The 61,968-nt window shown below is 53.4% G+C and overlaps 1 protein-coding gene across 1 annotated transcript; it reads left to right on the forward strand.

Annotated features, from left to right (window-relative positions):
• Positions 1-1,674: 1,674 nt before the first annotated feature.
• RAMP1 (receptor activity modifying protein 1) lies at positions 1,675-42,606 on the forward strand. Its single transcript, XM_052637704.1, has 3 exons — positions 1,675-1,784; positions 11,372-11,510; positions 42,019-42,606. Exons 1-3 carry the CDS (start codon positions 1,733-1,735, stop codon positions 42,272-42,274), a joined length of 447 nt encoding a protein of 148 aa, XP_052493664.1. The 5' UTR covers positions 1,675-1,732; the 3' UTR covers positions 42,275-42,606.
• The last annotated feature ends 19,362 nt before the right edge of the window (positions 42,607-61,968 follow it).

The following is a 61,968-nucleotide window of genomic DNA, read 5'->3' on the forward strand; positions in this document are numbered from 1 at the left end:
GCCTTGGGTAATGAAGAAAGAGCCCAACCATAAGCAGATGCAGAGAGGCCCACAAGCCACGGGGGGAAAGGGTGAGTGGAGGGCGAGTCTGAGAGCAGAGATCCTGCACTTCACGGAGAGGGGCTGGGACCTCACTTCCCCCCGCCACAGTTGGTTGCCCCTCCTCACTCTGGCCTGCAGCCTCCTCATACACTCACCCGCCCAGCCCTCAAGTCTTCTCACACTGCAGCTGAGCCAGCCGCATCAGGCCCGGGCCTGTGGTTCCTGTTACTGAGAGTTTTGCAGGCACCTCACTGGATTCACCAACTGAAGGGCAGAACAACCTGCCTTGTTTACCCAGCATCTGTCTCTTAATGAATAAAGAGAGGGAGGCCAGGCTGTATCTGCCTATGTTTGGGCAAGAGGGGCTTCTCAGCTCGAGCAAGCATGTGCTCCCTCACCATGGGCACAGGCCCCTCCGGCTCCAGGATACAGGCACGCAGGTCCTCAGTGCCTCCTGCCCGCCTGGCTGTTAGCTGCTGCCTGTTCGCAGAGCTGTCGGCAGGGGGTGTGTTGAGTCGGTCTACACAGACGGACCATGGAATTCTGCACTAGGCCCTCTGCTAGGCGTCAGCAGCTTCAGTCACAAAGGTGTGATTCCTGCTCCTCCCAAGGGCAGTGGTTGATTCCTTAGCATGAGCATAAATGTACTCAATTACTGAGAGTTCTCAGAATAGGCTGTTACAAGCAGGAACCTCTGCAAAGTGAAGCATAGCTACCAGCAGAGCTGAGAGAGCCCAGGTCAGCTTAGCTAGGCTGGACTGATGCCCCCCAGGTCAGACCTAAGCATGCAGGTTACCTGCACTTCCCCAGATTCCCAGGGCTCTCATGTGTCCCCCCCCACCTCCAGGGAACCCTTCTCTTTCTACAAGTTCAGAATCAGAAAGAGGCCATCCCAGCCTCCTCTGTCTTTTGCCCCAAATGTCCGGCAAGAAGTCCACAAGGACCACCCTTCTGTACCCCCAGGAGCCCTCTTCCCTCTAGCCCAGGACCTACACATACCTTCCAGGCACCTCCTCCCCTGCACCCACACCCCCCCATTCCCGTCATTCCAGCCCCTCGCTGGACCTGTGGGTCCTTTTTTTGGTTACTCTGAATGTCTCCAAGCGCCAGGGCTGGTTTTGTCCTCTCAGGAACCCCAGTTCCTGCACCTTGGGTGAGGCACATGGGCCAGGATGGCCTTGGTCTTCTGCAAAGTAGACCCCCGAGGCAGAGCAGTTGTAACCCACAGAGCGAAGGAGAGGGTGCCCGGGTTGGCATCGAGAGGCCCTGTTTAGAAGAGCCGTCCCCAGTTAAACAAGTGGCAAACACTACAGATTCATCCGTGCCTCGGTCGAGGTCGTCGCCAGAGTGTGCTGTCCCCCGGGCAGGGTCCTGGATTCCCTGCGCGGCTTCCTCTCCTCTCGGGCGAAGCCTTACCCCCGCGCTCGCCTCCCTGGTGCAGTGTCTGCCCCCGCACCCCGGCCGGCAGGTGCTGGCCAGCCTGGCTCGCCTGCTGCGGGCCCTCCCTGCGGGGTCCCGGCGCGGCCCCCACCCCCGCGCGGGCCACCCCTCCACCCGCCGCGGGCCGCAGTGGGCCGGGCCCCGCGGCCGCCGCCTCCCGCCCGCTCCGCTGCCGCCCCCGCCCGCGGTGCGGCGGGCTCAGTCCTCGGCGGGCGCGCGGCTGGCGGCTGGACTCGGCTCGGCTGCGGCCATGGCCCCGGGCCTGCGCGGCCTCCGGTGCCGCGGCCTCTGGCTGCTCCTGGGTGAGTAGGCGGGGGTCCCGGCTCCGGCTCAGGACGCGGCCGCGGGCGGGGGGCGCCTCCCTCGGGGGAAGGGGCGGCTTCGCAGGCGTCGCGGGGGCGCGGGGCGCGGGCACTCAGGTTCCGGAGGAAACCGTGACCGCCCTCGTGGCACCTTGGCCCCCGGCTCCGGGCTGCGGGCGGTTTCGGGTTCCAGAATCAGAACCACGGACCATTTACCTAGAAAACTGGCTAAAACTGAAAATCTGACACATTCACAGCCAACAGTTGCTGATCTGTAGATAAGCCTCCTTTGCAGAAATGAGGCCAGCCATTCTCTTTGGGGCATTTCCACAGGGGTGTGTGTGTGTGTTGACTTGCCATTCTGTGTGTGTATGTGTTGATTTGCCATGTGTGTGTTGACTTGCCGTGTGTGTGTCTGTGTGTTGACTTGGCACTGTGTGGGTGCGTGTTGACTTGCCAGTCTGTGTGTGTGGGGGGGTGTGTGCGTGTGTGTGTGTGTTGACCTGTCACTCTGTGTGTGTGTGTGTTGACTTGCCACTCTGTGTGGGTGAGTGTTGGATTTGCCAATCTGTGTATGGGGGTGTGTGTGTGCGTTGACTTGCCAGTCTGCGTGTGTGTGTGTGAGTTGACTTACCACTCTGTGTGGGTGCATGTTGACTTGCCAATCTGTGTGTGTGTGTGTGCACGCGCGTGCATTGACTTGCCAGTCTGTGTGTGTGTGTGCATTGACTTGCCACTCTGTGTGTGTGTGTGTGTGTTGACTTGCCAATCTGTGTGTGTGTGTGTGTGTGTGTTGACTTGCCACTCTGTGCGTGTGTGTGTGTGTGTTGACTTGCCACTCTGTGTGGGTGCGTGTTGACTTGCCAATCTCTGTGTGTGTGTGTGCACGTGCATTGACTTGCCAGTCTGTGTGTGTGTGTGCATTGACTTGCCACTCTGTGCATGTGTGTGTGTGTGTGTGTGTTGACTTGCCACTCTGTGTGTGTGTTGACTTGCCAATCTGTGTGTATGTGTGTATGTGTGTGTGTGCGTTGACTTGCCAGTGTGTGTGTATGTGTGGCTAGTAGCAGTCCAGAGAGGGACTCTTGGGGAGGTGGCAGAACACACCTGGCTCTTGTTCTGAGACCGTGGTGGCAGGAACCTGCAGCTCACTCTGCAAAATTTAGCAGAAATTGTCATCTTCAGTTCCCTCTTCCCACTGTTTTCATAAAATGCTAAGCAACCTTCCTGAACTGCCTCAGCTATTGGATTCATTTCATATATTTAGTTACCATTTAATAAAAACCAAATCAGTCATGTAAGGTGGAAGAATCCAGTGGCCCAGGGAGGCCCCCGTGGTTCTTCCTGGTAGCTGTGTCCTGGCCGCTGAGCAGTGACGCTGCCCTTGGGGAAGGGGACCCCACACTGCTGTGTAGCTGCTCGCGAGGCAGCCAGGGGCCACAGGGCTTGTCTGGGAGGCGGGAGGCTGCCACTCCAGGCTTCCAGTTCCCACACCTCGCCAAGGAATGTTGGAGCTGCCCAAAAGCCTTAGCATCTACTTCAACAGAATGTACTCTGAAAGCTGATCCTGCCACTTAGCATTTTTGCTGGTTATATGAAAAGCAGAATGTTATATTATTCTCTTCTTTTGCATTAGGGTCTGTGGGTTTGACCTGGAACGTACTGTTTTAGTTTCTTAAGAAATGAATATTTCTCTTTCAGCAAGGTAGAGAGCTGGGCTGAGTCCTTTTTTAAGCATAAATAAATTCTCTTTCTTACCATCCAGAAGCTGCACTCCTCTAAAGCTTATGTAAATAAAACACTTTATCATAATCACATATTAAAGACCTTCCTTGTTTACCAAGAAAATAATACATGTTCTGGTGGAAGGTCAAAGTCCTGGAACCCTAACATTCTGAGAGGTCTGGCTAATGTTATATCATGGAAGAAGAAACACAGCTTTATGAGGTTATCAGCTAATTAGTGTCATTGGAGCCCAGCGGTAATCAGAAGAATTAGGAGAGCACACATTTTTCCTCCCAAGGGGTAGTGTGAGCTAGAGCCCCTTGGTGATGAAGATTTTGCTACCCAGAATAGCAAGGTGGAATTTCTTATTTTTCATCAGTCAGAAAAGAAGGACATTTCCAGAGGAGCCGGAGTCCGTGTATGATGACTTCGTTGTAAGCACCTGTTACTATGCGCGCACCTTCACTCGACAGCGCTGGCCGACGCTGGCCTGTATGAACTCTGTCATCTGTCCTGGGAAACACGCACCTCCCTGGTGTGCTGGGGGAGGGGGTACTTCTTGCAAGGCTGCTATGTCCCGGGTCAGGAAGACCCCCTGGAGAAGCGAATGGCTATCTCCTCCACTATCCTTTTCTGGAGAATCCCATGGACAGAGGAGCCTGGCAGGCTACAGTCCACAGGGTCGTAAAGAGTCAGACACTGGGTGACTAACACTGTGTTTATTGAAATATGCGACTGTATATAAATACAAGGGTAGCTGTTTGGAACCGACCAGGACATCACAGGAAATGCAGTCCACATGACTGCTTCAGATTGTCATGCTGCTTTAAGTCCGGAGGCGGCTCTAATCCTGGAGTCCACATCTGAAAGCTTCCTTTTTTTTGCTCATCGATTCAGTGTGTCTGTTCACCCTGTGTGTGTAGTGGCAGGGAGACGTTTCTGGGCATCCGTCTTCCTTCTACAGCTGCGTGCCTGGCAGTGTGCACATCGTCAGTACCAGGCCAGGGCTGTTGAGAGACGTTTATGCCCACATCAGAAGCGGCGGTAACCACACATCAAGGGAGGATTTTAGGTGAAATCCTCACTCGGGGCAAATAGCTTCTTGGGGAAAGTCGGTTCCTCCTACTTTCCCCCCAGGATGAAGCAATCCCATAGCTTCTCCTTGGTTAGAAACGGCGCCTGGCAGAGTGTGCGATGGCAGCGCCCATGTGACCTGAATTCCAGTGAAGACGCTGAGCTGTCAGCAGGGCAGCCCCTTGGGCTTGGCGGCCTTCAGGCCCAGAGCCCGTCTTTCCTAAGGGCTGCCTGGCACGAAGGGCTCCCCGCTCCGAGGGCCCTGGCCCAGGCCCGCCTGCCCTCCAGGACAGTCTCGGGGAGAGACCCGGGACCCAGGCCCAACTCTCCGTTTTGTCCTCTCGGCTGGACGTGGGGGCCATGCGGCAGGGTCCCATCCCGGGAGTCACAGGGGCCCCAGGGAGGGGACAGCAGGACACCTTTCCAAGACAGACAGACAGACCTGAGTGAGCCCCGAGAGGTGAACGTTTCCAGTCCGTTACCCCGTCACATTTGAGTCAGACGTGTGCCCAGCAGGGTGGTGGGCCTAGTGGGTGGCAGACGCATGGTAGGCTCTGAGAAGGGCACACACCGGTGGGTGGGGGGGCTGCGAGATCCCTGCCAGATCCCTGTCCTCTCATTCCGCTGGGGACTCAGGGGAAATCCAAGAAGGAGACGGGGAGCCTGGGGAGGGGCGGAACCCCCGCCGGCCCTGTGTGACCCCCCCCCCACCCACCTGCCCCTGCTCTTCAGCATTCTCCTGGCATGTGGAGACCACAGAACACTGCTGGGGCTCTGCCCTGTCCCCCCAGCCTCCTCCCACTGCCCCCATGGAGCACCCACAGGGATGTCCTGGGCACCAGCCCTCCCCCGCTCCAGGATGGATGACCTTGGGGCTGGTAACTTTTCTAGAGAATGCATCTGTTCTTGGCCAGGAGGGTTATGTCAACACAGCAGCGGGAAGAGGCTCCCAGGCTAAACAAGAGCTTATTCTTGGTAACATAATGACAGTATTGTTGTCCATGGAGAAAAAAACAAAAAAAATTTCCCTAAGATTGTTTTATGTTAGTATTTTCTTTGACATTGAAAGACATCACTTCAGTGATGATTCGAAATGCAGATTCTGAGCAGCTTCACTAAAGCAGGGTCCGTGGCCAAGTCTCGGCAGGGGAGCAGGGGACCCAGGCGTCTCAGCACAGCCAGGCCACTCTCATTTCCTGCTCATTAGACCTCCCGGTGTCTCTGTCATGATTGTCCTGATCCCACCCCCTCCCTCCCGGGTGGAGTTCTCCGGTGAATTCTGTGGGACCAGGGACCAGAGGCCGCCCCCGGCACCCACCTGGGCAGCACCCACCTGTGTGTGTTTCCAGGATTCTGTACCCCCACACCCGAGAAGCTCACCAGCAAGGGTTCTCCTGAGCCAGACCTCACCTGGGAGGATCAAAGACAGCAGTTTACCCGGCAAATGACCGGATGATAATACCTGCCTCACTCTCACACGCTCCAGCCCACTGTCGACTGGAACGAAAGCAGTCCATGAATCAGATAGCGGACTTGGGAGCTGGACCATAAAGAAGCCTGAGTGGTGAAGAATTGATGCTTTTGAACTGTGGTGTTGGAGAAGACTCTTGAGAGTCCCACGGGCTGCAAGGAGATCCAGCCAGTCCATCCCAAAGGAGATCAGTCCTGGGTGTTCACTGGAGGGACTGATGCTGAAGCTGAAGCTTCAATCCTTTGGCCACCTGATGCGAAGAGCTGACTCATTGGAAAAGACCCTGATGCTGGGAAAGATCGAAAGCAGGAGGAGAAGGGGATGACAGAGGATGAGATGGTTGGATGGTATCACCGACTAGATGAACATGAGTTTGAGTAAGCTCCAAGAGATGGTGAAGGACAGGGAAGCCTGGTGTGCCACAGTCCATGGGGTCGCAAAGAGTTGGACATGAATGAGGGACTGAACAACAGCAATAGCAAGCCTCGTGTTTTGGGGAAGAGGCCTGAAAGGCAAAGGTGAGGTGAGGTGACGGAGGTTGGCCCCTCTGCGTGAGGCTTTATTGTCTCAGGCAGATTCCAGGGTCTGTTTGTGCGGAAAGATGTTGCAGCCCGGGTAGATGTGCAGATAAGGGATGCAATCCCTCCTGCCGGTGACTCCCCCCAGCTCCTAACACTAGGGCCGCATCGTGCCAGGCCTGCCAGGGGCTTTTGAGAAGCCAGAACAGACCTGGAGCGTTAAGAGAGCCGTCCGTGGATGGGAGTGAGGAGTCTCCCAGCTGATCTGCTGAGGCGGGGCGCTGAGTATGCAGGACACACAGGCTCTGAGGTCCCCTCCCCTTCCGTGGTTGGCTGTTGAAGGGTTCCTGGTAGCAGTTAGAAGATGGCGCGATGCACAGTCGGAGAGGGCTCTGTGCTGGGCAGGGCGGAGGAGGTGATTGTTCACTGGGCCTTGAGGGTTGGGTAGGAGTTCTCACTTGTCACACAGAGTTGTTTTTTTTTCATTTTGTCTTTTGGGTTCTTGTTTTCTTTTTCCAGAGTAAATGGAGAAAGGCTGAAGGTAACATGGTCAAACCAAGTGCTCTTTATGTCATCCTCTGGGGCATTTAGTGACTGGCCAAGCAGGTAGCTTCCTGGGCATTTGGCTCCCAAGTGGCTGTAACCAGGGGAGTCCTGGGGGTGGATGGTTCCCAGTTGCTGGCCCCAAGTGGGGGAGCAGAAGGTGATTCTGCAGAAGCGCCCAGAGCAAGGCTTTTCCTGCGGCTGTTAGGAAAAGTTCCGGGTAGAGTAGAGGTGGCACTTTAGAAACCCCATTCCTTAACCTGCAGAAAATAGGGAAGAGCAGAGGCAGCGTGAAGATCAGCTGAGATCACAGCTCTCGGATCGCCACTCTCAACAGTCCCCTGGATTTACTGATTTTAATTGAGCAGTGACTTCCCTTGTGGCTCAGCCAGTTAAGGAGTCTGCCTGCAATCCAGGAGACCCGGATTCAATCCCTGGGTCGGGAAGACCCCCTGGAGAAGGGAATGGCTACCCACCCCAGTACTCTTGCCTGGGGAATTCCATGGACAGAGAAGCCTGACAGGCTACAGTTCATGGGGTTGCAAAGAGTTGGACACAACTGAGCAATTCAATTGAGTAATTGGCATAGAATAAACAATGCATTTCAAGTGTGTGACTTAGAAGGTCCTGGGATGTGTATGCACCCTCATGGACTCAAGACTGTGAGCATGTGTACCCACAACCTTCAAAGCGTGCCGCTGTTGCCTCCCCTTCCTGCCCCCTCCCACCACCCCTGCGGGGCTCACACACTGTGAGTCACTAAGGGCCGCTCACACCACAGACCCTCAGGGAGGGCCGAGTGCGGCTGGTCCTGTGGACACGAGTTCTGGAAACCAGCCCTTTTGGCCCACTTGGTGCAGGAGGGTCTCATTTCACAGAGAAAGAAACTGGCCCAGAAGTGACGGGGCCCGGGGGCCCAGCCTGGTTGGTGGGGGCGGTGGGCTGGGGCCCAGAGGCCCACAGGCTCCGCCAGAGGATGCTCTGAGCCCAACTCCCTGGCCAGCCACTCTAACAAGGGAGGGGCCCTTCCCATGGCTCGCCCCCCACCTGTGACCCCAGCCCTGGGAGGGCCGTCTCTGCAATCGCAGCGTGAGCTGCGCGGCAACAAGACGGGCTGGTTCTGTGGGCGTGCAGCAGCAGGCCAAGGGCACAGGTGAGAATAGATACCTGGCGGGTCCTCCCCTGGGCCCTCACCGCTCCTTAGAAAGCCCAAAGGCCTCCAAGCCCCATGGGCCCCCGTGGAGCCCTGGCCACCCTGTCTTTCTGGCCCCAGGCCCGTTGCCATAGCGATCTCACTGCCGGTCCTCTCCCTGCCAGGGCCGGGGGCATTCTCCCTGCTTTCTCTGAGCCCCTCCAGCCCCAGCCAGCCTCCCTGCACTGAACAACGCCGACACGAGGGCACGTCCTGCCTCAACTTGCTGCTCTCTGCCCGGCAGCCTCGCACTTGGCCTCTTGAGACACGCGCTGTGAAGGATTAACGTCGCAGTCACCCGGGAATAGGAACCACCTGGTCTCAAACAGCTGGTTTTAAAACACTGGGCAGTGTATTCAGTTTTAAAGCTGTGATGGGGCCTCTCTTTGCAAGGAAAAAAACTATATCAGGTTCGTTTTTTATAAAAACAAACAAACCCAGCATCCTTCTCCTGTGCTTAAAATGAAACTGGTTTCCAGATTCACCACCCAAGCAGCTTGCCCAACCTCATTCCAGTTGTCGAAAGGCCGGGACAACCAGCTCTGGGCTCCTGCAGGGCAGGAAACAAAGGGTAGCGGTGAGAGCCGGACTTTGTCCCCACAGAGCAGAGGGCCCACCCTTGGGACACAGGCAGTGGCTCCCAGAGAGGTGGGAGCTGCCCGACTGTGGGCCAGCCCGGATCCGGGCCACGGCGAGGCCACGGGGCCGGCCCTACAGCAGGGCTCGCACCCACAGCGCGGTCTCCAGCGTGACCTGAGGCCCGGAACGATTGTGAGGGACCACTGTGGACCCCCTCCACCGCCCACATCAGCCCGTGGCTTCGCAGAAGGGGAGCCCAGCGCCGGTCCTGACCTCCTGAGGGCGCTCGAGGCGCCTCGCGGCAGCCCACGCACAACATGCTATGCTAAAGCCGGTGTTGCCGACTTGTTCATTTGACAAGTAACAACGTGCAGAGCCGCTGGCTAGCCCGGAGGGCGACGGGCGATCAGAGGGTGGCCAAAGGAGAGGAAAACCCCCGCCCACCCCAAATAAGGCCTGGAGGACCTCGGGGAGGAGGCCGCGGAGGAGGACGGGCCGCATCTGGGTCTGGGCTTTGCGCGGAAAGGTGGTCCGCGGGCGGAGCCCGGCAGATGTGCAGAGTGCTGAGGGCATGGGGGCATGGGGGCACCGGGGTGGGGCCTTCGGAACGCGGCTGGAGCTCCTCCATGAGCCAGTGTCTAAGCCCTCCCGAGCTACGTGTGACCCCGTAGCTCGCAGGTGGGCTTTCTCAGGGGCGTTTGGATGGAGCCCAGGTTGAGAGCAGCCCCTTCCACCAGCTGGTCCTCAAGTGCGTGAGCTGTGCCAGATGGACCCGGTGGGGTCCCATCCCAGGGCACCCAGGGTGGGCTGGCCTGCTCCCCACGCCTGCGGGTCCTCTCCAGGGGCTCCTCCAAGGGGGTTTTCCTCTTGTCAGCCTCTCATCTCCCCCACCACTACCCATTACTCCTGGTTTCTCTGGCTGAAAACCCCCGGGGTCCTCCCTGCTTCCCAGGGTGTGTGTCCAGATCTGGGGGACAGAGGGACACCCTCCAGGTGGTGGGTGCAGGACCGGGCCCCTCGGCGCTCAGGCAGTGAAGTGCAGTGAAGTAAGTCACTCAGTCGTGTCCGACTCTTTGTGATCCCAGGAACTATACAGTCCGTGGGATTCTCCAGGCTGGAATACTGGAGTGGGCAGCCTTTCCCTACTCCAGGGGATCTTCCCAACTCAGGGATGGAACCCAGGTCTCCCGCATCGCAGGCGGATTCTTCACCAGCTGAGCCACGGGGTGAAGCACGAGGCTTTTTTCAGCTCCTGCCTCCAGCTTCACCTCTGTCTCCGTGTGCTGTGGGCTCCCTGTGTTTGGCTTCTTATTTGTGACTAATCACAGAGTTAATCACAGTCCCGGGCAATCCATGGGGTCACAGAGTCAGACACAACTAAGCGACTGAACAAACAAATCACGGTGTTACCCTGTACTGCTGTGAAGGTCACTTTGTTGGCTTGGGCCCCTGGCAAGACGTGTCCAGCCTGCCATCTGTCACTTGGGTAAGTGGAGTCCTTAGTCTCCCGCCCCCAGTGGGCAATGTAGACTTGGGCGCTGGAGGTCCTCACGTGGACCCTGGAGAGGAGGGTGGAGCCCCCTGCCACCACGTAGCCCCTGGGACTCCAGAGGGGACAAAGACAGGGTCTGCCCCCCTGCCTGCCAGGGGCCCTGCGCTGGCCACCCTCCCAGCCCCAGGGCACTCTGCCCTTCGCCTTCGTTGGGGCCAGCCCGCCGACTCTGTCACCTGTAGCCAGCACCACTGGCCGCCTGTTCCTCCCCCCAGTCCCCACAAGCAGAAGGGTAGGAACAGCTCAGGTGACAGCTTGGCAGCTTGGTTTCTAGCCAATGAACACCCAGACCCAGAGAACGTGAGCTCAGCACTGGGTGGTACAGCCCGGCCGGCACATGCTGGTGGAAGAGCGGGGCGGGGGTCTCCAAGACCCTGTGCTGCTCACCAGCTCCCTGAGGCAGGCTGATTCCTCCCCTCACCCCTGGGCAGACGGGCAGGGGCCTCGTGGGTGATCAGCCTGTGTCCAGTCCCTGCAGGCTCTTCTCGCTGCCGCAGTTTCCGCGTCGGCAAAGTGGAGGCTTAGGAACCAGGTCGAGGGTGGGTGAGGCCGAAAAGGTGCGTGAGTGTCAGACATGTGGCCCAGACCAAAGGACGTGTAGCCCCCACTCTGGAGCCTGGGGAGACGGCGGTCTCAGACACACCGTCAGCAGGCGGGCCTTTGCTGGGCCCCGAAGCGAGACACGCCGTCAGCAGGCGGGCCTTTGCTGGGCCCCGAAGCGACTGATGATGCCATGATCCAGCTGGAGCCCGGACGCCCCACTCCCACCCCCACCCCTGGGATCGCGGCGCCCCCCAGGGCATCCGGGTGGCCTCAGAGTCGGGCAGGCCACTCTGCTGGTGGGTGTGGGCCGCGAAGGGTGGAGCCAGCCCCTGACCCTGCAGGGATGGGCGAGCTGGGCGGATGACTGTCGTGCGGGGGCTCTCGTTGCAGTGACCCACCTCTGCCTGGCCACTGCCTGCCAGCACACCGACCACGGCACCCTCCTCCGGGAGTTCTGCCTCCCCCAGTTCCAGGCGCACATGGAGGCCGTCGGAAGGACGCTGTGGTGTGACTGGGGCAAGACCATCGGGTGAGTCTGGGGTGTCCCCGGGGGGCGGCGGGGATGCTGTGAGAGGGTCTCCCTCAAGGCCCCAGGAGCCATTCTTCACTGACAGGCTGGTTCCTGTGCCACAGGCTGGGACCAGAGAGAGAGCAAAGGGGGGGGTGCACTGGGGGGCACGCGGGGAGGGCAGGGGCCATGACCTCGATGACCAGGCTCAAGCTGGGTAGCGAGGCAGAGGCGGCAGGCAGCAGAGGGCTCCATTGGGCTGGGTCTAGTCTGGGATGCTGGTAGTGGGAGCAAGATCCAGCGCCCGGGGGGCCCGGGTCCCTGTGACAGGAGGCCCCCCCACCTGGTGCAGGGTGGTCCCCTCAGCCTCCCACCATCCCCGAGACCCAGCCTATCCTCCCACCTGCCTGGCGGGCTCAGGCTCGGAGCTTCCGGGAACCGTAGGGTGGAGACACGCCCCTCAGCTGGACATGAGCCCCTTCTCCTTCCCGAATCAGTCCTTCTCCCAAGATGTCCTCCCCCCTGAACCACAGGGTGCATCCCAGCCCCCCTTGGCCGCTCGATGAGGTCGGGAGCTCCCCACACCCAGGCCTGGCTCCTTCATCTTCTAGGGCAGCCAGCAGCAATCAGCTTGTCTGCGGTTGATATTCAAGGCTGAGTTTTCCTAGGCTGTGTTTCTGCTTCAGTGTGTGGACCCTGGGGGCTCCAGTGGGCAAGGAAAGGCAAAGAGAAGCACCCTCCAAACATTGAGATCGCAGCGGGGTGGACAACCCAGCCAGGCACGCGGGGACCCCAGTGTGTGTGCAGGTTTCCAGCCCAGGCTCCGACATTGTCCGTACCAGGACTTCCCTCGGTTCACAGCATGGCCAGGACACACAGGAGCTGTGTGTGGGTTCCTCAACCTCCTGCAGTTAAGGTGAAGCCCACGCTTGCCTCCAGGGTTTGAGCAGAGGCTCCGCAGCAGCCACCCCGGCAGGGTCTCCCCCCTGTCCTCCTCCTCCTTGGCCTTCAGGGTCTCCTATTCTGAGCTGAGAAATCAGTCATGAGTTAGAAATCAAAGGGGGAGACAGGCTATTAAAAATCAGCTTTTCAGGCTAGTGGGCCTCCCGATTCTCTGAAGGGTTTGTGTTTAAATGAAAGGTCACACATTATTAAGATGCAGAGAAGACGCCAAGGAGTCCCTGGGGATCCGTGCTCCACCCCCACCACCCAGCTCTGTACAGGTGACTTGTGTAGACAGATTGCAAACCAGTGGCCTAGCAGAAGAGGTAGCGCAAGTGGTAGGTGACATGCTGAACGAAGCAGTGGTGACAGGTTCCTAGAAATGAAGCCGCCGCGGACGGTTCCTGCCTGTGCTCAGAGTGCAGACAGGATCGTTACCGCCAGGCCGGAGTCTGCCATCCTCCCAGCTGAGCCAGGCATGATTCAGCTGGAAGTCGGAGGGGGCGGGGGAGTGGAGTGGGGTTGCTAGGAAATTTCTTTATTTAAAAAGGAAATCAAGACCACTGAGGAAGGAAGAGGCAGAAGTCCCCATTGTGAGAGCTTCTCAGCAAGTCAGCTGGGGCTAGCGAGCTGGTCAGCTGAATAAAGGCCCCTAGAGATGTGTGCGCCCTAACCTGAGACCTGGGAACATGTTCCATTGCGTGGTAGTCAGTTCAGTCACTCATTCGTGTCTGATTCCTTGTGACCCCATGGACTGCAGCACACGAGGCCTCCCTGTCCATCACCAACTCTCCGAGTTTACTAAAAATCTTGTCCATCAAGTAGGTGATGCCATCCAACCATCCCATCCTCTGTCGACCCTTTCTCCCGCTTTCAGTCTTTCCCAGCATCACGGTCTTTTCCAGTGAGTAAGCTCTTCGCATCAGGTGGCCAAAGTATTGGAGTTTCAGCTTCAGCATCAGTCCTTCCAATGAATATTCAGGACTGATTTCTTTTAGGATGGATTGGGTGGATCTCCTTGCAGTCCAAGGGACTCTCAAGAGTCTTCTCCAGCACCACAGTTCAAAAGCAACAGTTCTTCGGTGTTCGGCTTTCTTTATAGTCCAACTGTCACATCCACACATGACCACTGGAAAAACCGTAGCTCTGAGTAGATGGACTTTTGTCAGCAAAGTAATGTCTCTGCTTTTTAATCTGCTGTCTAGGTTGGTCATAACTTTTCTTCCAAGGAGCAAACGTCTTTTAATTTCATGGCTGCAGTCACCACCTGCTGTGATTTTGGAGCCCCCTAAAATAAATTGTGTCACTGTTTCCATTGTTTCCCCATCTATTTGCCATGAAGTGATGGGACCAGATGTCATGAACTTAGTTTTTTAAATGTTGAGTTTTAAGCCAACTTTTTCACTCTCTTCTTTCATTTTTATCAAGAGGCTCTTTAGTTCCTCTTCACTTTCTGCCATAAGGGTGGTGTCATCTGCATATCTGAGGTTATTGATATTTCTCCCAGCAATCTTGATTCCAGCTTGTGCTTCTTCCAGCCCAGCGTTTCTCATGATGTCCTCTGCATATAAGTTAAATAAGCAGGGTGGCAATATACAGCCTTGATGTACTCCTTTTCCTATTTGGAACCAGTCTGTTGTTCCATGTCCAGTTCTAACTGTTGCTTCTTGACCTGCATATAGATTTCTCAGGAGGCAGGTCAGGTGGTCTGGTATTCCCATCTCCTTAAGAATGTTCTACAGTTTGTTGTGATCCACACAGTCAAAGGCTTTGGTGTAGTCAATGAAGCAGATGTAGATGTTTTTCTGAAACTCTCTTGCTTTCTCTATGATCCAATGAATGCTGGCAATTTGATCTCTGGTTCCTCTGCTTTTTCTAAATCTAGCTTGAAAATCTTGAAGTTCATGGTTCATGTACTGTTGAAGCCTGGCTTGGAGAATTTTGAGCATTATTTTGCTAGCATGTGAAATGAATGCTGTTGTGTGGTAGTTTGAGCATTCTTTGGCATTGCCTTTCTTTGGGATTGGAATGAAAAGTGACCTTTTCCAGTCCTGTGGCCACTGGGGAATTTTCCAAATTTGCTGGCATATTGAGTGTGGCACTTTCACAGCATCATCTTTTGATTTGAAAATAGCTCAACTGGAATTCCATCACCTCCACTAGCTTTGTTTGTGGTGATGCTCCCTAAGGCCCACTTGACTTCACATTCCAGGATGTCTGGCTCTAGGTGAGTGATCACACCATCACGGTTATGTGGGTCATGAAGATCTTTTTTGTATAGTCCTTCTGTGTATTCTTGCCACCTCTTCATAATATTTTCTGCTTCTGTTAGGATCATACCATTTCTGTCCTTTAGTGTGTCCATCTTTGCAAGAAATGTTCCCTTGTAATCTCTAATTTTCTTGGAGAGGTCTCTAGTCTTTCCCATTCTGTTGTTTTCCTTTACATTACGCGGCGAGGGGGCGGCAAATCATAGTTGGAACTGAGGTTGCTAACCAGGCGGCCTGGAGATGGGGGACTATATGGGTCATCTGAGTGGGCCCAGCACCACCTCTGGGCCCTGTAAATTGTCCAACCTTGGCAGCCTGTGCTTCCCTGGAGGCTCAGAGAGTAAAGAGTCCACCTGCAATGCGGGAGACCTAGGTTTGATCCCTGAGTTGGGAAGATCCCTTGGAAAAGGGAATGGCACCCCACTCCAGTATTCTTGCCTGGAGAATCCCATGGACAGAGGAGCCTGGCGGGCTACAGTGCATGGGGTCACAGAGAGTCAGACACGACCGAGTCTGATACTTTCACCCGGCGGTTACAGCGCCCTCAAGTTGACTTTGGTGTCCTCCTGGCCTGCCCACTCACCCTCTGACTTTCTGGCACCATGAGATTCTCCAGGCTCCTTTTGTGCGCTTTCTGCCCCAGCCCTGGAATCAGCCATTTTTCCAAGGAGCCCTGGTTCCTTTTATTAAAGAGTGGTGTTCAGAGGCCAAGATAAACATACACGTATACTCTTATCAGGGATTGAGACGTAACCAATGAAACCACGCAGGCCCAAGAAGAAAAAGAACATGGGTGAATCCCCTTTACCCTTGGTGTAGGGCAAGGCTGTATATAACGATTTATTTCAAGGAAGTGGCTTATGATTGTGGGGTGTGCAAAGTCCGAAACCTGTGGGGCAGGCCAAGGCTGGAGGTCTTGGAGAGAGCTGATGCTTGCAGCCTCAAGGCAGAATTTATTTGTTTTTATTTTATTTTATTTTACTTATAGCTGTGCTGGGCCTTCGTTGCTGGGCTCAGGCTTTTCTCTAGTTGCGGTGCTTGGGCTTCTCCCGCTGCAGAGCCTGAGCTCTAGGCCACTTGGATTTCAGCGGTTGCGGCTTGTGGGCCTTAGTTGCCCCATGGCATGTGGGAGCAGGGATCAAACCCACGTCCCCTGCATTGGCAGGCGATTATTAACCACTGACCACCAGGGAAGTCCGAGGCAGAACTCCTTAACTCGCTGTCAAGGCCTTTCAGCTGAGAGTGAGGTGCCCCCCGCCCGCCCGGCCTGCGTCATCAAGAATCATCTCCTGTATTTAAGGCCATCTGGCCTCCAGCTCCTCTGTCCTGAGAATGGCTCGGGGGTCACGGCTCAGTCCTTCCATGTGTGAGGATGCCTGGGGAGCCTCAGATTGCTCAGGGGTCTGACCCACTGCCGCTCCAGGTCCTTGCGGGGCCGCTGGGCCAGGAGAGCGGCTCCCGTCCGTGCGCCAGGCCAAGTCCACTGCATCCCAGAGGTCAGCTCCTTAAACTGCAGCCCTGGTTCACTAATGGGAACCTAACAGGATTTAAAGCATTAACTGGGGGTGTAATCTAATTGGGGAAGCTTCAGAGGACATGGGAAAATGTGTCGTCAGATGCTCCTATTTCCAGACACCTTCCTGCACTATTGGTCGGGGAGGGGAGGAATCTGGACTGTGCAGGACTCAACTAGGAAACGGCTGGTTTTATTTATTTATTTTTAATATTTGTTTACTTGGCTGCGCTGCATCTTCATTGCAGCCTGCAGAATCTTAAGTTGCAGCACGCGGGACCCAGTTCCCTGACCAGGGATGAAACCTCGGCCCCCAGCACTGGCAGGTGGATTCTTAACCCCCGGAGCACCAGGGAGGTCCTGAGGGCTGGTTGACAGTGATCATATTTTCCCCCAAGCCGAGAAATGTCGGGTGGGTTTGGAGGCCAGGAGACAGCCCTGCTCGTCCACTTTGCACACACCTTCAGGCTCTGAGCTGGGGAAGGTGTCAGGGCGGGCACACTGGAGGTGGGCCAGGGGAATGGGCACTGCCCTCTGAGCCTGGTCATCAGGGACACAACTTCCGCTTCTTCCCGGTGTCTCTGCCCCGAAGCCTCTGGGTTTGTGTCTGCGCCCCACCAACCCAGGTGCGGTTTTCCAGGGGGCTCAGAGGTTAAAAAAAAAAATGCGCCCGCCAATGCAGGAGACACAGGAGACCTGGATTCATACCTTGATCGGAAAGATCCCCTGAAGAAGGAAATGGCAACCCCTCCTGTATTCTTGCCTGGAAAATTCCATGGACAGGAGCCTGGCGGGCTACAGTCCATGGGGCTGCAAAGAGCTGGACATGACTGAGCACACATGCACGCACGCGTGTATCACGCGTGTATCTGCACAGAAGCTTCCACGTGCGAGGGGCCCGGGTCCCTGTGGCCTGCTCCTGGGGACCCCTCGCTGCCACGCGGGCCCCACGAAAGCCCTCCAGCCTGGCCTGAGCCTCGGTCTGGTTACGAGGCGTGGCCTCTGGCCGGGGCGCTGAGGAGCCACCCCGGGGGCCACCGAGGAGGACACGGAGCAGGGCGCTCAAGCAGGGAGACTTGGTTTCGGCGGATCGCTGACCCAGCACGGGGTCTGGACAGGCCCGCTGCGATGCCCCTTATGCTGTTGGAGCCAAGGGCCTGTCCTGTGTGTCCCTTGGAAAAAGTCGATTCAGGAAGTTCTCCCCTGCTCTGCAGCAGCAGTGGGAACAGCTGCCTTGCTTCTGACTCTGACAGGAACCGAGGGCAGCATCTCCCTTCAACACTGAGGTCTCTCTGGGGCGGATGGAGTCTGTCACCCGCACCCCTGGGGTCCCTGCTGTGCTTGGCCACCCTCCCAGGCCTTGGGGGGCCCACACCCAGGATGCCAGGCAGGCCCTTCACCAGCGCCTCGCAGGACGCCTGGAGGGGAGGCCGGCCCACCTGAGTGCCCCCCGCAGTAGGAGCTCTCTGAGCAGGGCCAGGCACGCGTGAGTGTTTGTCGTGGGTCTGCCCATGAGTGCTGGCCCACATCCTTGTCGGGAAGACCTGGCAAAGAGGTCCACTTCCCACCTTCTGCCCACCTGGATTGGGCACCCGCCAGGTGTCCCAGAGCACCCACAGCCTCCAGCCCAGGAGTGCAGAAAGCAGGCAGACCCCCGGGGCTTCTGGGGGCCTTCAGGGAGGCCTCCCCCTGGCTCTCCGGCCCGGCCTCAGCTGGGGCTCCTGCCCACAGGGAGCAGGCTTTGACACGGCCTCCCGATGGCTGGACCAGGTCACAGGGTGGATGAGCACGTGGCTGCGGTCCTTCCCAGCCAGTCACTGACTCCCCCGGCTTCACGTCACCCCCCCATTGCCCTTCTGAGTGTGATGCAGTCAGGCAGGAGACTCTGCTGCCTGGGGGGTGGCAGGGAGGGAACTCTGGGCTCTCAGAGGCCCCCCAGGATGCGCCGGGCCCCGCTGCCACAGGGGCCCGCATGTGCTCAGGTGGGCTGGGTGGGCAGAAGAAAGGGGGCACCTTTCCCCGCCAAAGGCAGCTTCCTGAAGCCCCATCCAGGTGGCATCTGGGCAGAGCCTTCAGGACGGCAGCTCTGGGCACAGGAGTGTCCCGGGCACCCCATGACCCCGGGCACCCCACAACTCCGGGCACCCCAAGACTCCACAGCACGAACACAGGCCTGTTGGTAGTGGGGGTGGGGGGTCTTAGGAGGCCCGCCAGCCCTCTGCTCTGTCTCTGGAGCTCAGCCACGGCTGACCTGGGGACGGGTCTGGGGCCGGGGCCAGTGGTGGGCACCGGGCATGCTGGAGAGGGCAAGCAGGGGCCTTTCTGGCTCCAAGAGAGGAGAGTGAGGGGCAGGAAGCTTCTAGGAGGAGGCCACCTGCAGAGGCAGCAACCACTGGCGGAAACTGGGTCCTCCCCGTCCACGCCCGAGGCCGCTGCTCTGTCCTCGGCTTCTGTCCGCCTTCACAGCTCCCCCGGGGCTGGGGGACAAACACACTCTCCCCAGACGCGGGGTAACGGCCGCCAGGCCCTGGCACCCCGCCTGCTCTGACGTCTTTTTCCATCAAGTGATGAAGGGCCCAGTTTCACAATCTTCCCACTTTGGGGATGGAGTCAGGCCATGTCAGAACGCAGAACGGCGCTCAGCGGACCCCAGCTGGGGCGGAAGGGCAGGCAGATGGAGCTCATCCGGGGCTGGGGGCTCCCTGCTCCGTGCCTCCCTCCCCCGCTCCCCTGGACACCCCTCCCCACAGCCCCGGAAACCGGAAACCACAGGCCCGGCCAGGCTGTCGGGGCAGATGGGACTTCTCTGTCTGGGGCGGTGGGCCAGGCCTGTCATGCTGGACAGCCTCCGGGGTCTCTGGACACCGGGAAGTGGGGCAGGGCAGGGCTAGTGATGGGAGATGAGGACGGGGTGATGCGGTGCTCTGGGAGCAGGGGCGGCTGGGCAGGGGTCGTGGCAGATGTCCCTTCCTAACGCTGACCTCACCCCAGCACTCACCCTGCCCCCTGCAACGCTCCCTCCAAGCCCAGGGACAGGGTCTCCCAGGACCCGCCCACTCCTCAGTCATTCACATGTGGGGTCTACTGGGAGGGGCTCTGGGAGCCTGCCCCCAGGCACACTTTGAGGTCACCTTTCTCTCCAAGGGTCTTACAGGACTTAAGCCCTGGACACTTATGTACAAGGTGCCCAGCAGGACACACTTGGGACAGCCCTTAGGTCTGAGACACCTTCTTCTCCAGCTCCTTGTCTTAGAAATGGAGACCTGGGACTTCCCTGATGTTCCAGTGGCTAAGACTCCGGGCTCTCAGTGCAGCGGCCCTGGGTTCAATTCCCGGTCACGGAGCTAGATCCCACGTGCTGCAACCAAAGATCCTGTATGCCTCAATGAAGACGCAGTGCAGTCAAATAAATAAATAAAATTTAAAAAGAAAAGAACTGGAGACCCCACTTTTTTTTTTTTTTTTTACTTTTTAAAAGTATTTCATTTACTTGTTTGGCTGTGCCAGGTCTTAGTTGCTGCACGGGGGATATTTAGTTGCAGCATGAGAACTCAGTTCTGGTGTGTGGGGTCTAATTCCCTGACCAGGGATCGAACCCGGGCCCTCTGCACTGGGAGCAAGGAGCCTTAGCCACCAGGGAAGTCCGAGACCTCACTTTCTTAAAAACACACTCCTTTTGGGTAGGTGGGAAGCTGAGTTTTCCCCACTGCCAGGGCAGAGCAGGCAGTCTGTATCAATGGCAAGAAGGCCAAGTTAACATGTCCTGATGTTTCCAATCCTACTTATGTTGACCCATTTCTGCGCTTTGATGTTGCAAATGATGCCACCATAAGAATTTTATACATAGAGCCTTACTTCTTTTCGATTCATTTCTTTAAGAATTCTTGCACGTGGGCTTGCTACGACACACGCCAGGAACATTCTGTGGTTCTTGATAGGTTTGGCCCTAGCGACCTGTTAAAGAATTTCACTAATTGCATTACCAGCAACATTCAAAAACACGTATTTCCTCATATGAGGAATGTGTATGAGTTTGGGGAAATTTTATTTTTGCAGATCTAAATGAGATTTCCTCTTCAGTTTCAAGTGGCCCAGCTTTGACTGTTAGAAGACTGAGCCGTTCTCTCATAGCTGTTTGCAATTTGGTTTTTTTCCTCCTCAAATGCAAATTATCTGACCTTAACCTTCCCTGTTTATCTCTTGAGTCATTGGGGGTATTTTTAATCTTCTTGTACAAACTCTTGACTATGGTAAAGACTAGCTGTTTGTCATCTTGTTCTAAATATTTACTCTTCATGTTTCCTTGGGTGATGTTTATTTTCCATGTTTTAATTCGTTATTCAGTTAATACAAGTGCCCAGACTCATTCCTCAGAGCTCTGACTCCTGCGAGGTCCTGTCTGTTCCACAGGTTCAGTTGAGCCCCACGTGGCCACAATAGTACATTATTTCTATTTAATTGTTCTGTGATTTGAAATAACATTTATCTTCTCAGTGCAGTGGATCATTACATTAAGATGTGAATGAAAATTTATGTCCTTCCTACCTCAATGATCCTAATGTAATTTTTTGAATATTTCCTCCCTCAATTATTTGGTTAGGGTTAGTTTAATACATTTAATACATTCTTGTACGCATGTGAGTCTGTTTCAGGTAATTTTTACTTATGTTTTGAGGTCATATTCCAGCACTTCGATTATCATGGCTTGATGGTATTTTCTACAAGTTAGAAGTGCTCCTCCGATCCTACTGTGCTCACTTTCCTTATATTTCACATAAGGTTGTGCTCTGTCTGATGTATTTTCCACCTGTTTTTTTGAAAGAACTGAAGAACCATTTGGCCAAATTCCAAAAAATTCTATTTTAAGATTCTGAGATGACTGGTATCAATCCATCAACTTAGGAAGCATCAGCTGTTTGCAAGAGCCTTTCCCACGGGGGCCACTGTAGGCCCTGGTGTCCTGAGCGCTGGCAGCTGGTGTCATGGGTTGACCAGTTGTTACCTTTGGGTGCTGCCTCTTAGTGATTAGTACGAAAAATAAGCATGGCGGGGGAGGCGGGGTGGGGGTGGGGGGGGAGCATGGAGCCAAGATGGAACCCATCCGGGCATGACGCTGCCGACTCTCTCACTGCTTGAACTCTCTGGGCCTGTGTTCTCTGCAGCAAAATGCGGCTAATGGCATTTCCTTGACTGACAGCTCCTGATTTGCCTCCATGCGAATTTCCTTGACTGGGTTTTAGGATTAGGCTGTGTGTGTGCGCTCAGTCATTCAGTCATATCTGACTGTTTGCGACCCCATGGACCGTGTATCCCACCAGCCTCCTCTGTCCGTGGGATTTCCCAGGCAAGGATACTGGAGTGGGTTGCCATTTCCTCCTCCAGGGGGTCTTCCCAACCCAGGAATCAAGCCCACATCTCCTAGCGGCTCCTGCATGGGCGGGGGGATTCTTTACCACTGAGCCATCTGGGAAGCCTCAAGGCTTAGCCTCCTATTTGCCGAATGGAATATATGTGTTCAGCTGACTACTGGCGTTTAGAGTAGGAAATAATTGATGCACCTGGAGCATGATTTGTTCCTGCAAGGAGATCCTAAATATTCATTGGGAGGACGGATGCTGAAGCTGAAGCTCCAACGCTTTGGCCATCTGATGCGAAGAGCAAACTCACTGGAAACGCCCCTGATCCTGGGAAAGATTAAAGGCAGGAGAAGAGGGCGACAGAGGATGTTTGCAAGAGTCCTTCCCATGGGAGGACTCAGCTCTGAATAGGTCGGGGGAGTTCTTTCCCTGTTTCTTCCTCCACTATTGATTAGTTTGGGCTGTTTCTGGTTTCCTGTTTGTATTTCAGTGATGTCTATGTGGCCCACATCCTCCGATTTCTCACTAAACCGCAGTGGCATGGAGTGCTCCCTTGGATGTCTGCTGTCCTCTGCATCCCAGCCCTGGGTTCCTGTTGTTGTCTGGCTGCACCAGGTCGTTGCTTTGCAGAGGCTTTCTCTGCTGGCGGCAAGCAGGGGCCACTCTTCGTTGCAGTGTGCGGGCTTCTCGTTGCAGCAGCATCTCTTGTTGGGGAGCACGGGCCCCAGGCTCCTGGGTTTCAGTAGTTGCAGCGCTGACGCAGTGGGCTTGGTAGTTGTGGCTTTCAGGCCCAAGAGGATGCGTTCAGACTTTGTGACACACAGGCTTAGTTGCTCCTCAGCACATGGAATCTTCCCAGACCAGGGATCGAACCCATGTCCCCTGCATTGGCAGGTGGATTCTTAACCACTGGACACCAGGGAACTCCCAACGTTTGTTTTATCTCTGTGTTTTTCTCCCCCTTTCTTCCTTCATTTAGATGCCACCTTATTCGTCAAAGGGAAACTAAAAGGCCCAGTTTTCCATTCAGTTCAGTTCAGTCATGTCCGACTCTCTGTGACCCCATGAACTGCAGCACACCAGGCCTCCCTGTCCATCACCAACTCCCGGAGCTTACTCAAACTCATGTCCATCGAGTCGGTGATGCCATCCAACTATCTCATCCTCTGTCATCCCCTTCTCCTCCTGCCCCCAATCCCTCTTAGCATCAGGGTATTTTCCAATGAGTCAACTCTTCGCATGAGGTGGCCAAAATACTGGAGTTTCCGCTTTAGCATCATGCCTTCCAAAGAACACCCAAGGCTGATCTCCTTTAGGATGGACTGATTGGATCTCCTTGCAGTCCAAGGGACTCTCAAGAGTCTTCTCCAACACCACAGTTCAAAAGCATCAATTCTTCAGCACTCAGCTTTCTTCACAGTCCAACTCTCACATCCATACATGACCACAGGAAAAACCATAGTCTTGACTAGACGGACCTTAGTTGGCAAAGTAATGTCTCTGCTTTTGAATATACTATCTAGGTTGGTCATAACTTTTCTTCCAAGGAGTAAGAGTCTTTTAATTTCATGGCTGCAGTCACCATCTGCAGTGATTTTGGAGCCCAAGAAAATAAAGTTGACACCGTTTCCATTGTTTCACCATTTGCCATGAAGTGATGGGACCAGATGTCATGAACTTAGTTTTTTGGATGTTGAGTTTTAAGCCAACTTTTTCACACTCCTCTTTCACTTTCATCAAGAGGCTCTTTAGTTCTTCTTCACTTTCTGCCATAAGGGTGGTGTCATCTGCATATGTGAGGTTATTGATATTTCTCCTGGAAATCTTGATTCCAGCTTGTGCTTCTTCCAGTCCAGCATTTCTCATGATGTACTCTGCATAGAAGTTAAATAAGCAGGGTGACAATATCCAGCCTTGACGTACTCCTTTTCCTATTTCGAACCAGTCTGTTGTTCCATGTCCAGTTCTAACTGTTGTTTCCTGACCTGCATACAGATTTCCCGGGAGGCAGGTCAGGTGGTCTGGTATTCCCATCTCTTTCAGAATGTTCCACAGTCTATTGTGATCCACACAGTCAAAGGCTTTGGCATAGTCAATAAAGCAGATGTAGATGTTTTTCTGAAACTCTCTTGCTTTTTCCATGATCCAATGAATGTTGGCAATTTATTCTATGGTTCCTCTGCCTTTTCTAAATCTAGCTTGAACATCTGAAATTTCATGGTTCACCTACTGTTGAAGCCTGGCTTGGAGAGTTTTGAGCATTGCTTTGCTAGCGTGTGAGATGAGTGCAATTGTTCAGTAGTTTGAGCATTCTTTGGCATTGCCTTTCTTTGGGATTAGAATGAAAAGCAACCTTTTCCAGTCCTGTGGCCACTGCTGAGTTTTCCAAATTTGCTGGCATATTGAGTGCAGCACTTTCACAGCATCATCATTTAGGATTTGAAACAGCTCAACTGGAATTCCACCACCTCCACTAGCTTTGTTCGTAGTGATGCTTCCTGAGCCCCACTTGACTTTGCATTCCAGGATGTCTGGCTCTAGGTGATTATCTGGGTCATGAAGATCTTTTTTGTAGAGTTCTTCTGTGTATTCTTGCCACCTCGTCTTAGTATCTTCTGCTTCTGTTAGGTCCATACCATTTCTGTCCTTTATTGAGCCCATCTTTACATGAAATGTTCCCTTGGTGTCTCTACTTTTCTTGAAGAGATCTCTAGTCTTTGCCATTCTATTGTTTTCCTCTGTTTGCACTGATCACTGAGGAAGGCTTTCTTATCTCTCCTTGCAGTTCTTTGGAACTCTGCATTCCGAACTCTGGTGTTCGGGTTCCCTCCTTATCTCTCTCTCCATCTGTCTCTTTCCATCCACCCATCCATCCATCTACTTATCTATCATTGCATCTACTACCTGCCTCTGCGTGCCTGTCTTTATCTGTCTCACTCTACCTACCTAGCTAGCTATCTAGGCATCCTTCTATCCATCTATCTGTACGCTTGTCTACCTATCTCTTCCTCTCTGCCTCTGTTCATCGATTTCAGCTAATGTTCTAAAGGGCTTCTCTGGTGGCTCAGACAGTATAGAATGTCCTAAAACCTACGTCTCTCTTTCTGCCTTCTATTTTGGTTTTATTTTGTACTCTCTGTTCTTTTATCAGCACTAACTATTGATCTGATAGGGCTCTTGGTTACTTAATCTGTGCAGACAGGCCATTAATTCAAACATGTCTTACTGGTTTTAACATCATCATTCCTTTTTACGTGTTTTCAATTCAGGCAACTGTTTGAAGTAGATCCTAGAACTAAGCCATGTGATTAGTACATTCTCAGAATTCAGTAATTTCTGAGGAGCTTTTTGCTGCCTTTGTACTTGCGTGGCAGCCTGACAGGATAGGAAGTCTGTGACCAGCAGCCTTGTTCATATAGTTCATGACCATGAAGTTCACGAAGCTGCTTGTTGTCCCATTGTCTCTGGCTCTCCATCGTGTTTTCAGAGAAAGCAGACAAGATTTTGCTTTGTCTTTTAAATATGAGCTGCTTTTGTCTGGCTCAGAGGTTCATGGGTTCCTAGAGCCAGGGGACCAGAAGGAGACAGCAGAGGAGCCGGGCAGGCAGGACAGGGGCCTGGAGCCTAGTGGCTGCATCACGGCTGCCTGGGGGCAGCTCTCAAGACACATGTCCTCAGACCCTGGCAGCCAAGACTGCTAGGGACTGCTGGGGACCACCAGTGCATGACACTCCTCCCCACTCGGTCCCAGAGCAGGTAGGGGAGGTTTGAGACCCCTCTCCTGGAAGCCAGGTAGGTCTGCAGGTTCCCCATGACACCTATTTCCCTGTGTCTCCGTCCTCCGGGTGCTCATGGTCCAGGCTTGTGTTCCAGGGTGATCTGGGGCCATGGAGATGCCCCTGAGGATGACTGGGAGCTTCTGCCTTGCTGGGGGGACTTGCCCTCCTGCACGGGCACATGTTCCCAGGGTCGTGGAATAGTATCACCAGGCCAGCGGGTCAGGGGCAGCCAGGTGCCTTGGCGGGGTGGGGTGGGCATCTCAGTGAGGGCTTCTTAGCCTCATGACTGCCTCCTGCTGGGCAAGGTGTGGGACTCATGCCCCCTTGCGGGGAGCCTGGGGCCACTGTACCCATTTTAAAGGAAGAAGCATGGAGCCTCAATTCTCAAAGCCCACCGCTGGTCACTATCCTGTGGTGCAGAATGTTCTGCGACCCTGCCCCCACCCTCGGTGTTGCCTTGAGCTCCGGATAAGATGGGCCAGCCAGGAGGGGGCCAGCTGGGCACGGGCAGCTGGCGGGACATGTGGTTGGGGGTGAGCTCGTGCTGGGGGCCTTTACTGAGGAGGGGAGGGTAGCCCGTCAAGGCTTTGGGAAGCTCTCGGGGGTCTCAGGAGAATCCAGTGGCATCAGGGAGACAAAGGGCCACCAGGCCCAGGGGCGGTGCCGCAGGGCCTGGAGGGGAAATCCCGTCCCTCCAGCTGCCAGCGTGGCTTTCCGAGGGCTGTTAGAGTCCAAATATAGCGCCCTGGCAGTCCTGCTTAATCCTGGGCTCAGACAGGCATGTTCACCCGTGTCCTGGCAAGGGCAGGGCCCTGGACCCCAGCAGGCTGGGTGCGGCTGGCCGGGGACTTCACCCCACTGGACCTGGCTGTCCACGCAGTAGTCCCGGGAGATCCAGGGTGGCAGCAGGTCAGAGGGGTCCCACTGGCTTGGCCCCTGTGGGCACTGCTCCCGGTGTCCTCAGACCCAGGGCCGAGCGCTATGGGCACAGTCACGCCCCACCTGCCCGACCCTCAAAAGACACCCCCTGCGTTTGGAAACTGGAGCCTCCCTCCTTGCACCGCAGACCCCCGAGCCAGGTCCTGCCGTGGCCTGATCTTGAGGAGGTGGCGTGCCCTGCTGCCCATGGGGAGCCCGGCCTGGCAGTGCCCAGCTGGTGTCTGGTGCCAGAGTGGCTGCTTTCAGAGCCAGGGATGGACTCCTCCCAGCCGGGGCAGAGAGGCCCAGACTTCTTCCTGCCCGGAGCAAAGCCCATGGAAGAGGGCCGGTGGGGGAGCCCCTCCCCAGGGGGGTTAGCGGTCTACATGGAGGAGGCAAGCAGACCCCAAGTCAGACCCCTGGGCCAGCCCCCTCACTGGCCCCTGGGGCCACGGGCTCAGTCACCTGCCCAGCTAGCTCCCTGGTCTGCAAGGCGGGGTGGAGTCTGGGCGCCGTGTGAACGGCCTCAGTGTGTCCTGTCCTCTGAACAGCAGAGGGTTTCGCTGTCACAGGGATGGGGCGTGTCCGCTCGGAGGGCATAGCCAGCTTCGGGGTGTGCAGGCCATGCACCCCAGCCTAAGCGAGTCCCCATTCTGTGTGCCCACAGCTCCCTCCTAGCTACAGGGTGTCGATCACCCAGGGGGCGAGACTGGGCCTGTCCTGCCCCAGGGCCCAGTGCGCACATGCTCCGAGCAGGAGCCCAGACCCCCTTGTGGACATCAGACCAGCTCCACCTGCCACAGGGTGCCCGAAGAGGCGGGTGCCTGCCCCCTCGGTCTCTGCAGCCTTGGGTCCCTGAAGCCCAGTCTCCCCGCGTGGCACCCAGCAGCCCCTCTGCCCCCTCTGGGCCCTCCTGCTCCTCCGTGTGGGTGCGTCTCACAGGCTGGGCTCTGCTGATGAGGCCTGGGCGTGGGCAAGGGGGCGTGCTCTGTCTGCAGAGCCTGGAGAGGGAGCAGAGGCCATGTGGCCTGACCAGTGCCACGCTCAGGACACCAGGGTGGGGTTGAGAGCTGGCGTGGTGGCAAAGCTCGGGGTTGTCCCCCAAACTCTGTGGACATCTTCCAGAAACACAGGAAAACGGTGACGTTCTCAGTTGAGAGCAGTCACCTTCAGTTCAATTCAGCCGCTCAGTTGTGTCTGACTCTTCGCAACCCCATGGACTGCAGCACACCAGGCCTCCCTGTTCATCACCAACTCCCAGAGTTTGCTCAAACTCATGTCCATCAAGTCGGTGATGCCATCCAACCATCTCATCCTCTGTCATCCCCTTCTCCTCCTGCCCCCAATCTTTCCCAGCATCAGGGTCTTTTCCAATGAGTCAGTTCTTCGCATCAGGTGGCCAGAGTATTGGAGTTTCAGCTTCAACATCAGTCCTTCCAATGAACACTCAGAGCTGATCTCCTTTAAGATGGACTGGTTGGATCTCCTTGCAGTCCAAGTCTCAAGAGTCTTCTCCAACACCACAATGCAAAAGCATCAATTCTTCGGCGCTCAGCCTTCCTTGTGGTCCAACTCTCACACCCATACATGACCACTGGAAAAACCATAGCCTTGACTAGACGGACCTTTTTGGCAAAGTAATGTCTCTGTTTTATAATATGCTGTCTAGGTTGGTCATAATTTTCCTTCCAAGGAGTAAGCATCTTCTAATTTCATGGCTGCAGTCACCATCTGCAGTGATTTTGGAGCCCAAGAAAATAAAGTCTGACACTGTTTCCCCATCTATTTCCCATGAAGTGATGGGACCAGATGCCATGATCTTCGTTTTCTGAATGTTGAGCTTTAAGCCAACTTTTTCACTGTCCTCTTTCACTTTCATCAAGAGGCTTTTTAGTTCCTCTTCACTTTCTGTCATAAGGGTGGTGTCATCTGCATATCTGAGGTTATTGATATTTCTCCCAGCAATCTTGATTCCAGTTTGTGCTTCTTCCAGCCCAGCATTTCTCATGATGTACTCTGCATATAAGTTAAATAGGCAGGGTGACAATATCCAGCCTTGATGTACTCCTTTCCCTATTTGGAACCAGTCTGTTGTTCCATGTCCAGTCCTAACTGTTGTTTCCTGACCTGCATACAGATTTCTCAGGAGGCAGGTCAGGTGGTCTGGTATTCCCGTCTCTTTCAGAATTTTCCAGAGTTTGTGATGATCTGCACAAAGGCTTTGGCATAGTCAATAAAGCAGAAATATATGTTTTTCTCAAACTCTCTTGCTTTTTCAATGATCCAGCAGATGTTGGCAATTTGATCTCTGGTTCCTCTGCCTTTTCTAAAACCAGCTTGAACATCTGGAACTTCACGGTTCACATATTGCTGAAGCCTGGCTTGGAGAATTTTGAGCATCACTTTACTAGCGTCACCTTGGTTGGGCACTTTTCCCAGTGGGGGTCGGGAAGTGGGGACCGCCCCACATGCACTGGCTTCCTGGCGGCCATCTCAGCCCTGGGCCTTCTGCCCAATTGGATCCCACAGCTCAGAGACCCTGAGCCTCTTGCCTGAGGACACACAGCAGCTTCACAGGGTAGCTGGCTGAGGCAGAAGCGGAAATCTGGCTTCCCAAGCCCCACGCCCTGCCTGGAGGAGGGGGCACCCTTCCAACCCCACCCAGGGCCCCCCACCCACAGCCCAGCCCCCATGTGCTGCACACCGTGCTTCCAGGTGGCCGCAACCAGTCTGGATGCCGAGTGAAGACTCAGTTCAGGGTGTCCCCCCATGATTCCTCGAGGTGCACCTCCAGCTTACGGGGTCTGAGTAGGGGGCTGATACACTGACAGCTCTGAGTGCAAAGACTGCGGCCTGTGCTTCTGAGAGGTGTGTGTACCGGGGGCCTGGGACTCCCCGCTGCAGAGCCCCTATGCAGGTGGTGACCCCAGCTGTCCCCAGGGCTCATCTGTCCACACTGGGGTCCAAGACAGCCCAGGCTGAAGGGACAGTGACCCCCCAGTGCTCCTTTCCTCCCAGCCCAGGCTCAGGGAACAAGGGCTCTGAGTGGCTCCTGGAGTCGCAGACATGTCAGCCTCCTCCACAGGGCAAGCTGTGCCCCATGCCGGGCCTGGGGTACAGCAGGGAACCTGAGGTCACGCCCTGGGTGGACAGACAGCACATGGGCGGCTGCAGCACTTGCAGGGATGGAGGAGACACGCGGGTCCCAGGGCCTGGAGGTTGTGCCTAGGGGTGTATCCCCGAAGTACTGAGCTGGAGACAGGAATGTCTGCAGGCAGGTGGCGAGGGGGCTGGGGGCATTGGACAAAGGATCCCCTCCTCCGTCCCTGCTGTGGACCAGGGCTGGGAGAACCACTTCCTCTGGAACAGGAGATGCAAAATCCAGCCTGAGGGTCACTGAGTGGGTCGTTCCTAAGTGGGTCCTGAGAGGCAGCTGGAAACAAGACCGCGTGAGAAGAAACAGGCTCAGAATTTCCTGAAAGTCCCCTCCCCTGTGTCTGCAAGAGGCTCTAGGTGGGCAGACAGGAGGAGATCCTGGGGACTCAGCGCCTGTCTGTACTGAGCTGGGCAGCCCTCTGTGCAGCGTCCCCCAAGCTCCATGGACCCCAGAACACTGCTGGCATTTACCTTGGTGGACTGTCTCAGGGGCGGGACAGCCAGGCTGGCTCCAGGCCAGGAGAAGAGAGAACGAAAAAGCAAAAGACAGAGGAGCTGAAGCCAGAGGCCCCAGGATGGGAGGGGATGGTGAGAATGGGGCCCGAGAGGGCTTGTCCAAGAGGGCGGAGCCCCGCAGTCTCCCCAACCACCTGGCTTCCTCTGCTGTCTAGGTGATGGGACCTCCAGATGGGCTGGGGTGTCTCCTGAGGGACAGAGAAAACACCACCTCTTTTCACTTTTCTTCCTCTTCTTACCTTGAACAGCCCTCCCTCCAAGATTCTTTTTTCTCGCCTTTATTCACATCATTTTCATTTTCCTAGAAGAATGGCACTTGTCCACCTCGCTCAGCAACTGCTGGTCGTCTGGGACGTACTGTTTAGCCAGGGAGCTGGTCTTGTGAAAATGGGAGCTGGAACTGACCTCTGCCATTCAGGCTTGATATGAAGCCTGTCTCACTGTTTTGTTTATTTATTGACCCGGGAGTATTAGGGGGCGCTTCCTAGCGTGTGTCATTCCTGGACAGACATGGAGCTTGCGGTTCCCAGTGCTCCCAGGGAAGACGGGTTTGCCCAGACATCAGGAGCCCTTGTTCTACAGCAGACAGAGACCCACTGTGGTGGGAACCTAGGGAACACCCGCAAGAGTGCATTTGCACACTGTGGTCATGCTGACTGCAAAGCGCTCCTGACGAGGTGTCCTGTGGGTCAGCCCTAGGCCGGCAGAAATGCATGAAGACTCCTATCACTTGGTCTCGGTGGATTTTTCCAGCTGGCTGGAATCTCTCTGATCTCCCTAGTTTAGGGAGGGCTTCGCAGTATGGTATCCACCCGCCCCCCACCCGCATAGCAAGCCCTTGGGGTCCAGGTGAGCCCAGGTACACTGCTGGCTCGGGTCCCACCAGCCCAGCACATGTTTGCATGTTTGCAGGTGACTCCAGAGTTTGAAGTGAAATGTTTTCAATCCAACCATCAGCAGGACTTCGTTATATGCTCTCTGCAGCATCAAGAAAAACAAAAGATGCCCTGTCCTGTGCAGCCTCCAGGCACTGTGGGTCCAGGGAACAGTCCCCCAGGTGGGCTTGACTATCCCCCCTGAGGACCACTCGGCCCTCCTGTCTGTGGTCGGAGACCCTTTGCAGAGATGAGCTGGCCTGGCACACTGGCTCCAAGCCTGGAGCCTGACGTAGGAAGGGCCAGCCCATGGCTTTCTGCCACCAGAGGAAGTGGCCTGGTGAGCTGTCAGCCCCTCCCAATTTTGAAAAGGTCCTGCAGTGACTATGAAACCGTGGGTAGGAGCGACGGTGGAAACCGCCGGGGGGAAAGGCAGCCCTGGCCACCTAAAACATAAACGGGTTCCCAACTGTGATGAAAATGCCCCAATAGCAAATGTGATGTTTGCTATTCGTTTGAGAGATTTTTTTTTTTTTTAAATCACATTAAGAAGAACTTGTTTGTGCTTTACAAAGTTGGGCTTTTTTAAAAATCAGAAATGAATGTTCAGTTTTATCAAATGCCTTTGCAACATGTATCAAAATGATTGCTGCTTTCCTTTGACAAACTGAAGTATGATTTTATAGTAATAGCACTGAAGCCTTCCTGAAATAAAACCCACTTTATTCTATACAGCTAGCTTAAAATTGCTAGTGTTTGAAAAAGGACATCTGTGTCTATTTATAAGTGAAAGTAACCATCTGTTGCATGAGCCTGCTGTTCCCAGGCACCTGGGCGGACCATCTTAAGAGGTTTGGGATCAGGGTTTTGTTAACTTTTTTAAAGAACTGAGAAGTTTGACATCTTTTTCTGTGAGCTTAAGAATCTGAAAGAATTGCCTGAGTCTAGCACCTTTTGTCAAAGTAGTTCTTTAGCAATTTTTTCTTTTTTCCTCTCAGATTTTCTGCTTTATAAGTCAAGATCCCATCATTTATAATCTCCCCCAAAGCAGTCCCATTCATCAAAGACTTTCCAATTTTTAACATACATGTTTTGCATGCTAGTGAGCAACTTCACCTTCACTTTTCACTTTCATGCATTGGAGAAGGAAATGGCAACCCACTCCAGTGTTCTTGCCTGGAGAATCCCAGGGACGGGGGAGCCTGGTGGGCTGCCGTCTATGGGGTCGCACAGAGTCGGACACGACTGACGTGACTTAGCAGCTTAGCAGCTCATACTTTTTCTAATCTTTTAACTGTGGTTTTGTATGTTTGTGTTTTCTCTGCTTTTTTTCTGGATTATCCACAAATGTGATCATTTCAGTGATTTCAGATCATTTTTCTAAAGAATCAACTGCTGAATCTACTTATTCATTTTTATGTTTTTTAAAAATATCAATAAATACTGGTTTTCAATAGTTAGTAATGCATTTAAACTATTTGCCCTTTGGAGAGATCTATTTTGTGTTTCTTTATTTAAATGTCTTGATTTGGATTCTTACCTCATTCATTTTCATTTATTTTTAGTAATAATAAGATAAATTACAACTGCAGACTTTCCTCAAAATTCAGTTTTGCCTTGATTCCATTAATTTTTACATGCAATGTTGCCATCAGTTTTTCTTAACAACCTGTAATTGAATTTTTAAATCCCATTTGGCCCTGAAATTATATGAGTGATCTTTCATTTCTAGGGGTTCTTTTTTTTTTATCCTTTTCTTACTAATTTCTAGTTTCTGATATTGTAGTCAAAGACTTAAAATCTCCACTTTGAGAATTTATCAAGTTTTCCTTTGCAGCCTAAATAGGATCCTGGGACTTTTAAAAAGCTTGTTGATTCTTTGCAGGATAGAAACTTCCTCATATCGTCACTGAAATCAGGTTTATTAAATTTATTTTTCATTTTTATACTAGTTGCTATTCACTGAACCTGGAGAGGTGTGTTACAGCCCCCCAAGAAGAGTCTGTCATGATTATTCATAGCAGTAGGCTGTCTGGACCCTGCGGACCTGTGACAACGCCCTTCTCCGTGTGAACGCCCCTCTCTTCCCGGTTACCAGGTTACCGGGTTACCAGGTTACCATCTTCCGCGCTGGATCGTGCTCCATCGCCCCCGCCATCCTCTCATGTCTCCAGGCAGATCTGTCCCTTTCTTTTCCTTCTGCTTTTGTTTCTCTTGCCTTTGATATGACTGCTGTGAACAGGATGAGTGGGGCTTTGTTTTTCCCTACACTCTCCCTGCCCTCCTGGTGTTTGCAGTCTAGTCACCAAAACCAACAGTGAGTGAACGATCCCGAGTTAAAAGTTCAGATACGAAGAAGGACACAGCTGTGAAGGAAAACCCTACTTTGCTGGGGATCCTAACGAGTTGAAGCATCAGAAAAAAGGCCTGTTTGAGGAAGTGACATCTGAGGGACATGCAGATGCTAGTCTTGTGATGACCAAGTGAACGGCCTTCCACATAGAAAGTGCAGCATGTGCAAAGCTCCTGAGGCAGGAGCACCAGCCAGGCAGGGTGGCCAGGGGGAGAGGGAGGGGGACAGTTGAGAGTGGAGAGGTGGGGGCTGCACGAGAATGCAGCGCAGGTAGGGGGAGGGGGCAGAGAGCATTGAAGGTACGAAGCAAGGGCTAGCTGGTGTGGGCAGTGGGCTGAGGCTGGAGAGTGCAGCGGCCAGGGCTCTGGCCCCAAGAGCCCATGGTGGGCAGAGCCCAAGCTGCAGAAGAGAGGAAAGCGGAAGAGGAAGATGATGGCTGCCTTTGGACAGCAAGGAGACCCAACCAGTCCATCCTAAAGGAAATCAGTCCTGAATATTCAAACTCCAATCCTCTGGCTACCTGATGCCTTCGACTCATTGGAAAAGACCCTGATGCTGGGAAAGACTGAAGGCGGGAGGAGAAGGGGACAGCAGAGGAAGAGACGGTTGGATGGCATTACCGATGCCACGGACATGAGTTTGAGCAAGCTCCGGGAGTTGGTGATGGACAGGGAAGCCTGGCATGTTGCAGTCCATGGGGTCGCAAAGAGTTGGACACGACTGAGTGACTGAACTGCTAAGCTGAGTAGGGGGAGGAGAAGAGGCACAGAAATGCCCACACCCCTGGCCCACGATCAGTGCAGAGAAATGAAAGCTGGTCACAGTGACGGGGCTGCAGGGGGGAAGGGAACCCCTGGAAATGGGGGGACCCGAGGCAACTCAGAGAGGGCAAGGCTTCCTAGCCAGGGATGAGAGATGGGGCTAGGCCGGGGGCACCCCGAGAGTCAGGTGCGCGGACAGCCTGTTGTGCCCAGGACCAAGGCTTCAGATGGGGGTGAGGATGTCAGGGGTGTTGGAGGTTGCAGCCGCAGGGCCCGGCAGAGGAGTGAAGGGGCGCCGTAGAGCGCGGAGGACCCTCACGGGCGGGAAGGGCGCGGTGCAGATGGAGCGAGAAGACAGAGAGCCCCGAGGGAGAGACGGGGCGGGGCGGGGGGTGCTGACCGCGAGGGAGGGGGTCTCTGGGGAAGAGGTCAGGGGAGGAGGGACCAAGGAGAGGCGGTCCCCGAGGAGGGGGCGCCATCTGGTGGCCTCGTCCTTCCGGCAAGAAGGGTCCAGGGAGCGCGGGGTCCTTGGACGCCTGGGGCGGGGAGCCGGCGGGGGGGATGGATGCCGAAGGGGGTCCTGCCCTCGGGGCCCTCCCAGCCCCCAGGTGCGGACGCCCGTCGGAGACTAGGCATCTCATCCTCGCAGCATCCGTGTGGAACCCGAGAGGAGGCGAGGGCCCGCTGGCCGGCCGCGCCCCGGAATTGCCACAGCCCTGTATCTCTCCGAGGAGTCCTGCCCCCTCCCACTACAGTTTGGAGCAGAGCTTCCCGCCCCCCACCGGAGGGAGAAGGAAGGGTCCCAGAGCTCCATCCCACCCCACCCCGGAGCGGCCTCGGGGGCAGAGGGTGGGAGAGGGGGCGTCCCCAAGGTGGTCCCAGGGCCGGGGTTGACCCCACCCAAGTGGGACAGAGGTTAGGCCGGTGGACGGAAGGACGGCCGCAGGCTGCGGGCCTGCTGGGCGGGGCGGGGGTCTGCAGGACTGAGGAGGAGCCCGGGGCCACCGCAGCCCCTCTGAGCCCTGGGCGGTGCCAGACGTGGAGCGGCCACGCCCCCAGCAAGGTGCCACCAGCCGGGCAGCGGGGCTGAGGGTGCCCGCGCCCCCCACACCCCGCCAGCCCGGCTGCCGGGTCGCACTCAGTCCTCCCAGCTGCTTGGGATTCAGAGCGTTCCCTGCGCGAAGGCTAAGGAGACGTGCTCCCCACGGCTGCAAATGCAGGGGGCTTGAGTGCCCGGCTTTCTACAGGCCTTTTAAAACATACAGTTATAAAAATATGTACCTGTAGAGAAAACGTGAAAAAATCCCTCCGAAAGCAGAGATAGGAGAATAAAAGTCCACCACCCTCTAGGGGTGACAACGCCTCCTAACGTTCTGGGGTCTTCCCCTCCTGCACGGACCACTTTACGCTGAAACCACACTGTCTGTATCCTTTGGTCTCAACGGCTTCTTCTGTTTAACATTTTAACATAAATATTTTCTTCCTGAATACCTTTTTATAGCTGCATAGCAGAGGCTCTTGTAAGCAGCTTTGGTCACTGTTCTATTGTTTCCTCTTTTTCAAAATTAAAAATCTGTAGGGAACGTCTTCTTACATGACTTTGGTCTACATTTGATATTATTAATTTAGGAAAATTCCCAGGAATAGAATTCCTGAATCAAAGGGTATCCATGACGTTGAAGTTCTCCAGACATAGTTGCCAAATAGCTTTTCAGGAAACTCTTACCAGTTTTTATCTTCTGCTAGTAAAGCTACAAACACCTGCTTCATTTCACTGTACCTTCACCAGCACTGCACATTCTCATTCTGAAAATGAATTCTGTTTGGATGTTTGCTTCTTTCTTCCTTAAAAGTGAGGTTAAACAATTTTTTTTTTCCAGATGCTTGTTAGCCATTTGTATTTCTAGAACTATTCAGCCAAAAGCTGAATGAGTATCCCTCTTTGTGTCTTGGACTCACCCATACACCTCCCTATCTATCTAACCACCCCCACATCAGTCTGGGGGAAAAAAACCGTGATGCTGGGAAAGACTGAGCAAGAGGAGACCAGGACAACAGAGGATGAGATGGTTGGATGGCATCACCAACTCGATAGACATGAATCTGAGCAAATTCCGGGAGAGAGTGAAGGACAGGGAAGGTTGGTATGCTGCAGTCCATTGGGGTCACAAAGAGTCGGATATGACTTAGCAACTGAACAAGAACAGTAAGGCTTGGATGGGAGAGATGAGGCCCCGGGATCACTCAGCATAAGAGATGGAGCTGGATTTGAACCCAGTTTTGCAGGGCACCAGGGCCCACACTCAGACGCTCTACAGTTGGGACCAGTCAGTCCTGACGCTGGTTGGTGTCCCCAGAGCAGACAAGGTCCCTGTGGGCAGCAGCGGGCACCTTCTTGTCAACAAGCAAATAATCGTCAAGTGCAGTGCCAGGAGCCTGGACTTGGTGGGACCCAGACATACTGGAAACTCCCACCACACTGTTCAGGAACATTCCAAGCCAAGTTCACATGGAGGCCCAGAATAGAGTGTCTTGGCCAAAAAAGGAAAATGATTCCATTACATGAGAACTGAAAATAGAGGGTTAAAGCAAGAATATTTCCTCATGATTATTTTGGCCCCTTCAGTCAGTACAATGTTCTTTTGAACAGAAGAATGTCTGTACTCTGGAGGGAATTCTTGTATCACATCCTTGCTGACAGAGCTCACAATATTTATTGAGAGTTTCAGCTGTCACTTCTGTACAAATAAACAGGATGAAGTGGGCAGCCAACTCTGCATGAGGGATATTTTTAGATGGGGGTGGAGGGGTTGGCTTTGCAGGCTGGAAGGATATTTCAAGGAGAAAGTGCTTGGCCCCAGGATGGCCCACCACTGGCTCAGCCTCAGCATGTGCCCGGTCTGTGGTCCCTGGTGCCACAGTTTCCTGGGTCAGGGGTTCTTCCCATTCTGGCAATGCATCCTTTGAGGGATATCCCAGCTCTATTCCTCAGGCAGAGCATAGGGGACAACATTGAGGACTCACTGTGTCACTGTGTCTGCACCACACCTAAAACTACCCGTCAATTTGATGGGTCTGAGGTGGGGAAGAAGACAACCATTCAAACCAGAGGTGGTAACATGTATCCCTGTAGTTGGCCAACCACAAGCTCAAAAGCCTGGTCTTTGGTTTTTAATGACCCCTGACACACTTTCACTTACCTCGTACCAGGCTTCTGACATGTACTAATTCATTTTTTCACAATGAGACCCAGTCTGTCCTGACTTCCTGTAGGTTTTTCCACTTCCATTTTCTACTTGGAACGTGTGTCCTTGTTCTCTTAGAAAAACCACACACCCCTGTGGGCATGGCTCCTGCACACCCTCCACCACTTCTGCCCACTCCATCCATTTAGATGGTCCTGTGGACTGAGGGAGGCCTTGTGTGCACGTGGGGTCATGGCCCAAAGGGCAAGCAGGGCAGAAAAAAAAAAGTGATCTAGCGATCGAGAGACCGTATGATAGAAGCAGTGGTAGAGGGGTGCTTGGGTGCTGGAGGGACCCCAACCTTTTCCCTTCGGCTGTTCAATACATGCCTGAGTGTCTCCTCAATGTTGGTTTATGGCTTCTGCTCTGTGTACTCATTTCCTGTCCTAAAATAAGGAAAAGCACGTCTTGTAAATCTTCATTTTACTGGGAGGAACTCTTCATTTCTTTGTGTGGGTCCAAAGTTCCTTCTGTTATATTCTTTGGACTGAAGAACTTTTAACATTTCTTGTAGCACAGGTCTGCTGACCATGAACTCTATAAGCTTTTTTCTGAAAAGGTCTTTATTGAAAGCTCATACTTCAAATATTTTTGCTGAGTAAAGGATCCTGGGCAGACAGGGGTTTGTGGCCCTTCCCTCTACCCCTCCCCTCATCCCCACCTAGTACGTGAAAACTGCCACCCATTGTCTTCCGGCTCGCATAGTCTCAGTAAGAGGTCTGCTGTAGTTCACACACACTCCTCTGTAGATGTCTCTTTTTCCTGAATGACTCCAAGATTCTTTTCTTGGATTTTTTTTCTTCACCATTGACTTTAATACCTAGGTGGCTGTTGTTGCTGTTACTTTGCTTTTTTGTTCTGCTTGGTGGCGGGGGCAGGAGGGGGATGTCTCTGGCCTTTTTGGACTTATGGTTTTTCATCTCACTATTTTTGGAAAATTCTCAGCCATTATCTCTTAAATGTTTCTTCTGCCCCATTCCTTCTCCTTTTGGAATGCCAATTACAAGTTGGAGATGACATCATTGACAGTGCTCGTAATTCATCACAACTGTTAGATGCTCTATGTTTTTCTTTTTGTTTCAGCTTGGGTGATTTCTATTCACCCATCTTGAGGTTCACTAGTTCTTTCCTCAGATGCCAAGTCTGATGATGACCTCATCAAGATGGACTCTCTGATACTGTGGGGTTTCCTCCCCCAGCATTTCTCTTTGACTTTCTTACAGTTCCATCTCTGCTGAAATTCTCTGTTGGTGCATCTTGTCTACTTTCTCAACTAGATCCTTTATCATATTAGTATTTTTAAGTCCCTGTATGATAGTTACCATATCTGGGTCATCTCTGAGTCAGAGTCTGTTGATTGTTTTATCTTTTGACAACAAATCCTAATGTTTTATTGAATGCTGAACTTGCATGTTTAGAAGAGAAGAGATTGAGACAAATAGTATTTACATGTGGAAATAGGTAAGCCTCTTGTGTCAGGCTGTTATTATGGGATTTAAGTTGATCTTGTGAGGAGCTGAGCTGGGTCTGGGATTTGTTGTTGCTATGGTTTCCTTCAGAGCATGATGGACTTCAAAGACCTCTGGCAGTGGGTCCCCATTGCCTTGTGCTGAGGGTGGCGCTGGAGAATTTTTGTCTGTGGACTGTGTCCCACCCTGCACACCTGTGCCACAGAGTAGGTCTCTCTACCCCTCCCTGCGGCAGAGTACTGTTGCTTGTTATTCTATGCCAGATTTATTTTGGTAGAGAGGAAGAGACATTCCCTTGTCCTGGTCCAATCTCAGCTTGGAAAAGCCCTACACCATCAACCTCCTCCCTGTGGCAGCCAGACTCTGCCCTGTATCTGTGGGGGCTTGGATGGGAGATTCCTGCCCCTCCCCCAGAGGTGTGGTATCATGCAGGTTTCTAGGTCCAGAATGCTTTCCTACTGTCCTCCCAAGGGAAAAGAGTTTTTTCTACCCTTCTCCGAGCCATGGTGTGTCTTCTTGTGCCCTGGGGCTGACGGCAGTGCCATCCCTTTCTCAGAAGCTCAAGGCTTAGCTTCCTGGAGCCAAGGGTCTGGGAGGGCTTCAGTCCTGTTCAGCTGCAGCCACAGAGACTTGAATAGGTAAATGCACTCCCATGTTCTAAGCAGCAGAATCTGTTCATCGGGATCAGCTTTTCTCATCCTTCAGGGGCCCAACGCAGTGTTGCGCTTATGTGAGAAGGGTTTGGGAAATGTGTGGTGATCGTGCCTGCCCCTAACCTTTCTCATGTGCTCCCCCTGGAGCCTCATGGGAAAGAGCAAAGTGTCACGGGACCACCAGTGCTCCTGGGGCCCCAGGAATTCCGGACTGACCCCCCAGCCCACCCTGAACCCTGGGCAGCTCATTATTATGCAGCTGCTGTGCCAGCTGCATCCTCCTCACACCGCCTTGCTCCTCTGAAGCTCGGGTCACATTGCTGACTTGCAGTCTCAGCTCTCTGATGGACTCAAGAACATCGATGACTTTGTAGTGTCTTCAGTTTTGTTGGCTGTCGTTCAAAAGGAATCAGTACTCTGTGTTGCTTTTTCCATCCTGAGCAGAAGTGATACCTCTGGAAGCGACATTTTCATTTCCCCAACATTGAATCTTCATTTAGTTTTTAAAAATTAACTCAAAAAGTCAAACACAAACTTATAATATGATCCAGCAATTTCTGGCTTCTGAATATGCAGCTGAAAGAATTGAAAGCAGAGACTTGCATAGGTAATTGAACTACATGAACTGCTGCATGAACGCCCATATTCAAAGTAGCAGCACTTGTCACAACAGTTAAAATACAGAAGCAACCCAAATGCCCGTCGATGAGCAGATAAACCAAATGAAGTCTGTACAAGCAGTATATTATTCAGCCTTAAAAAGGAAGGGAACGCTGTCATATGTGACAACATGGATGAACCTCAAGGACATTCTGTTCAGTGAAATAAGCCAATCACAAAAGGACAAAGAGTGTATGAGCCCACTTATGTGAGCTACCTGGAGTCATCAGATTTCACAGAGATACAAGGCAGGAGTTGCCAGAGACTAGAGGGAAGACAGGTGTGTTTAATGGGGACAGATTTTCTGTTTGGGAATGAAATAGTTCTGGAGACGGATGGTGGCGATGGTTGCACAACAATGCCACTATACTTAATCCCATTGGACTATACAGTTAAAAAGGGTTGAAATGGTAAATTTCATGTTATTTATATTTCAGCATCAGTCAGTCAGGCAGTTCAGTCTCTTAGTCGTGTCTGACTCTTTGCGACCCCATGAATCGCAGCACGCCAGGCCTCCCTGTCCATCACCAACTCCCGGAGTTCACTCAAACTCACATCCATCAAGTCAGTGATGCCATCCAGCCATCTCATCCTCTGTCGTCCCCTTCTCCTCCTGCCCCCAATCCCTCCCAGCATCAGAGTCTTTTCCAATGAGTCAACTCTTCGCATGAGATGGCCAAAGTACTGGAGTTTCAGCTTTAGCATCATTCCCTCCAAAGAAATCCCAGGGCTGATCTCCTTCAGAATGGACTGGTTGGATCTCCTTGCAGTCCAAGGGACTTTCAAGAGTCTTCTCCAACACCACAGTTCAAAAGCATCAGTTCTTCAGTGCTCAGCTTTCTTCACAGTCCAACTCTCACATCCATACATGACCACTGGAAAACCATAGCCTTGACTAGATGGACCTTAGTCGGCAAAGTAATGTCTCTGCTTTTGAATATGCTATCTAGGTTGGTCATAACTTTTCTTCCAAGGAGTAAGCGTCTTCTAATTTCATGGCTGCAGTCACCATCTGCAGTGATTTTGGAGCCCAAAAAATAAAGTCTGACTCTGTTTTCACTGTTTTCCCATCTATTTGCCAGGAAGTGATGGGACCAGATGCCATGATCTTAATTTTCTGAATGTTGAGCTTTAAGCCAGCTTTTTCACTGTCCTCTTTCACTTTCATCAAGAAGCTTTTTAGTTCCTCTTCACTTTCTGCCATAAGGGTGGTGTCATCTGCATATCTGAGGTTATTGATATTTCTCCCGGCAATCTTGTTTCCAGCTTGTGCTTCTTCCAGCCTAGCATTTCTCATGATGTACTCTGCATATAAGTTAAATAGGCAGGGTGACAATATCCAGCCTTGACATACTCCTTTTCCTATTTGGAACCAGTCTGTTGTTCCATGTCCAGTTCTAACTGTTGCTTCCTGACCTGCATATAATTAGAACAAAATGTATTGGTTCTTGGCGTGTACCAAGGACGCTTCTAGGCACTGGGATTACAGAGGTGAACAAACAGCATCACTATCCTTATGGTGTTTATACTCAATAAGCAAAAAGAATGCATAAGCTACCAGAGTGAAGGGTAACAGCACTATGGCACAATTGCAGAGAGGTGGGAAGATGAGGCGTTGGGGTGAAGGTAGGGTGGGAAACCTCACGACAAGTCCTGTGGACCGCTGGGGGAGCTTCCAGGCTGGGGTGGTCTTCACGGGGTGATGGGGACGGCAAGGGGTTCAAAGGGCTGAAGCTCACTTTTCCAGACTTCCTTCTGAAGATGCTTGGCTGGCCCACCTTCTAGTCTGCCCTTGGTGTGACATCGTAGCTCCTAGAATCCCTCAGCTCCAGCTTGCCTCCCGGGGTCTGGCCACACGCTTCCCTCCCCGACCCCCACCCCCCTCCACACACAAACACCCAGGAGCCTTCCAGGACCTTTGTCTCTAGAACCAGTCACCACCTCGGGGCCTGGGCTTTGGCGGCACTCACCACAGTGGGGAGTAGGGTGGAGAGCCCCCGGCTCGAGTCCCCCCTGGGTCCTCTGCCCACCAGGGCCTGACCACCTGCTTTTCCACCTGCAGGAGCTACAAGGAACTCTCCAACTGCACCAGGCACGTGGTGCAAACACTGGACTGCTTCTGGCCAAACGCGGAGGTGGACAAGTTCTTCCTCGCCGTCCACCAGCGCTTCTTCAGAAACTGCCCTGTCTCGGGCAGGGCCTTGCAGGACCCACCCAGCAGCATCCTCTGCCCCTTCATCGTGGTCCCCATCCTGGTGACCCTGCTCGTGACGGTGTTGGTGGTCTGGAGGAGCAAGCGCCCGGAGGGCATCGTGTAGGCCGCGGGGGGAGGGCTGCCTGCTCACAGAAGCTGCAGAGTGGGTGGGAGGGTGGGCATGGAGGCCCAGCCTGACCAAGGCTTCTGGAGCCCCAACGGCAGAGCGGACCCCCCAAGCCTCTCTTCTACCGAGAAGAGCTCACCCCGGAATGCCAGCCAGAGTGGTCAAGCACAGGCGTTGGCCTGGGAAGGCAGCCCAGGGGCAGGGAGGGAGCAGGCGCAGCTGTCTTGCTGGGGGTGGTCTGAGCTGTCTCCCAATAACCCCCACCGCACTCACTTCCTGCCTGTGGCCAGACTGTGGAGACGTATTTGCGATTAAAGGACGTCCTTGAATCCGGGCAGCGTCCTTCTTTCTGGGTGTGGACCAGTGGGAGTGGAGGGGGCAGACACTCCAGCCCCTCCGGACTTTCTCTGACAGGAGGGGCCCTCACAGGGAAGTCTGCGGGGAAGGGTGACGGCGAGGCCCCGCATCCTGGTGACCCCCGCTCGCCCCCAGACACTGTCTGGACCTCAGTGAGCTGGGACTCCACCCCAGACCAGACCGGGTCTGCTCGGTGTTCATGGAGGCCCCTCCCCAAAGACGGCTCGCCAGCCCCCAGGCCCCTTCTGTCCCCCAGGCTTTACAGCGGCCGTTTCCTCTGCTCCACTCAGGCTGCGGCAGCACGTGCTTCCCAGGCTACCACTTATCACCAGGCTTCTAGAAGGTTCTGGAAACCCAAAGGGCGTGCCCTGCACCGTCCCTCCCAGATGTCCCCAGAGCTCAGCCTGCTCCTCCGGGGTCCCCACAGCCCCAGCCGGCCACAGTGCCTCCAGCCCAGGAACTGCCACGGCCTCCGGGCTCTCGAGTCCACACTCCCGCCCTGGGGCCCTCCTTGGCTGCCCGCGGGGAGACGAGGCGTCGTCGCCTGGGTGGGGGTGTGATGCTCGGCCTCCAGCAAAGGAGCCAGAGGTGGGGCGGGGGAGGGAAGGACCGGAGCAGAGGGCGGGCTCAGAGGGAGGCGCCAGAGAGCGGGCGGCCCTCCCGGAGGGAGCCCCTCTGCCTGGGGAGCCTTCCAGAGGCAGCTTTGGGGCTGTGGTGACTTCAAGGACAGGCCCCACCTCTCCCCACGTGCTTTGCTGGCCGGAGGGGTGTGGGGTGTGAGGGGTGGGGTGGGGTGAGCTGTGAGGTCTGGAGTGTGAGGTGATGGGGTGAGGTGTGAGGTCTGGGGTGTGAGATGAGGTCTGAGATCTGGGGTGTGAGGTGTGGGGTGGGTGGTGTGAGGTGATGGGGTGAGGTGTGAGGTCTGGGGTGTGAGGTGTGAGGTGATGGGGTGAGGTGTGAGGTCTGGGGTGTGAGGTGTCAGGTGATGGGGTGAGGTCTGAGGTGTGAGGTGAGGGGGTGAGGTGTGGGGTGGGTGGTGTGAGGTGATGGGGTGAGGTGTGAGGTCTGGGGTGTGAGGTGATGGGGTGAGGTGTGAGGTCTGGGGTGTGAGGTGTCAGGTGATGGGGTGAGGTCTGAGGTGTGAGGTGATGGGGTGAGGTGTGGGGTGGGTGGTGTGAGGTGATGGGGTGAGGTGTGAGGTCTGGGGTGTGAGGTGATGGGGTGAGGTGTGAGGTCTGGGGTGTGAGGTGAGGTGTGAGATCTGTGGTGTGAGATGATGGGGTGAGGTGTGAGGTCTGGGGGGTGAGGTGTGAGGTCTGGGGTGTGAGGTGTGAGGTGATGGGGTGAGATGTAAGGTGTGAGGTGATGGGGTGAGGTGTGGGGTAGGTGGGTGGTGATGGCGTGAGGTGTGAGGTGTCAGGTCTGGGGTGGGGTGGATGATGGGTGGGGGTGGTGCTAGGGTGGGGGGTGGCTGGTAGGGATATGGAGAGGATCACACTTGGTGGAAAGGCCTCTCCTGCCTTGGCTCATCATTAATTGGCCACTCACTTCTGCACCACTGACAGCCAGCTGATTAATAAGACTTTCCAGCTTTGACCAAGGGAAGGAACCTTTGCAGGACGGCAGGCCGCTTGTCCCTCAGGTTGCCCTATGCAGCCCCTGAGGACCATTTTCCCTTAGAAGAAAATGACTGCCAGGAACTGGTCACTACAGGTCAGAGGATGGCTCGATTAGAAGAGTGTGTTTTCCAAGCACTCTCCTCTGAAAGGTCTAATCTGAAAGCTGTCACCTAATTTCATTGTCAGAATGTCACGTGTTCTGGAAAAACGACTGTGGATCTATTTTTAAACCTTTGAAAGTGTATTTCCTGTCATCACGGCCTGTGAAAAATAATCACATTAACCCTGACAGAGAAGGCCAAGTTCAGCCTCAGGACAGCCTCCTCACTGTCCCCACTAACCGTAGGGCTCCATGCCTCCCACTCCTCCTCCACAAAGTGGGGAGGGTGGTGGGGTCCTCCTTGAAGAGTGAGGCATTGATTAAGCAGAATGTTTTAGCCCTGGTTTTCTTGAGACGCCCAGACCTGATTCCCCATGAGGCATTTGTCTGTCAGGGCAGCACCTAGGAGCTGGGGAAGGTCCCAGATGCCACGTGCTCTAAGAAGGGTTGGCAAAGCCACAGGGGTCTCTACACCAAAGCCTGTGCCTTGGAGTCCTGAGGAGCAGGCCTGCCTTGACCCACCCACCTCCTGTCTTGGGAGTGAGCCTGTCAAGTGTGGCCTCAAGGTAAAGCCCCAGTGGGTCCCAGAGCCATCAGTGGGCCCAGGGAAGCCCCGCTTCTGGTGATGAAGGGGCTGGGAGGGGCATCCTCAGGAACCACCCCTGCAAAGCACAGACGGTGTGAACACTAAACACAGTCATTACTTTAAAATTATTCTAGCTAATGGAAGAGGGCAGCAGAGGATGGGATGGTTAGATAGCATCACCACCAACTCAATGGACAGGAATCTGAGCAAATTCCAGGAGACAGTAAAGGACAGGGAAGCCTAGTGTGCTGCAGTCCATGGGGTCGTGAAGAGTTGGACACGACTTAGTGACTGAACAGCAACAATGAAAGGGTGACTGATAATTATTTATCAGGTTCATTAAATGTGGTTTTGTTGTTGTTGTTGTTTAGCTTTTTATCTCTTGGTGGTGCTGTGCGGCATGTGGGATCTTAGTTCCCTGACCAGGGATTGAACTGTGCCCCCTGCATTGACAGCATCCCCTGCATTGAGCCACTGGACTGCCAGGGAAGTCCCCAATATATCTTAAAGCATCAAAAATTGGGTTTTGACTTTAGAGACTAATTTGTTTTAATTGAAGCATAGTTGATTTACACCGTGGTGTTAGTTTCTGGTGTACCACGAAGTGATTCAATTATAAATATGTATATACATTATTTTCAGATTCTTTTCCATTATAGGTTAATACAAGATATTGAATATAGTTCCCTGTGCTATGTAGTAGGATCTTGTTAACTTACTTTATATATAGTAGTTTGTATCCACTAACCCCAAACTCTTAATTTATCCCTCCCCCCTCTTTCTCCTTTGGTAACCAAAACATTGTTTTCTGTGTCTGTGAGTCTGTTTTGTAAATAAGCTCATTTATATCATTTGTTTCTGATTCCACACATAAGTGATATTATACGGCGTTTGTCTTTCTCTGATTTCACTTAGTATGATCATCTCCAGCTCCATTCATGTTGCTGCAGATGGTATTATTTCATTCTTCTCGTAACTGAGTAACATAGGAAACAGAGTCCTGCAGTGTTTGTCTCTCTGTGGCTGGCTTATCTCATTTAGCATAATGCCCTCACGGTTCATCCATGCTGCCACAGATAGCAGGACTGCTTCCCTTCTAAGGCTGAGTAACATTCCACTGTGTGGATAAACCACACTGTGTTTCTCCCTTCATCTCTCGATGGACACAGCTTGGCTACTGTGGATAATTTCTAAACATTTAGGTTTGACTTGGAATGCATGTTTGTAAGTACATTTGGGTCCATGTGCACCTGACTAGAACTTTCCTGCCGGTGACATAGCTCTGCTGTGAAGGTTTAGGGGGACCCAGAGCACATTCAGGGTTCTCTTCCTCATCAGCTCACTGGTCTTGACTGGAATAGAGGCCAGACTTTGCCCTCACCAGGGGGCTTTCCGTCTAGTCCAGGTTTATGGTCAGTTCAGTTCAGTTGCTCAGTCATGTCCGACTCTTTGCGACCCCATGAGGTGCAGCACGCCAGGCCTCCCTGTCCATCACCAACTCCCAGGGTCTACCCAAACCCATGTCCATTGAGTCAGTGATGCCATCCAACCATCTCATCCTCTACCGTCCCCTTCTCCTCTTGCCCTCAATCTTTCCCAGCATCAGGGTCTTTTCAGGTGAGTCAGCTCTTTGCACCAGGTGGCCAAAGTACTGGAGTTTCAGCTTCAACATCAGACCCTCCAATGAACACCCAGGACTGATCTGTATTTGCGATTCACAGGGCCAAGGGCAAAGAACCCAACACCAGCAAATATGCTTAGTGAGAACTGAAAAGCCAAAGTGGAATTTTTGTGTTATTTGTGTGAGATTGTCTTATAAAAAATAATCATGTAAGCAAAAACAAATGACTTTCTTATTACAGCTGGCCCTTCTGCGTCCTTGGATACAGAGGACCAGGTATGAGCCTCTGCAGATCTTGGGGCATGCAGGGGTCCTGAACCCCATCCCTCGTGGTCTCTGAGGGACAACTGTCATTTCCTAGTCCTGCCTTTAGTAAATTCCCATGAGCCAGGTGGCTTAACACAGAATGTGTTCCCTCACAGTTTTCTGGAGGCTAGAGATCCCAGGATCAAGGTCTTGCCAGGGCCACAGTCTCGCTGAGGGATCCAGGGGAGCCTCCTTCTGGCCTCTGGTCATCCTGGGCATCCCTCAGTGTTCCCCAGCTTGGCCCACCAGTTCCACCACCTTCTCTGTGTGTCTTTGTGTCTTCTCTTCTTGTAAGAAGAGCCCCAGGTCGCAGGCGCTGGGGTGGAAGTCTGTTCAGAGCCATGGTACAGGGGTCCCAGGGCCAAACTCCAGCTTGTTGGAGTCTGCTTGGACCTCTGTCCAAGCTGTGTGGCTCTGAGCAGCTTCTTCACTCTCTGATCAGTTTCTGTGCTCAGAAAAGGTTATCCCTCATCAGTCATCAGCCACATCCCAAGGACTGCTTACACCAGAGAGCAGGCTCCTGGCCAGAGGACCCACGTGTTTGCGGAGGGAGGTGCAGGTTGTGGCTGGGGGCCTTTGAGAGAGGAAAGATGTTTTAAGCCACTTTTGTCTCTTTTATGAGCATAACTGCTCTTTGGTTCCTTGCAGAATAACTTTAGGAAAGATCTGTGGTACTTTTCAAGGCTATTTTTGGAGGTGCACTTGGATCTGACTTTGGTTTCTTCTTCATGGGACCATGCTGAGAGGGGCGGGGAGGTTGCCTGTCTTTTGTGTCAGTTGTGTCGGACTCTTTGCAACCCCATGCACTGTAGCCCACCAGGCTCCTCTGTCCCTGGGATTCTCCAGGCAAGAAGACTGGAGTGGGTTGCCATTTCCTTCTCCAGGAGATCTTGCCCATCCAGGGGTTGGGCAAGAACCCAGCTCTCCTGCATCTCCTGCACTAGTGGGTGGATTCTTTACCACTGAGCCACCTGGGAAGTCCATTATATGAGGATCATGTGATGATGTCCAAAAAACCTCGAAGTAACACGTTTGTTGGATACTGGAGTGGGTAGCCATTCCCTTCTCCAGGGGATCTTCCTGATCCAGGGATCGACCCAGGTCTCTTGCATCGCAGGCAGATTCTTTACCACTTGAGCCAAGTTCCCTGGTGGCTTCCCTGCCCATCTTTACTCGGGTCTCTAAAGGTGAAACAGGGAGAAGGGACAGCAGGTTGATGGCAACCTAAGGAACAGTTTGCTGTACAACCTTAAAAGCATTCCCCACTCACCCACCCTAGCCACAATCCCTGGGCTGTGGATGGCCACCCCTCAGATGAATCCCCTTCCCAACAGACACACAAACTCGCAGGAGGCCAGACAGTTTGCTCCCTGACTGTTCTCTGAGTGGGGGCAAGAGGCAGGTGGGGGGATGTCCCTGCAGGTCAGTGCAGACCATCATCACAAAGGCAGCTGCATCCCAGTGTCCACCCAGGCTGCCCAAGGTCACACCAGGAGGCTACTCAGACTCTCATCCTGGCACCCTCTCCTTGCTAGAAAGAGTCCATGTTGAAAAAATAAACAGCTTCCTAGGTGGCGCTAGTGGTAAAGAACCCACCTGCCAGTGCAGGATGTGGGTTGGATTACTGGGTTGGGAAGATCCCCTGGAGGAGGAAATGGCAACCTGCTCCAGTCCTCACCTGGAGAATCCCAGGAAGAGAGGAGCCAGGCGGGCTACAGTCCATAGGGTTGCACAGTCAGATGTGAGTGAAGTGACTTAGCACACACAGCATAGAGACGATGGCACCAAACTGCCTGCGATCGGATTGAATCCCAGCTGTGCAGTAAAACTGGTGAGGCAGGGTGCTCGGCCCCGCTGGACCTCAGTTTCCTCACCTGCAAAGGGACGGCTGTAGGTACTCTGGGGAGTCGCATAGACAGCCCTCGGCCCTGTGTCCTACGCCTCCTACGTGCTCTTTAACTTGGCCATGGTGCTGCGCCCTCACGAAGGATCTGGGCGCCGAGGGCTGCGGGTGTGCGTGAATGCCCGTCCTGGGTGTCTATTTCTGTCTCTCGGGTGGCCCCAGCCCCAATGCACAGAGGGAGGGAGGTGTGTGGAAGGGACAAGCATCATGATGACGATGACAGTTCAAGAGGCGACATTAGGGACTGCCCCCCACTGCTGGGGTCCACCGCGTTCGGTGTAGAGCAGAGCTATGTTAGGCTGCTGGGGCTCCCATAGCACAGCACCACGGCCTGGGCAGCTTAAACAGCACAAGGGCATTTTCTCTCAGTCCTGGAAGCAGGAAATCCAAGATCAAGGCGTCATGGGGTTGGTTTCTCGTGAGGCCACCCTCCTCGGCTTGTAGATGGTCATCTTCACGTGGCCATCCCTCTGTGCATAACCGTGTCCTAATCTCCCCTCCTTATGACACGAGTTGTGTGGAGTTAGGACACACCTCACCTTATCACCTCCTTCAAGACCCCATCTCCAAATTTAGCCACATTCTGAACAGCTGGGGACCAAGACTTCACACATGAATTGCAGCGAGGCACACACAGCCCAGCACTCACAAGAGCCCGCCTTCCCCAACCACTGAACTGCCACTCAGGTGGTGGTCAGCTTTCCCAGCCGACCACAGCAACCAGTTTAAGCTGTGATGGAACAAAAGAGCTGTAAGTCACCATGAACATTCGTAGGAAACAGCGTTGTAGCAAGGCGATTGCTACAGAAACATCACGAGGTCGAGTAAAAACCTCCTTTAAGATGCACTGCACATTCGTGCTGGGGGAGAGCAGGGCTGCAGGGGCAGGGCAGGGTCTCGGTGGGATTCCTAAGAGGTCCCCGGAGCTGCTGCGTCCAAGGGCATTGGCGGCTTGGCAACATAGACTTTTCATCTTGTCTCATCTTTGGAAAAATAGATAGTTCCCTTCTTGCCTGTTGCCCGTGTTCCTGCACAATCATTTCTCTTTTTTTTTTTTTTTTTTGGTGGAGTGGGGCTAGAAACAGAACAGAGAAATGAAGGGCTAAGGAGAGAGGAGGGGAAAGCACAGATATTTTTCTTGAGTTAACTGGGTCAACCATCAGAGAGCAGGGAGAAGAGGAAGACTCTTAGAGAATATTAAAGAGATGCCGGCAGAATCAGCCTGCTGTGAGGCGAGGGAAGGAGGGCAGGCAAGGGCAGCCTGGGCCTGCTTCCTGAGGGTGAGGGCGAGAGATGCCAGCCAGCCACCCGCAGCAGGCCAGGCCGAAGGAAGCACTGAGCTTGTGTCCAGCCGCTGTTAGGGATGCTCGCTCGACTCATTTCTGCTCTCCTAGCCTCATCAGCCCCGGAGGTGGGGTCCAGTTTGCAGACGAGGGGACTGAGGCACAAGGAGATGCCAGCACATGGGCAGCTGCCCTGAGCGTGGGTGCTGGACCTGGGGTCTGGCTCCCAGACCCCCGGTTCTATCACCTGTGCCGCCTCCCTTGGTTCAGGAGAAGGGAGACCAGTCAGGAGCTGGGGGCTCCAGGAGGGTGAGGGCAAGGAAGCGTGGGTCACTACTGGGTATGTGCGTCTCCAGGTGGGCTCCCTTCTACAGGACTCATACCCCTACATCCCCAAGCCCTGCTGGGCTACCTCTGCCCCTGGGGGCGCCCCCCGACACACACACACACAGCAGCCTCATGACTGAGCCTTTCGGGAAGCCACGGGGTGGAGACCAACGTGGGGAGCCCCATCCAGGCCTCTGCAGCTCCACGAGGTGCCCTGGCTCTCCATGGCCCAGCAGGTCGGAGGAAGGCTCTACGTCTTGCCCGGAGGAAGAGACTGGGAGGCCTCTTGGTTCTTCCACGCCACCTCTTTGTAAGTCTCCCTGCCTCTCAGCTGTCTGTACCCCCAGGAAGGATGACTGCTTGGCCCCTCAACCAGAGCAAGCTATCCTTAAACTTTGGGAACATAAGGTGGCATGTCCAAGGGAGGAATGATTGTATAGCCCAGGAGTCAGGGGCCAGGCAGACCCCCTCCCACAGCCCCCTACCCCTTGCTGCCTCACTCAGCCCCCACATCCTATTAGGCCCCCCAGCCCCTCATCCAAACCCAAGTTCTTTCCATCACCCTTCTTCTCAATCTCCAATTTTCAATTAAAGCAATTCCCCTCCCCCCAAAACTGGTACCAATAAAACAGTGAATTTCTAGTGGGTTTGGATGGAGGACTTTCATAATCCATTGTTTCCTTCCTTGTGCTTTTAAGAAGATAACTGCGTTCTAGTTTTCAAGTCCTGGCCCCTGCAAAAGGTCACGCACAGCCTGAAAATGACTTAACAGATCAGGAGAGACAGGCTGGATCAGCACCCACCTAACGGCAGCCTGTACCTGGGTGTCTTTCCAGCCCATTCATCAGCCTGGAGGACACCTAGCTGCCACTGGCTGGGTCCTGACGTGGTTCGCTGGAGAGCCAGGGACTGGAAAGAAAACGGTTGCAGTTGAGACCATGCCTGGCTGGCTTGCCTGGTTTAACAAAGGGAAGAAACGCTGCCGCGAGTGTTCAGCTTACCGCTAGAGGCGCTAGCGAGTCGGAAGCCGTGCGGCGGGGGAGAGTGGGGACAAGTCAGGAAGGGACCCGTCCTCTGAGTCAGAGCGCCTGCCCAGGACCCCTCCTTACATTTTCTTTCACATTGCAACCTCTTTCTTTTTTAACTAAAGGCTCAGTCGCATGTACAGCAAAGAACAGCTAAAGAACTTTCTAGTATTTAAAACAGTGCCCAGCAAATGGTCGGCATTCAAAATATCCATATCCAATTGACACACTGTAATTAGTAACATCATCGACACAATGGACATGGGTTTGGGTGGACTCCCGGAGTTGGTGATGGACAGGGAGGCCTGGCGTGCTGTGGTTCATGGAGTCAAAAAGAGTTGGACATGACTGAGTGACTGACCTGAACGGAACTGAACTGAATCAGTAACAGTAATTAGTAACAGATACCACCCTTATGGCAGAAAGAGAAGAACTTGATGAAAGAGCCTCTTGATGAAAGTGAAAGAGGAGAGTGAAAAGGTTGGCTTAAAGCTCAACATTCAGAAAACAAAGATCATGGCATCTGGTCCCATCACTTCATGGCAAATAGATGGGGAAACAGTGGAAACAGTGACAGACTTTATTTTTTTAGGCTCCAAAATCACTGCAGATGGTGACTGAAGCCATGAAACTAAAAGACACTTGTTCCTTGGAAGGAAAGCTATGACCAACCTAGACAGCATATTAAAAAGCAGAGACATTACTTTGCCAACAAAGGTCCATCTAGTCAAGGCTATGGTTTTTCCAGTAGCCATGTATGGATGTGAGAGTTGGACTATAAAGAAAGCTGAGCACCGAAGAATCAAATTGTGGTGTTGGAGAAGACCTTTGAGAGTGGGAGGAGAAGGGGACGACAGAGGATGAGATGGCTGGATGGCATCACCAACTCTATGGAGATGAGTTTGAGCACGCTCCGGGAGTTGTGAGGGACAGGGAGGCCTGGCGTGCTGCAGCCCATGGGGTTGCAAAGAGTCGGACACGACTGAGCAACTGAACTGAACTGAATTAGTAACAGTGAATCGAAACGTCATCAGCCAGTCCTGTACTGTTAGGCGTTTAACAGTTTAGCAGTATCCCTCTATTTCGCATTGTCGTGCCAGTAATAAATCACTTTCACTATGGGAGTAATCTGCACATTGTAGAAAATACAGGTAAACAAAAGGAAAATAGTCTTTATTCTTTCCATTCAGGTAATTTTAACACAGGTTTGGCGTATAATCTTCTAAACTTCAATTTGTACGTAGATACCTGGATGGCAGTAGTGGTGAGGAACCCGCCTGCCAGTGCAGGAGGCAGGAGACACAGGTTCAATCCCTGACGCCCAAAGATGCCCTGGAGAAGGAAACGGCACCCCACTCCAGTGTTCTTGCCTGGAGAATCCTGTGGACGGAGGAGCCTGGAGGGCTATAGTTCATGGGGCCACAAAGAGTCGGATGTGACTGAGCACATGGATGACAGATAAACCAAAATAAAATGGGCCTGTACAGTTTTGTAAACGAAGTCTTCAATTTTTAAGATGTAATTTAACAAAATGACTACACAGTTATAAGTTTCTACAGGCAGGGATGTTGTCTGTTTTGTTTATAGATATTTATCAACAGTGTTCTGATGCGCATGTCCCTATTCTATTCCTTAAAACAAATGTTTAAAAACAGAATTTGCGGGGCAAGAGGAGGCAAGCTTTCTGCGAATATTGCCAGATCTGTCCTGAACGTTTGCATCGCCCGCTCGCCAGCATCTATGCAGTCTCCATTCACATGCACTGTCGTTGGCGAGTCCGTGTCTCGTTCCCTCGGGGCCAGCCTCTTGTGCGGATACTGCCCGCAGGAGTCTTGTGGAGCAAATCACCGCCCAGGCGCTTTGCCCATTTATAGATTACATGCCACAATAGCACTCTGCTTGCCCAATCTGAGTGTGCACACACTTTCCAAAGGGCTTCCCTGGTGGCTCAGCTGGTAAAGAATCCGCCTGCAAGGCGGGAGACCTGGGTTCGTTTCCAGGGTTGGGAAGGTCCCCTGGAGAAGGGAAAGGCTACTCACTCCAGTATTCTGACCTGGAGAATTCCATGGACTGTATAGTCCATGGGGTCGCAAAGAGTCGGACACAACTGAGCGACTAACACACACACACACACACACACACACACACACACTCACACCCTTCTTATATATGGAATCTAAAAAAAATTATACAAATGAACTTAGACAAAAACCAAGGAAATCCGAATAAAGTGTAAACGTTAGTTAATAACGATGTGTATCCATACTGGCTCATGGATTCTAACAAAGGTGCCATACTGATGTAAGGTGTTAAAACTAGTACCGATGGTGCGGGCTGTGTGGGAACTCTGCATTCTCTTTGTAGCTGTTACGTACATTTAAATCTATCTTGAAGTAAAAACATTTATTTAGAAAAAGACAGAAACAGTGGCTGGCCCTCTCCCACCATTCTTTGTGAGTCATCGTCCCTGTAGGTTGTCAAATGGAAATATCTGACACAGCAATTTACAAACCATGCAAAAATGAGTGTGGAGGCGATTCAAGAGGACGACTTAAATATCAAAGGCGTGAGAGAAACGCTGAGAAAACTGATGGAGAGGTTTTGCAAACATGCCCCTCTTTCCTGGGAAAGTCCAGCCCGCTGCGTGGGACGTCACATCATGCTAGCTCACCTCATGGCTGCTGAGACCCAGTCCACGCGTGATGGAATCTTTGTTCTAAGAGTTCCCTTGGAGCTGCGCTTGGAGCTCAGCCCATGATGGCCCGGCAGCCGGGGTCCCCGGAAGCCTCCCTGGGCTCCTCGGGAGGGATGAGGAGGCACACCAGGGCCCCAGGCCTCCACAGCTCCAGGACAGCTCCAGGCTCCAAATATACGGCCACAACTTGAAGAACACAGACCTCACAGCCAGTATGGATACAAACATTATTAACTGAAGTTTATACTTTATTCACATCTCCTTGGTTTCCCTCTAAGTCCTCTTACAGTCAAGATCCCACCTAGGACACTACATGACACTTTGCTGTCGTGTCTCTTGAGGCTCTCCTGGGGTGGGCGGCAGGGGGGCCTCTGGTTGCAGGTGCACCGCACACCTAAAGCAGGGAAGGGGCTGGACAAGCATGTGTGTGTGTGTGTGTGTGTGTGTGTGTGTGTGTGTGAGCTTGGGGGCGGGGAGAGATGGGTGGGAAGGATGGGGTAGTCCACTGTGTGCAAGCAGCAAGATCCCCCACCCGCCTTCCCACCACCTACCCCTGGTCTCACACAGAACTAGCTCTGGCACTGAGCCGTGGACCACAAAGAAGACTGCACACCGAAGAACCGGTGCTTGTGAGCTGTGGTGCTGGAGAAGGCCCTTGAGAGTCCCTGGGCTGCAAGGAGATCCAACCAGTCCATCCTAAAGGAGATCAGTTCTGAATATTCTTTGGAAGGACTGATGCTGAAGCTGAATCTCCAAATAATTTGGCCACCTGATGTGAAGAACTGACTCATTGGAAAAAACCCTGATGCTGGGAAAGACTGAAGGCAGGAGGAGAAGGGGACAGAGGATGAGTTGGTTGGATGGTGTCGCTGACTCGGTGGACATGAATTTGAGTAAGCTCAGGGAGCTAATGAAGAGCAGGAAAGCCTGGCGTGGTGCAGCCCATGGGGTCACAGAGAGTCGGACATGACATGGCAACCAAACAACAAGAAGCAATCCAAACCAAACTGGGTCCAAAAGGTAAAGATGGCACCAGCAGCCCTTTCCGCACCAGTTAATGGTTCAAGAGTGCGCCAAACACCGTCATCCACAGGCCAGGTGCCAGCTCCCCTCCCCCTCCTCCAGGCTTCCAGGCCCAGTTCTGAGTCCCAGAGTGGCCCATAGGGACCTTACCTACCACAGCTCCATCCTCACTGCCACACCACTCCAAATAAACAGACAAGTGAACAAAAAACCAGCATGTTCACCAGCTGCTGAAAGTTTCTTCCTGTGTCTTTCACCTGTTTTATTTTTTTAATTAACTTTTATTGGGGGATAGTTGCTTTACAATGTCGTCTTCGTTTCTGCTGTAGAGCAATGCGAATCAGCTCTGCACGTCCACTTATCCCCTCTGTTTTGGATTTCCTTCCCATCTAGGCCAGCACACAGCACTGCGCAGAGTTCTCCGTGCTCTGCAGTCAGTTCTCGTTAGTTACCTATTTTATACATACTGGTGTGTGTGTGTCAATCCCAGGCTCCCAATCCATCCCACCCTCTCCCCTCTTTCACCTATTTTCTCATTCCAGTTGAGCTGTGTTGCACAGACCCCTTGCATCAGCTATCTAATGCTGTGTAACAAAGCACCTGCGATTCAGCAATGAAAACAACAGGCGTTTCTTACCTGGTCATAGTCCAGGCATGACCCCCCTGGGCCCTCTGAGGCTGCAGCATCTCACGAGCCTGGAACCCAGGTGTCAGCTGGGCTGCCTTCTCATCCGGAGGCCTAACTGGGGAAGGACTCACGTCCAGGCTCATCCAGACTGTTGGCAGAATTCATCTCCTTTCAGCTGAGTGACAGAAGATGCTGCATTTTGCTGGCTGTCGACTGGAGGCCCCCCTCAGGTCCTTGCTCGGTCCCTTACTAGCTGAACTTCCAGAGTACAGCTCCTTATTTACAAGCCAGCAAGGAGACGCTCCAGTGTGTGTTAGCAAGACAGTCTTAGACACATATCCCACTGGAGTCGTGGGGGTAACACCCCACCCCTTCCCTCTATCCTGTGGGCTCTAAGCAAGTCACAAACTCCACCCATTCTCAAGTTCAAACAAGGCAAGAACTTGCAGCGCACTAGGGTCTGCCTGCCACATTCCCCACAAGGAGATTTTGAATCTGTTGCAGGGAGGACCCTTGGGGAAGAGTTGCCACACTGTCAGGATCAGGGGAGACGTGCAGGGTTTGTGCCCTGGCAGGCTCTCAGATTCACAGTCACTTTGCCCAGAAAGGCAAAAGACATTTGTCCTGGTAAGATCAAAGAGCTGCACCACAGCCAAAGCGTTTGCCATGTACGATCACGTGTAATATTCATGGCGGCCCTGAGTTGTGCAGTGCACACCTGTGCAACTGTCCTTGGTGGCCCTGAGTCACATCTGTAGATGGGAGGCTTCTTCAGAGCTGAGCCTCACTGAGGATTAATATCTGGTCCGACTCCAGTTCTACCAACGGACCGTATGTCTGTGCAGCTGAGTTTACTTAACACTACACCCTCTTTCCCAGCTAGTCCTTGACTTTCCTATTCCTCCAACACATCCAGAAAGCTTAAAATATTTTCTCTGGAACTTTTGACTGTTTTCACCCAAGGCGATCCAACATTCACAGCTTCTGGGAGTTTGTTTCTTTTCTCACACTGCTGGGTCGGTCTCTAGAAATGGCGCATCTGTGAGTTGGCGTCCCCATTGAAAACTTTGATCTGTCCAGAGCAACAGTCGTCACAGCCATCACGTTGTGGGGATGGCCCACCCTCATTAAGCGCTTTGGCTCCGGTGTCGCAGCAGCATACTGTGGCACTGATACTATGACCTAAAGCCTCAAACTGTTACATTAATTCCCAGACATCTTTGCTGTTGTGTGCTGTCTCATTTGTGTCCGACTCTTGGTGGCCCCATGGACCATATAGCCCCCCAGGCTCCTCTGCCCATGGGATTTCCCAGGCAAGAATACTGGAGTGGGTTGCCGTTTCCTTCTTCAAGGGACCTTCCCGACCCAGGGATCAAACTTGCCCCTCCTGCATTGGCAGGCAGATTCTTCACCACTGGGTCACCTGCAAAGCCCCCAGGCGTCTTTGGCACAACCCAAGACTGCTTTTCCATTAACAGTAAACAGAATTTCAGGAGAGCAATCCCTTTCCTTCTGTCATCCTTAGTTCTTGTAATTCGTGACACCGCTGCCCACTTACAGAGCACTCATCGTGTTTTCCGTGTTTTTCCTTAAAGGACCCCCAGTGGTCCTCTAAGGCGGGTGGCTCAGACGGTAGAGCGCCTGTTTGCACTGCAGGAGACCTGGGCTCGATCCCTGGGTCGGGAAGATTCCTTGGAAGAGAAAATGGCAACCCAGTTCAGTACTGTTGCCTGGAAAATCCCATGGATGGAGGAGCCTGGTAGGCTACAGTCCATGGGGTCCAAAGAGTCAGACACGATTGAGCGACTTCACTTTCACTTTTCACTTAAGGCAGCTACTATTATAAATACCAATTCACAGATGAAAAGACAACAAACTTTGGCTTGGAGAGGCTCAGACTCTTGTGAAGGGAATGTTGAGTTGGGACAGCGAGGTCTGCCTGGCACAGGGCCTGCTCCACCTGCGGGACAGCCATACCTGCGTGTTATGAGTGCAGCCCCTCACCTGGGCCCACATGGGCAGCACCCCGGGGTTCCCTCCATCCTCTGGTGCCTGGTTAACGCTGACACTCCCCTCTCCAACCTGCATGAATGTGGGCCGCTGGGACTTGCACACGGCCCATCACCAGTGGGTGGAAAATCAGGCGGGACGCCTTTGGTTCTCATAGTGGATTTATAGCCCTCCCTGGTGCAATGATTTCTGCCAGCTTTTTCTTTGACATACGTGATGCCAAATGAAAACAGACTGAGTAAAAAAGTGGCTCTCAATTTCCCAAGCAAAATTTCCATTGTGACTTTGCTCACATGGAGTCCTGCTCTTCCATAGCTTTCATGCAGCCACCTTTGACCCAGGACAGGAGCCCTGCTGCCCAAGGGCACTGCCCCCACCATATGCCCACTCCCATGGTTTCCTCCTCTTGGCATGGGCACTGTGCCCTCTCCTGGGTCTGCAAACCTACCCAACCTTTGGCCTCCATCCACTCTTGCCTGTCCTGCTTCTGAGGAAGAAATGGGGGACACTTGCAGAGACCCTGCAAGCAGCGAAGATCAAGAAACTCCCTGCTTTCAGCGCCCCTGGCAGAGGCAGGGGCAGGTGCGTGAGTGCGGCTGTTGGGAAGCCTGGCCCCCGGTGTTGGGGTTCATTTCAGGAAGGTGAGGAGCCAAAAGACTCAGTTCCTTGAGCCCTGGCCTTAGAGAAGAAATGCATTCTCTTGCTCAAAACTTCTCACCACATGTCCAGTCCTACAAACCCCTGACCCCACGAAAGGCCACGTGTCCAGTCTTATGAACCCCGGACCCCACGAAGGGCCACGTGTCCAGCCCTACGAACCCCTGACCCCATGAAGGGCCACGTGTCCAGCCCTATGAACCCCTGACCCCACGAAGGGCCAGGTGTCCAGTCCTACGAACCCCTGACCCCACAAAGGGCCCTTTGTGCCTTCCAGGGCCATGGTCGGGGGACCAGCCCTGTCTCGGGTGCCCTTGAATTCTTCAGCCCTGCTCCTCCCTGCGCTCCCCAAACCCCCTCCTCACGCTCAGCAGATGACTGGCTTCCTGGTCACCGACACACGCAGGGAACATTCACATGCCCCACACAGGTCCACCTGCGTGGGCCACATGCCCTGCCTTCCCCAGCACTGCAGTGGGCTGGCCACGCTTCTGTCCAAAGCCTCACCTTCTGTTAAGGACATCCCATAAGCAACGACCCTCTGCTTCTCTCTGGCACTCGCAGTGTTTCCCTCTCTAATGAGACAATTCCTACCGATAGCCTACAAATAAACTGCAAAACCTCCCGCCCTTAAAAAGCCCTCACTAGAAAACCCCCTATGTCTCCCTTTGGTTACCCTAAACCTCCACTATCCTTTATAGAAAATTCCTCTGAAGCTTTTTCTAACTTGACTGTCTCCAACTCCTTACCCCTGTTTTCTCTTGAAGCCACACAAGGCAGGCTTGCCTCTCCACCACTCCTCTGAAATAGTTCCTGCAGGGACACCAGTGATTTCACTGTGGTCAATTATCACATCACCTAACTTGACCAATCAGAGACTTCCAATGCAGTTTTCTCACCTCTGTGAAGCTTTCAAGGCATCGTAGCCTCTTGTTTCCTCTCCCGTTTCACTGGTCACTCCTTCTCAGCCTCCTTTCCTGGACCTTCTTCATCTTACCACCTTCTAAACTTTGAAGTGCCCCAAGGCTTGGTCCTTAATCCCCTGTGGATCTGCATGCAGTCCTTGGTGATCTCAGTTGCTCTCACAGATCTGCATGCAAGATGCTAAGTCGCTTCAGTCCTGTCCAACTCTGCAGCCCTTGGGACTGTAGCCCGCCAGGCTCCTCTGTCCATGGGATTCTCCAGGCAAGAATACCGGAGTGGATTGCCATTCGCTCCTCCAGGGCATCTTCCTGATCCAGGGATTGAACTTGTGTCTCTTACATCTCTTCATTGACAGGCTTGCTCTTGACCACTGCAGCCACCTGGGAAGTCCTCTCAGGGATCTAAATACCATCTATTTCTAAAAGACCCCCAAATTTATTCTTCCACCTTGAACATCTTCCTTCAACTCCAAATACATACGTCTAACTATGGCCTCAGTATCTCCACCTGGGTGTTTGCTGGGCTTCTTAGGAGACTCCGACCAACCACAATGCAGTCGCAGGGACCAGATTTACACAGCCACCTGGAACACCAACAGAGAAAACCAGACAAAATATATGCAATACGAAAGATAGCTTTCAAGACACTGCATGCCAGACAATGGGGACAGTAGCCTCTGAGAGGTGGGTGACAAGAGAGGGGACCCCCACCATGGCCCCGGCTCTCTGCCTGGAAGGCTCCCACTTGCAGCACAGAGAGGAAGGCTGAAGCAGAGCCCGATGGACCCGAGCTGAGGAGACGGAGCTGAGAGTCCAGGGAGACCGGAGTTCTCAGAGCCCTGGGGAGGGGAGAGCGCAGAGGAAGGCTTGGAGACCTACAGAGCGTTCTGCAGAGCGCCGACCAGGGCACGGGTGTGGGGTATGGGGAGCCCCCAAAGCTGAACCAGCCAAAGGGGGAATGGTGCCTGGAGCTCACATCAACCTGGGAATCGCCAGTTACTGCCAGCCAACCCGGAAGACGTTGTGACTCCTGGCACACTGGGTAGAGTACACTGAGGGGTTAGCTCGGTAACAGAAATAATTACCCTGATCTGAGCGTGGCTCTGGTCCAGTCTGCATGCTAAGTCGCTTCAGTCATGTCCGACTCTTTGCGACCCAATGGACCATAGCCCGTCAGGCTCCTCTGTCCACAGGATTCTCCAGGCGAGACTACTGGAGATTGCCTTCTCCAGGCGGTCTTTCCAACCCAGGAATTGAACCTGCATCTCTTGTATCTCCTGCATTGGAAGGTGGATTCTTTACCGCTGGCACCACCTGGGAAAGCCCCCTGATCCAGTCTACTGCTGCTAAGTCGCTTCAGTCGTGTCCGACGCTGTGCAGCCCCATAGACGGCAGCCCACCAGGCTTCCCTGTCCCTGGGATTCTCCAGGCAAGAACACTGGAGTGGGTTGCCATTTCCTTCTCCAATGCATGAAAGTGAAAAGTGGAAGTGAAGTCACTCAGTTGTGTCCGACTCTTAGCAACCCCATGGACCACAGCCTACCAGGCTCCTCCGTCCATGGGATTTTCCAGGCAAGAGTACTGGAGTGGGGTGCCATTGCCTTCTCCTCTGATCCAGTCTAACAAGTCTTAAAAGCAAGACCCAGGAGAATCTGTCTGTTTCCCACATGGGGTGTAAGTGCATCCTGGAACAAAGCTAAGGATATTTCTAGGACTACAGAGTATCTACCACGTGACAGCTTGAAACTCACAGTACCAGGCTTCCGAGCAAAAATTACCAGGGGTGCGGAGAAACAGGAAAATATGACCCTGATGTGAACAAAACCAGTGAATTGAAACTGATGGGCAGTCGATGCCCATGTTAGGATTAACAGGCAGGAATACTTAGAGAGCTGTCCTGACTGGTGCCGGTGATCAATCTATCCCCTCCCAGCTCCAAATTCACCCTTCAGTACCGGCTGTGCAGTGGTGGGAGAATTCTTGAAGCCTTTTGCCTCTACCAGTGAACACAGTGTTAAGTCCCCAGTAGAGGGTGCTACAGGGACACATGAAGAGGAGCTCGCCTGCCTGCGCAGCTGTCTGATGGGCCGGTAGGGTGGTGCTCTGCCCTCAGCATGTACTGAGAACACAGGGCTGCTCAGCAGCCTTGCAGCCTGGCCTGGCGACAGTTTCCTTGTGGTCCCCCTGGTGCAGACACCACGCTCTCCATGCCTCCTGGCCCACCAGCATGCTGATTCCTTCTTCTCACCTTCTAGTCCCTCACCACATCTTACCTGGGTCCACCTGCACCCTGGAGGATTCCCGCTAGCCCCACTCGCTCTGTGTGTCTGTGTGCCTGGCCATTCGTAGCTGATGGCTGCCTATTCTCAGCCGGACCTCTGGAGGAAAGCTTTCTGCTAGCTCTGTGACCGCATACCCGTTCTGACAAGGAGAAACCAGCAAACCTGTCCAGTATCCAGTGGGCTGCACCTACAACTTCTCCAGCCAGGTCCAAACCCCTGTAGCGATGGGCATGCCCAGCACCCAGATGTTGATTTCTAATACAACTCTCCAAGAAAAGGAAGAAAGCTCTTTGGTTGGTGGCGCCGGTGGTAAAGAACGTGCCTGCCAATGCAGCAGAGAGATTTG

Source organism: Budorcas taxicolor, chromosome 3 (assembly GCF_023091745.1).
Source record: "Budorcas taxicolor isolate Tak-1 chromosome 3, Takin1.1, whole genome shotgun sequence".
Classification (NCBI taxonomy): domain Eukaryota; kingdom Metazoa; phylum Chordata; class Mammalia; order Artiodactyla; family Bovidae; genus Budorcas; species Budorcas taxicolor.

Coding starts and splice junctions, on each gene's coding strand:
- RAMP1 (XM_052637704.1), top strand. CDS start 1,733: ATGGCCCCGGGCCTGCGCGGCCTCCGGTGCCGCGGCCTCTGGCTGCTC. Junction 1,785..11,371: donor CGGCCTCTGGCTGCTCCTGG/GTGAGTAGGCGG, acceptor CTCTCGTTGCAG/TGACCCACCTCTGCCTGGCC. Junction 11,511..42,018: donor GACTGGGGCAAGACCATCGG/GTGAGTCTGGGG, acceptor TTCCACCTGCAG/GAGCTACAAGGAACTCTCCA.